The 72,089-nt window shown below is 37.3% G+C and overlaps 3 protein-coding genes and 1 long non-coding RNA gene across 19 annotated transcripts; all 4 read right to left on the reverse strand.

The window, feature by feature from the left end:
• Positions 1-21,068: 21,068 nt before the first annotated feature.
• LOC135073080 (uncharacterized) lies at positions 21,069-22,739 on the reverse strand. Its single transcript, XR_010257578.1, has 3 exons — positions 22,715-22,739; positions 21,614-21,676; positions 21,069-21,263 (listed from the first exon to the last, which is right to left on the reverse strand). It is a non-coding gene; the product is annotated as an uncharacterized LOC135073080 (long non-coding RNA).
• LOC135073473 (skin secretory protein xP2-like) lies at positions 22,740-25,604 on the reverse strand (the record flags this gene model as incomplete). The annotated part of the gene is made up of 4 exons (XM_063967657.1): positions 25,596-25,604; positions 24,004-24,214; positions 23,219-23,293; positions 22,740-22,777 (listed from the first exon to the last, which is right to left on the reverse strand). Coding segments are annotated over exons 1-4 (333 nt in total), but the record flags the coding sequence as incomplete, so codon positions are not given.
• Positions 25,605-26,977: 1,373 nt separating this feature from the next.
• Positions 26,978-40,657, reverse strand: LOC135073078 (troponin I). 16 transcript variants are annotated; one of them, XM_063967094.1, is made up of 10 exons: positions 40,548-40,657; positions 39,213-39,251; positions 37,138-37,155; positions 36,100-36,228; positions 35,651-35,774; positions 34,109-34,209; positions 31,785-31,828; positions 30,165-30,306; positions 28,638-28,655; positions 26,978-27,286 (listed from the first exon to the last, which is right to left on the reverse strand). In XM_063967094.1, the coding sequence occupies exons 2-10, from the start codon at positions 39,225-39,227 to the stop codon at positions 27,218-27,220; spliced, it is 660 nt and encodes a 219-aa protein (XP_063823164.1). In that variant the 5' UTR covers positions 39,228-39,251; positions 40,548-40,657; the 3' UTR covers positions 26,978-27,217. The 16 variants fall into 16 exon arrangements, with proteins under 16 accessions (XP_063823164.1, XP_063823167.1, XP_063823166.1 ...); XM_063967097.1 differs by lacking the exon at positions 34,109-34,209 and adding an exon at positions 34,403-34,503; XM_063967096.1 differs by lacking the exon at positions 34,109-34,209 and adding an exon at positions 34,926-35,026.
• A 12,828-nt stretch (positions 40,658-53,485) lies between these two features.
• LOC135073474 (uncharacterized) lies at positions 53,486-54,313 on the reverse strand. Its single transcript, XM_063967658.1, has one exon. The coding sequence runs from the start codon at positions 54,311-54,313 to the stop codon at positions 53,486-53,488; it is 828 nt and encodes a 275-aa protein (XP_063823728.1).
• Positions 54,314-72,089: the final 17,776 nt, after the last annotated feature.

Consider the following 72,089-nt stretch of genomic DNA (forward strand, 5'->3'; position numbering starts at 1 on the left):
GTTAAAGTAAGATGGGGCAACCCAGCCTTATAGCCTAAACATACTCGTATATTTCATTAACAAGAAATTTTTCTACTTCCATTTGAGCATGTAAAATTTTATTATTTGTTTATTTAGATCACTACCGGTTACATCAACAATACCTCTCTTATCTCGCCCTTTAATTAAAATAATATTAGTCGGTTACATGTTAATTACAATCTTCTTTGACAACTGCAAATTATTAGAATTTAAAATAAAAAAACATGACGTAACAAAAAATAATGAAGTAACTTGGAGGAGCCCTGAATTAATAAATTAAGTAAGTAGCCTAGATTACTTGTTTTCTAAATCATGGAAAATTATAACTTCACAAGCATCGTCGGTCCATTTCATGAAAAATAATTGTTCTAAAACAAAAACAATAATCAAATAAAGTACTTAAGTTTTTTCCTTGTCTCCGGAGGGTGACCCTTTCGCGAAGATACATTAATCAGAAGAACCCTCACAGTCCCTTTTGTATATTTTGTTGAACCCTCTTGACGATTTGTTAATTTCACTAATTACTCGGCCAACGATTTTGGAGTGATGGTATAATTGCATTAATTAATTAGGCTTATGATTAAGGAGGAAAAACTAAAGATGCTTTAAGCTCTAATACGAGTAAGGTTCCTTTGTGAGTGTTATCGTATTTGTGATCACCAGTTGGCGCCACTGGCGAACAAGATTCTATTACTCTGTAATTCGCTGATGGTGATAACAGATAGAATCGCTTGAATCGATAGGGGTTATCGTATTTTTACTTCGTGCGTTTCAGCCGAAAAACGTCCACTGCTGGACAAAGGACTGCCCCAAGGATTTCCACAAAGACCGGTCCTGCGTCGCTCGCATCCAGGCACCTCCCACGACCTTCACCAGATCGTTCACCCTTCATCAGCTCTACAAGCTATGTGCCCCGCCCACTGCCACTTGATTTTAGCGATTTTGTATATATAATATTTTTGCTTAATGGTTGGCATCTTTGGCGAAATGAGCTGTTGACACATGATGCTGCAGCGGCAGCAGCGCCGCCATCATCTCCCTTGTATTTGTTTGGCCACACCCGTGCAGAAACTCGCCCTAATAGGCAGAGCGGCACAGATTTAGTGTGTAAAAGGTCTGAGTGCCTGTCATACGAACTAGAGTACAATTACAATAGCTCTCATCATATCGGATGTCTAAGAAGCTCGCTTCTACCTTCGTGCCTGATCATCACTTTTCATTAGATTAAGACTAAGAGCTTCCACGTTGTGTTAAAAATAACTAAGTAATTGTAACAAATAATTCGTGCTATATTTATTTTATTTATCATACTTAATAATAATGTAGGTACTATTCCCTATAACTCTTTTAGGCTGGGTTGCACCATCTTACTTTAACTTTGACAAACGTCAAAAATCTGTCAAATTCAATACAAAAAGCACCGGTTATCGTCATAGTTGGTTGGTTGGTGGTATGACAGGTGGTGCAACCCACCCCTACTCTTACGAAAGCCGTGATGGCTTTCGTCCACCAGCAAAATCAAAACAAAAGACAACTCGTAAGTCCTTAACACTACATAAAACACTTTCGAGTCAGTTTAACGACATTTTAATGTTGCTAACCTTCTTTTAAAACGGTGCTGCTTCGTATATTGACTTCGCGGTGTTAGGTATTCGTGAGTAAACTTGCTCGGCCCTTAACGACAGTTCAGTCTCCCTTGCGCCATCTCAAAGTGATATCTTGTTTTATGACTTTGACGTTTCTGGTATTTTTTTTTATTTTAGAGTAGCCAGCATAAAGATTAAATAATAACTTTTTACTCATGTGTCTACATTACTTATTTTATTAGACCGAAAAACAATTGAAAAATACCGAGTACTTTTTTTTAACTAAAATCCAGCCAGCTAACCCCAGATAGGTACAAACAGTACGAAAAATGTTTTAAATGCTTAAATTTATTTTATCTAACATCTACGAGTACGTGTCTATCCATGTGCAAGTGGTTTCGTTATGATTTTGTATGTATCTTACTTTAGTTCAAAATTTCTTTCAAATTCGAACAGTCATAAATCGTATTTCAATGCATCGTCACATTTCACACATATGTACTATACTTTTTCCGTATTCTTAATTCTCATATGCTCGAACATATTGTGGTCTTACCTAGCATGTCATTGTCATAGCAAAGCGGTACGTTTGTACATAAAACTATACTAAACATTTTACGGCTTATAAAATGTGAACCTTACGTTCGTTTGTCTTTTTTACGATTCAGAAGAAGTGGTACTAATAAAATATTTTATCACCTCTCCAATCCCTCCAATAGTTCGATCCGCCATACTTGTATGAATATTCTAAGATTTAATATAGTGGGCAGTTAAATATTTAATATTCTGACCCCAGGTGAACAAGAAAGGAAAGAATATTAAAATAGAAAATGTTAGATCTAGGCTAAAAACTTAATTTTAAATAGCAAACTTTTTTAAGAAAAAAAATAATTAAATTATCCCGGGGACGCGCTCGTGTTCATTATTCTAATATTTTGCTCCCAATAGGATTCGAATCTGGAACGGAAGGTATGATAGATACCTAATCTTTTTTCTTGTATGAAAAACCAAACAGTGCCGCTAGTTATAAGGAATACCATTACTAAGTATAGATTACGAAAGTAATTTCATGCATAGAACACCGAGTAGTCCATAACGACAGTTCAAGCGAAAGTAGTTTTCCAAAACTCATAAAACAAAAGAATAACGTCTTACAAAAAAAACTTTGACATTAAACGCCAGTCATTCATAACCGTCATTAGAACAACGGCGGTTCCCATCATTTATTTCCTCATAATTCGCAAAACTGACTATTCCTAACGAACTTAATTCGCTCTTTATCAAGTTTTTCTTTGTAAAAGCAGTCAGACAAAATGAAAATGTAAAAGCATGTTCTCGCCTCACTTTTAGAATGAAATTTCCTTGAAATGCCCCTGTGGGTTGCAAATTAGGTTTATTACAGCTCTTAGTCGAAAGGAAGTATAAAGTTAATAATTTTGCAACTAAATAGATATCCGCCGTGTGAACGGAGACGGTCCCCTAGTAACGTCGTTAAGTCTTTTTTATTATCTGTAAATTGTGTTCAACAGTAGATACCTACCTAAAAGACAATTTAGGTATGCCTTATAATACAAAAGGAAGCAAAAGGCTAGGCAAAAAAGCTCATTACCACCATCCATCGATATCATCACTACTTATTATAAAACTAAGAACGAAAACGAAAAGTCGCTTTCCGCTGTCTGTCCCTATGTATGCTTAGATCTTTAAAACTACGCTGCGGATTTTGATGCGATTTTTTTTAGGTTTTTTTAAATAACTAATACGAGTCATATTTCAAAACTCATCAAACTTTTCTATGGACATGAATAGATAAAATTGGTCATATCTTAAAACTTATGAAACTTTTCTATGGACATATTAAGCTTGTTCGATGCGTCTTAGACTCGGCTACCTCCAGTGTCAGTGTGACGTGCTACTTGACGTGCTAATTTTGGGACACCCTGTATTTTGTGTTAACCAGAGCACTTACTTAACCAGAATATTATCCTACGCGGCGTGTTTAGGCTTCCCGTGGGAACGGTCCAACAAACTTCTACATTTCAATCTATTATTATTATTATTATTATTGGTTTTTGGGCCTTTATTTGCGCCAACTCGACCAGGTTTGATCTATTGTGGCAGCCCTTGTCTTTAAAGTTCACTGCTTAGTCCCGTTGAGTCTATAAATTTCCAGATTCTTTGGAGCGTGATATCTGCTATCTCATCCGGGTGCATGATGTGTCGCCCGAGATGGATACTTCTTTTGCTCATAAGCGGGAAGCATGAGCAAAGAACATGCATGGCCGTTTCTTCTTCTGTATGGCAGAATCTGCACAGAGTTTCCTCGGTCATGTTCATGTTCGATTTATGTTTGTTTAGTTTGCAGTGGCCGGTCAGTATTCTAGTCACTGCACAGGCTTTGTATCTTTTGAACTTTAGCAGTTCTTTAGTTACTTTATTGCTATATCCCTGAATGAGTGCTTTTGAGTGTTTTTGTCCCGATGTAGACTTCCACCACTCAATAGCCTCTTGTTTGCAGAGGGCGGTTAGTAGCGTGGTGGCTCGTTGTTTGGTAATGCCACAGAACGGTTCTACGCCGATTTGAGGGTTATCGGCTCCATCTCTGGCGAGTTCATCTGCTACTTCGTTTCCTTCTATATTCGAATGTCCTGGTACCCATGTAAGCGTTACTTTGTTGGTATTTCCCAGTGCATTCAGTGTCTCGGTGCATGTTTGCACCAATTTTGACGTGTATTCGAAGGATGTTAAGGCCAGCAGTGCTGCTTGGCTGTCTGAGTTGATGTAGATGTGTTGATCCTGGAGCTTCCTTTCCAAGTTTATTTCTGCACATTTGTTTATGGCAAAGACCTCGGCTTGGAAGATTGAGGCTTCAGTCCCCATGTTTAGGCTAACTTTGAGCTTAGGCCTCTCTCCGTAGATCCCGCAACCTACATTATTTTCCTTTTTGGATCCGTCCGTGTACCAGACGTGACTACCTTCCTTAAATGACATTTGGCCTTCTAGCCATTTGTCTCTAGGAGGTATGTTTACGGAATATAGTTTGGTGAAGTTACATTCCGTATGCATGTCGTCACTGGGCATGCACAGAAGTTTGTTTTCAAGTACTGATTCCTTGAGTCTTATCAGATTTTGAGAAGCCCATCTGACTTTCGTGCGGGTGCAGATTCTATATGTGCTCTGCTTGGCTTCTTTTTGCACATGCATATGCAGTGGTATAAGATCAAGCAGAGCATTTAATGCAGCCCCTGGTGTCGTTGATAGTGCTCCGGTTGCTGTGATGCAGGCTAGCCGTTGTAGGCTGCTCAATTTCTGTATTGTTGTCATTTGGTTGACCTTGCTGCACCAGACGGCAGAGGCATAGGTTATTATCGGTCTCACGACCGCTGTGTACAGCCATAGGGCGATTGCGGGTTTTAGTCCCCATCTTGACCCTGCCATTCGACAACAACTCCACAGAGCCATTTTGGCTTTTTGAATGATGTTGTTTAGGTGCGAATTCCAAGTAAGCTATTGGTCAAAAGTTACCCCTAGATACTTGGTTTCGCTTGAGAAAGGAAGAGTTTTTCCGTTTAATTTCAGATTTACCAGTTTTTCCAGTTTTCTCTTCCTCGTGAATGGTATTATCACTGTTTTATCCGCATTAATAGATAATTCGTTTTCTCTACACCACCTACTTATGGTGTTGAGAGCGCCTTGCATTAGACTTGAAATTGTGCTCAGGCAGGGACCTCTGATGATAACCACTAGGTCATCAGCATAGCCTTGAGTATCATAGTCTTTTTCTGCCATCTTAGCAAGAAGTTGATCTACTGCTAGTGTCCATAAAAGTGGGGATAGTACGCCTCCTTGTGGACATCCTCTTGTGGCAAGAAATTCAAGCTTTGCAGCATTGAGGGTTATGTTTACTACTCGGTTGGAGAGCATGTTTTTTACCCATCTGATGGTGCTTATATCAATCCCTTTTGCCTCCATTCCTTTTAGAATGGTTTCTATAGGGGTGTTGTCAAATGCACCTTCAACATCGAGAAAAGCACATAGGGCCGTTTGCTTATCCTCTAGGGATTTTTGCACCTTATCGACCAGATCGAGCAGGGCTGTTTCAGTAGATTTTCCCTTTTGGTATGCATGTTGGTTGATGCTTAGTGGTCTTTTCACTAAGTATTTGGCTCTAATGTGCTGGTCTAATATCCTTTCCATGGCCTTCATCAGGAAGGATGTTAGACTTATGGGTCTGAAGGATTTGGGTTGTGAGTAGTCCCTTTTCCCCGTTTTGGGTATAAAACGAACTTTGACCCAATTCCATGGTTCTGGTATAATACCCCAGGCGTAACTTGCTCTGAATATTTTTACCAGATGCGGGAGAAGTAAGTTATTACCTTTTTGTAGAAGAGCAGGAAAGATGCCATCTTCTCCCGCTGATTTAAATGGTTTAAACTTTTCCAAAGCCCATCTAATCTGGTTAGGCCTAAAGATATTGGAGGCCTTATTCCAGTCTGAGCATTTAGCCCTATGGAGTTCATCATTCCTTTGGGTATTGCTTTGTGTATTGATTTGGTACGAACCCGGAAAGTGTGAAGACCTAAGGAGATCCAGAGTCTCCATCTCGGTGTTCGTAAATGAGTTATCTGGCTTCTTTAGTAGTCCAAGATAGTTGTTTGGGGTCTTAGCGAGGATTTTGTGAATTCTTGCTCCTTTGTTAGTTTGTGCAATTTCTTCACAGAAGCGTCGCCAAGAGGCTCTTTTGGCTTTTCTGATTTGTTTGTTATATTCTGTTAGGGCCTTTCCGTACTTGTCCCAGTCGCACGGTTTGGCACGGTTGAATATACGACGTGTGATGGCTCTGAGCTTTTCTAGCTTCTTGTTCCACCACATTGGTGATTTGTTAGATTTTACTTCTTTTTCGGGGCAGCTTCGTTCGTAGGCATTGATTATGCCATTATTGAGCATTTTGACCGCGGCATTAAGAGAGTCCGGTGTTTTGATAGTTTTGGGTATATCCTTTAGATTCTCACTGAGCAGGGTTATATACATATCCCAGGAGGTGTCTTTTGGATTCCTTACTCTTGGATATTGAGCTTCTACCAGCCCTGAAATATCAAAACGTATATGTCTATGATCAGACATTGAGTTCTCGCTGCTGACGTGCCATTTTGTTATACATTTTGACACATTTTCTGTTGCGAATGTTATATCTATTACTTCCTGTCTGGTTTTTGTTACGAATGTTGGCGTGTGGCCATTGTTCAGCACCTGTAGACAGTTAGATAGAAGAAAATCGGATAGTAACTCACCTCTCATGTTGGTATCCGAGCTTCCCCAGATGGTATGGTGGGCGTTAGCATCGCATCCCACTATCAGTTCCGACTTTTGTCTTCTAGAGTATTCCAGGACGTTAGTCAGTTCTTCAGTGGGATCTTGCTTATCTCCAGGAAGATATGCCGAGCAGAAGAGTACTTTGGACCTGTTCGGCCCTTTGACTTCTACGTACGCGGTGACAGTATCTTCGCTGCAAAGTTCTGGAACAGGTAAGAAGTTAGTATTTTTGTTAAACACGATACAAGCCCTAGGTTTGCGGCCTTTTTCGCATACAAGAATCTCACCAGCGTTGTTCAGACCGGCTACCATAGAGTCGGCGTTTATCCATGGTTCTTGAATGAGGGCGATGTCCAGGCCACCTTCGCTGAAGATCTTTTCTATGACCGCAGAGGCTGCGATAGCGTGGTGTAGGTTGGCCTGTAGTATCGCCATCCCCTTTGGGCGTTGAGGTTGGTGGGGACTATTGTGTTTGGGAGCCGCGGCGCCCTTGTGTGCCCCGCCGCCCTCGGTACGGTCCTCTGTGCTGCCCCCTTCCTCTGGGCGGATGTGCGCCCCTTGTGGTCCCCCTGTTGGGGGGAAACCGCGTTCCCCTTCCCCTGTTTGGGAGTGTGGAAGTGGAGGTTGAGGGGGTGGAAGGAGGGTTGACCCGTTGTGGTCCTGTGCGGACCTGCACGGTACCCTCAGGGGGGGTGGTTAAGGATGCGGGTACGGGGGTAGAGGTGGTGGTGGTTGCGGCGGTGGTCGGGGGTTCAGCGGAGGGTTTGGAGTCCTGTATGGGGCCCTTAATTCTGAACTGGACCTTTTTGAAGCCAATGTTGGCCTTTAGGTCCATCATCTTCAGGGCCTCAAACGAGTGGTCGTCTAGGGATACGGTCAGAGTTAGACCTCCCTTGTCAACCTTCGTATTGAGGACCTTCCAGTGCTCGGTGTTCAGACCCTCATTCTGAGCACCGAAGAATTCTAAGGCCCGCGTTGCGCTGCTGGCTTCAGAGATAGGAATATATACCACCCCCACATTAGGTTTTCGGATTTCAGACTCGCTCAATAGAACGAGGCTTGCTTCCGGCCACGGTTTGAGGGGGGGGACTATATTCTCAAGCCAGGTTTTTGAGCGCTCGTCCTCACACGTGATGAGGAGCCAGCCTGGCTTAAAGGAGCAGCCCACGAATTTAGGCCCTTCGCCCCTTCCGGATTTGGCAATGCTTTGCAGGATGGTATTGCGCAGCGACTCCAGTTGTGTGTTAGTCATCAAGGACTTGGAGTCTTTTATGCCGACCCGGATTGAGCGTACGGCCTCGCTGTAGGCTACGGTGGTTGAGGTGTTTAAGGTCTCACTCACCTTTGGGACTTTGGTAATATGTCCCTTTGGCGATTCCTCCTCCGAGCGAACCCGTTTTACCGGTTTGCGCCCAGATTCAGGTTGCGAGGCCTTAAACTTGTACCCCATCTGCTTCAGCTCAGCGAAGCTCTTGACCGCCAGTGTTGAAGCCATATTCGGCTCCACTCCCAGCTGCCTCAGAGCTCCGAAGCGCTTTTTTGCCGCACTTGACATTTTCCTGCCAGTGGGTTTGGAGGCGGTGTATTCATCAGTCAGCGAGTGTGAGCCGCAAGCAGCCCTTTCTGCCGTGCTGATGGATTCCTCTGTCTCCATACTGAGTTGCTCTGATATTTGGGTCGGTTGTTCTACTCCTTCTATCAGTGGCATAAGTTCCTGGCATAGGTCTTCCAGGTTACCGTTACTTTTTTTGGGAGAGCATTTATTCATGTTGGTCCCACGAGTAGCTAGGGAAAGTAGGTCCACTCCAGCAGAGCCCCGCATGCCGGAGTAAGGCTATATACACCTCGAGGTCGCCTGGTATCGAGGGCCCACCGTTAGCGACTGAGCTCCCCCTCAGCCACGCATCTCTCGGCACGGTACGGATAACACCTTAGATTGGGTATCGAGTCTTCGGCCGCCAGGTACCGCGTCATTGAGATCCCATTATGAGATTTCAATGCAGCACTATCTGACGTTGCCCAGGATGAACCGCAACAGGCGCTACTATATCCCTTCCGACATGTCAGAGTGGATTCAGTAACAACCCAGTTTTACGTGGAGGTAACTCGAACTGACACCCCATTTCAATCTAGGTCCCCGTCCGTAATCCTGCGGGATAACCTAGATTTTTGCCAAGGCTCTTTAGCTTAATTTATTCATTAAAATATTCTACTGTTTCCGACGTAAATGATCATATTTATTAAACGCACAGAATATGGCCTGCAATGAAATTTCCTGATTTCCTGTGATTTTAAAACTTTTGAAAATTCGGTCGTAAAATCTAAAATATCTTTTACTACTTTTTTTTATCTCCGACTGGAATAATTATTTCCTCATATAAATATTACTTAGGTAGGTATTTGTGTTTTACGTTCAGCAAGACAAAGCACGAGGACCAAACATTATTCAAAATTAAAATTGTTCTCATAATATGAGGGCTTTGTAGTAGGTGAAGGTATTTGAACACCGAATAACAGTGTGCTAATTAAAAATTATTAAACACATCATATCAAGCAGACAGTATTAAAATAATAAAATATAGCCACGATAGCCGAACGGTGAAGGGGTCGGAGTGGCCGACTCGAGATCTGAGGAACGCGGGTTCGAATCCCACCGCCGCAATAGTCGAGCCCACTCGTAACACAAGCTTATTTAGTTTAACACGAGGGGCTAATGGGACTATTAGTAATTTGGGCAATACAAATTGCTAATAATCTTTAAAAAAAACACAAACAAACTTGACCAGGGTAACAAACAATAGTGGGTTATTTGACGTTTTCTAAACTTTTATGTGTTTAAACAATATGTAAAATAAATAATTTTAATAATATACTTAGTGGACGTCCTATGGCTGAAATGATAATGATGATGATTTAAATGATTGAAGGGATATAAGCTTAAGTATTTAGTAGTAATGCAAAGAAAAGCTAACTGATTTATTTTTATTTTCATCTAAATACGAATGTTTAAGTATCTTCTTAAAAAGCATTCCTTTTGTCTATCTCATCAAGTCCTGACTGAAGTAAAATCCCAAATAAATCCTAATTTACGACATAAGAAGTGAATTTAATACCCTTTTCTTTGGCAGATTAAAGTTTACATAGTTGAAAAGTTTCTATCTGCCGACTTCAGACACATTTCACGGGTTCCAGACGCCTTAAAGTAATAACTGCCAGACACGAACGAACATTCGAGATATTACCTTCTTCTTTAGACTTCAAGAATTCTTATAACCATGAATAAGTATACAGGGTGTAACGAAAACGCTAGCAAAAAGTTTACCAGTGAATTCAGATCATACTTCCTTCCTCCCGAATTTACGACTTTTCCACACAGTCCAATTTCATTTTCGTAAAGTAGTGATATCCTGTGATTTCTAGATTTTCATTATTTAAGCAAACATATGTTAAAAATTTGAGTTTCACTTAAATGTGGTTTCGTATTAAGGACCCTAAATCAATAATGGAACGTGGAACTGTTTTAAAAATTCCACAAAAAATTACAGCTTTCAGAGCTAATATTTATTAAATGTATTGTCAAAAACAACACAATGATTATATTGTTGTGGCACAAATAAGCAGAATTTTGTTTCTGACATGATTCTTAGTACTTCCCAAACGTCCCCACATTTATCCATTGTTTGGGAGATTGTGCGCTGTCAGTTAGGTATGGAATGTTTTCGTTTCTTTTACTTTTTTGGGTTCCGTAATTCAAAAAGAAAAAACCATTATTACCTACGGTATTCCGACTGTCTGTCAACCTTTACTGGATTACTTTGTTCTGACCTTGTCTAGACCTTTTTCAATTTAAAACAGAAATCAGGCTTCAAAGTCAACGCAAATAAAAAATGAGGCCTCATTTTAATATTTAATCACTCGCCAGTCCAAAACCTATTGGCTACGTAGTCCCTTCATCATGAAATTAGGCACCTGAGTCTTCTTTTTCTCCACAAATGCTGCGATATCTCTGCTGTCTAACTTTGAATACTTCTTATTTAGATTTACCTATAACCTATAACATCATACTAGACTGTTTGAGCAAGATGTATGCTCCGTCCGAGGATCAAACCCGGGACGTCCCGGTTAATCAAGACTCTTATTAGACACCGATGTCTAACGATAACGATTCCGAAATCGTTAGGTTTTTCAGCTGTAAAAATTATCTCTATTTTTCAACAGGAAAATGACAACAATCAGTCTCTACGAAAACCGAATCGCTCTCCCATTGATTTCTACAGGTCGGTGATTAAAAATAAGTAGGCCATACCCACGTCCCTGATTCTTTGACTTCCATTTGAGCATGTAAAATTTTATTATTTGTTTATTTAGATCACTACCGGTTACATCAACAATACCTCTCTTATCTCGCCCTTTAATTAAAATAATATTAGTCGGTTACATGTTAATTACAATCTTCTTTGACAACTGCAAATTATTAGAATTTAAAATAAAAAAACATGACGTAACAAAAAATAATGAAGTAACTTGGAGGAGCCCTGAATTAATAAATTAAGTAAGTAGCCTAGATTACTTGTTTTCTAAATCATGGAAAATTATAACTTCACAAGCATCGTCGGTCCATTTCATGAAAAATAATTGTTCTAAAACAAAAACAATAATCAAATAAAGTACTTAAGTTTTTTCCTTGTCTCCGGAGGGTGACCCTTTCGCGAAGATACATTAATCAGAAGAACCCTCACAGTCCCTTTTGTATATTTTGTTGAACCCTCTTGACGATTTGTTAATTTCACTAATTACTCGGCCAACGATTTTGGAGTGATGGTATAATTGCATTAATTAATTAGGCTTATGATTAAGGAGGAAAAACTAAAGATGCTTTAAGCTCTAATACGAGTAAGGTTCCTTTGTGAGTGTTATCGTATTTGTGATCACCAGTTGGCGCCACTGGCGAACAAGATTCTATTACTCTGTAATTCGCTGATGGTGATAACAGATAGAATCGCTTGAATCGATAGGGGTTATCGTATTTTTACTTCGTGCGTTTCAGCCGAAAAACGTCCACTGCTGGACAAAGGACTGCCCCAAGGATTTCCACAAAGACCGGTCCTGCGTCGCTCGCATCCAGGCACCTCCCACGACCTTCACCAGATCGTTCACCCTTCATCAGCTCTACAAGCTATGTGCCCCGCCCACTGCCACTTGATTTTAGCGATTTTGTATATATAATATTTTTGCTTAATGGTTGGCATCTTTGGCGAAATGAGCTGTTGACACATGATGCTGCAGCGGCAGCAGCGCCGCCATCATCTCCCTTGTATTTGTTTGGCCACACCCGTGCAGAAACTCGCCCTAATAGGCAGAGCGGCACAGATTTAGTGTGTAAAAGGTCTGAGTGCCTGTCATACGAACTAGAGTACAATTACAATAGCTCTCATCATATCGGATGTCTAAGAAGCTCGCTTCTACCTTCGTGCCTGATCATCACTTTTCATTAGATTAAGACTAAGAGCTTCCACGTTGTGTTAAAAATAACTAAGTAATTGTAACAAATAATTCGTGCTATATTTATTTTATTTATCATACTTAATAATAATGTAGGTACTATTCCCTATAACTCTTTTAGGCTGGGTTGCACCATCTTACTTTAACTTTGACAAACGTCAAAAATCTGTCAAATTCAATACAAAAAGCACCGGTTATCGTCATAGTTGGTTGGTTGGTGGTATGACAGGTGGTGCAACCCACCCCTACTCTTACGAAAGCCGTGATGGCTTTCGTCCACCAGCAAAATCAAAACAAAAGACAACTCGTAAGTCCTTAACACTACATAAAACACTTTCGAGTCAGTTTAACGACATTTTAATGTTGCTAACCTTCTTTTAAAACGGTGCTGCTTCGTATATTGACTTCGCGGTGTTAGGTATTCGTGAGTAAACTTGCTCGGCCCTTAACGACAGTTCAGTCTCCCTTGCGCCATCTCAAAGTGATATCTTGTTTTATGACTTTGACGTTTCTGGTATTTTTTTTTATTTTAGAGTAGCCAGCATAAAGATTAAATAATAACTTTTTACTCATGTGTCTACATTACTTATTTTATTAGACCGAAAAACAATTGAAAAATACCGAGTACTTTTTTTTAACTAAAATCCAGCCAGCTAACCCCAGATAGGTACAAACAGTACGAAAAATGTTTTAAATGCTTAAATTTATTTTATCTAACATCTACGAGTACGTGTCTATCCATGTGCAAGTGGTTTCGTTATGATTTTGTATGTATCTTACTTTAGTTCAAAATTTCTTTCAAATTCGAACAGTCATAAATCGTATTTCAATGCATCGTCACATTTCACACATATGTACTATACTTTTTCCGTATTCTTAATTCTCATATGCTCGAACATATTGTGGTCTTACCTAGCATGTCATTGTCATAGCAAAGCGGTACGTTTGTACATAAAACTATACTAAACATTTTACGGCTTATAAAATGTGAACCTTACGTTCGTTTGTCTTTTTTACGATTCAGAAGAAGTGGTACTAATAAAATATTTTATCACCTCTCCAATCCCTCCAATAGTTCGATCCGCCATACTTGTATGAATATTCTAAGATTTAATATAGTGGGCAGTTAAATATTTAATATTCTGACCCCAGGTGAACAAGAAAGGAAAGAATATTAAAATAGAAAATGTTAGATCTAGGCTAAAAACTTAATTTTAAATAGCAAACTTTTTTAAGAAAAAAAATAATTAAATTATCCCGGGGACGCGCTCGTGTTCATTATTCTAATATTTTGCTCCCAATAGGATTCGAATCTGGAACGGAAGGTATGATAGATACCTAATCTTTTTTCTTGTATGAAAAACCAAACAGTGCCGCTAGTTATAAGGAATACCATTACTAAGTATAGATTACGAAAGTAATTTCATGCATAGAACACCGAGTAGTCCATAACGACAGTTCAAGCGAAAGTAGTTTTCCAAAACTCATAAAACAAAAGAATAACGTCTTACAAAAAAAACTTTGACATTAAACGCCAGTCATTCATAACCGTCATTAGAACAACGGCGGTTCCCATCATTTATTTCCTCATAATTCGCAAAACTGACTATTCCTAACGAACTTAATTCGCTCTTTATCAAGTTTTTCTTTGTAAAAGCAGTCAGACAAAATGAAAATGTAAAAGCATGTTCTCGCCTCACTTTTAGAATGAAATTTCCTTGAAATGCCCCTGTGGGTTGCAAATTAGGTTTATTACAGCTCTTAGTCGAAAGGAAGTATAAAGTTAATAATTTTGCAACTAAATAGATATCCGCCGTGTGAACGGAGACGGTCCCCTAGTAACGTCGTTAAGTCTTTTTTATTATCTGTAAATTGTGTTCAACAGTAGATACCTACCTAAAAGACAATTTAGGTATGCCTTATAATACAAAAGGAAGCAAAAGGCTAGGCAAAAAAGCTCATTACCACCATCCATCGATATCATCACTACTTATTATAAAACTAAGAACGAAAACGAAAAGTCGCTTTCCGCTGTCTGTCCCTATGTATGCTTAGATCTTTAAAACTACGCTGCGGATTTTGATGCGATTTTTTTTAGGTTTTTTTAAATAACTAATACGAGTCATATTTCAAAACTCATCAAACTTTTCTATGGACATGAATAGATAAAATTGGTCATATCTTAAAACTTATGAAACTTTTCTATGGACATATTAAGCTTGTTCGATGCGTCTTAGACTCGGCTACCTCCAGTGTCAGTGTGACGTGCTACTTGACGTGCTAATTTTGGGACACCCTGTATTTTGTGTTAACCAGAGCACTTACTTAACCAGAATATTATCCTACGCGGCGTGTTTAGGCTTCCCGTGGGAACGGTCCAACAAACTTCTACATTTCAATCTAGGTCCCCGTCCGTAATCCTGCGGGATAACCTAGATTTTTGCCAAGGCTCTTTAGCTTAATTTATTCATTAAAATATTCTACTGTTTCCGACGTAAATGATCATATTTATTAAACGCACAGAATATGGCCTGCAATGAAATTTCCTGATTTCCTGTGATTTTAAAACTTTTGAAAATTCGGTCGTAAAATCTAAAATATCTTTTACTACTTTTTTTTATCTCCGACTGGAATAATTATTTCCTCATATAAATATTACTTAGGTAGGTATTTGTGTTTTACGTTCAGCAAGACAAAGCACGAGGACCAAACATTATTCAAAATTAAAATTGTTGTCATAATATGAGGGCTTTGTAGTAGGTGAAGGTATTTGAACACCGAATAACAGTGTGCTAATTAAAAATTATTAAACACATCATATCAAGCAGACAGTATTAAAATAATAAAATATAGCCACGATAGCCGAACGGTGAAGGGGTCGGAGTGGCCGACTCGAGATCTGAGGAACGCGGGTTCGAATCCCACCGCCGCAATAGTCGAGCCCACTCGTAACACAAGCTTATTTAGTTTAACACGAGGGGCTAATGGGACTATTAGTAATTTGGGCAATACAAATTGCTAATAATCTTTAAAAAAAACACAAACAAACTTGACCAGGGTAACAAACAATAGTGGGTTATTTGACGTTTTCTAAACTTTTATGTGTTTAAACAATATGTAAAATAAATAATTTTAATAATATACTTAGTGGACGTCCTATGGCTGAAATGATAATGATGATGATTTAAATGATTGAAGGGATATAAGCTTAAGTATTTAGTAGTAATGCAAAGAAAAGCTAACTGATTTATTTTTATTTTCATCTAAATACGAATGTTTAAGTATCTTCTTAAAAAGCATTCCTTTTGTCTATCTCATCAAGTCCTGACTGAAGTAAAATCCCAAATAAATCCTAATTTACGACATAAGAAGTGAATTTAATACCCTTTTCTTTGGCAGATTAAAGTTTACATAGTTGAAAAGTTTCTATCTGCCGACTTCAGACACATTTCACGGGTTCCAGACGCCTTAAAGTAATAACTGCCAGACACGAACGAACATTCGAGATATTACCTTCTTCTTTAGACTTCAAGAATTCTTATAACCATGAATAAGTATACAGGGTGTAACGAAAACGCTAGCAAAAAGTTTACCAGTGAATTCAGATCATACTTCCTTCCTCCCGAATTTACGACTTTTCCACACAGTCCAATTTCATTTTCGTAAAGTAGTGATATCCTGTGATTTCTAGATTTTCATTATTTAAGCAAACATATGTTAAAAATTTGAGTTTCACTTAAATGTGGTTTCGTATTAAGGACCCTAAATCAATAATGGAACGTGGAACTGTTTTAAAAATTCCACAAAAAATTACAGCTTTCAGAGCTAATATTTATTAAATGTATTGTCAAAAACAACACAATGATTATATTGTTGTGGCACAAATAAGCAGAATTTTGTTTCTGACATGATTCTTAGTACTTCCCAAACGTCCCCACATTTATCCATTGTTTGGGAGATTGTGCGCTGTCAGTTAGGTATGGAATGTTTTCGTTTCTTTTACTTTTTTGGGTTCCGTAATTCAAAAAGAAAAAACCATTATTACCTACGGTATTCCGACTGTCTGTCAACCTTTACTGGATTACTTTGTTCTGACCTTGTCTAGACCTTTTTCAATTTAAAACAGAAATCAGGCTTCAAAGTCAACGCAAATAAAAAATGAGGCCTCATTTTAATATTTAATCACTCGCCAGTCCAAAACCTATTGGCTACGTAGTCCCTTCATCATGAAATTAGGCACCTGAGTCTTCTTTTTCTCCACAAATGCTGCGATATCTCTGCTGTCTAACTTTGAATACTTCTTATTTAGATTTACCTATAACCTATAACATCATACTAGACTGTTTGAGCAAGATGTATGCTCCGTCCGAGGATCAAACCCGGGACGTCCCGGTTAATCAAGACTCTTATTAGACACCGATGTCTAACGATAACGATTCCGAAATCGTTAGGTTTTTCAGCTGTAAAAATTATCTCTATTTTTCAACAGGAAAATGACAACAATCAGTCTCTACGAAAACCGAATCGCTCTCCCATTGATTTCTACAGGTCGGTGATTAAAAATAAGTAGGCCATACCCACGTCCCTGATTCTTCGGCTCATGCATTATGCGGTCCCTACCAGACCCTCATTTTCTTGTCAAATTTTATTAAGAATTCGGAATGTCAGTATCCCATTTTTGGCTTTTGCGTGTTTTGCATGACAACCGAGGCACGTAGCTGGCACATTACATGGCTACGATGTTTTTTGCTTATCTTATTAAACTTGTGCTCATATTTATGCATAAGCAATAAAAGATTGAGTAAGAAGATTGTTTTACGGCTTAAATAATGTTGGTACGTTTTAGTGTGATGTTATGGCAGTTTTTATACCTGCAGACGCTATAAATTGTAGCTTTATATGGTTTTTCAAGTGACTACTTAAGAGTAGTCACACCTACTTCTTCTTCTTATCGTGTCGAAACCAAACCTACATAGTGTCAGCCCAAAACTCTGCTACAAGAGTGGCGTTGTCAGCAGCATTCATTAAATCTTCCTGCGTGCAGTTGCTCGGGCCTCAGGGCACGACATCATGTCACGCCTACTATAAAACAAGACCATTTTAAAATTTTGTTCAAAGTAATATTCGAAAAAGGATCTACAAACATAAAAATTGGTTTAGTACCTGCTTTGAAGGGATTTTCTTATAAAGAAACTGGTTTACGTTACGACAAAGTTGCAAAGCAAATGATTGAAAGTAAGTAAATGATGTTTATGTAATACTATCAATTTGGCTGAAAATGCTAAAAAAAGAATTCAGCAAAGCTAAGGAGGTAGAAAATTAGAGATCCGAAGAAAAAGAGCCCAATCTAATTTCGTGTCAGTAATCACAAAAATAAAGCTACCAAAAGCAAGTCGTAACCCAATGAAAAATTTCTTTATTAAACTGATGTTGCTTATTTACTAAAAGGGAAACTTTGTATGTACCTATGTTAATAAGAAATACTGTAGTAGGTAAATTGTCATGGTGGGGTAATGTACATACTATGATTTAGTTTTATGAAATTGATAACTACGACTTTCTTCTTGGGCGCCAAGACTGTATTACAAGATTTACAAGGTATTTATAAAATAAAAGTATTAACTAACATGCATTCACCCTCATTTCGTGTTTTTATGTAAAATTAGTGCTCTACCAATCTTTTTCCTGTTTTTTGATCGTATGTATGAATTAGTAATGTAGATAAAAACATATTTTTGTCATCTCAATATTTTCTTATGTAGCTTGGGTGAAACTATAGAAATTACTCTAATGATAGACGACATCATAAATATCTTAAAACTTTTCCATTTATAAAAATACCGTTCATAGAATGCTTAAAAACGAAATCACTACTGTATCTAAAATAAAAGAATCAACAGAATTATATTCTTACATTAGCCAAATAAAAGTTACTGGACCAAAACCACCCGAAACCGTTCAAACGAAGGAAAAGTAAATAACAGAGGAGCTGTTTTAATTAAACTAAATGTACCCTGTCCTATATCCCTTTAGGGTTAAGATAAAGGGAATAAGGGATGATTATAAGACCATTCCAATCTAGAGCACACTGATGTTTACTCTTAGAGTTTTTAATCTTCTTTACCATTGTAGATTGGGCTTTTATCCTTTTAGTATTGCTTGATTTATTTATTAAAATTTAAATTTTTGTCTCTATTTCATCTAAAAGGTTAGAAATGGCCATAGTCAGTGGTCACTTTAGGAAAAGTATGAAAAAAAAATATTTTGATTGTTTTTTGTGTAAAAACTTCAAGCATTCGTGTTAATAACATAAATATTTGAAAAATTGTTGTCGTGGTAATTTAAAATATCATACAGTTTGTAAATTTTCGAAGAATTTCGTATTTTAGGTGTTGAGTTTAAAAAAAGAAAGATAGGTATATTTTTTTCTTATGTTTCCATGACCATGCTAAGATATAAATTGTAACGGATCCTCATATCAGCAATGTGACGCTACATAAAAAGCACAATATAGAATTCAGGGCACAACAAACTTGTATTGCCCATTTAAGAGGTCCACATAGATTGTCCAAGGCCGTAGGGTGACAATTTACCTCAGAGTTCAGTAGTTAAGGCTAGAGATGTTAGCAACGTTATTTCGGATACAATACAAATCCTAATTTGTAACGGATACGGATATCGTAAAATTTGCTTCTTTTGAAAAAAAATGAGAGTACAAATATTCCGTATTTCGAATTCGAATATTTCCGATGGATATGAGTTCCCAGAAAAGGCCGAAAACCAATTGCTTTTTTTCTAAAAATAGAATTTGGTTATATCCATAGAGCCGCTTTTTCCTGGTATTATTATCATATTCTTTTAATTTTGTACTTTACCAACTTGAAGAATGTTCAACAAAAACAGATTAATAATACGTCAACGTCTTATAGAGAGAAGATATCTAGGTACAGACAGACGAAATCACCTAAACATTACGATATCTTATTTAATTCATTGTAATAGGTTGTATTTTGCAATAAAAAAATACAGTTTGATGTCCTAACGTTCGGACATCGTACATAGTATTTTGGCAAGTACGGATATCATTATACCTAGTTTTCACTACACACGGATACGAATAGCAACCTCTAGTTGGGATCCCAAGTAATAAGGCGAGTATTAGGGTAACTCGAAAGCGCTGGCTCAGCCCAATTTATAAGCAGTTAGACAGGCCTGTTAGCCGGCAGATTTGAATTGTTTTATTATGATTGTTGCTATAGATAAGCTGAAAGATCCGAATTTTCCTCTATCGGTAAGATCTTAGAGGATTAGTTTTTGTATCTAAGCACAATGGTGACGTATCGGGAACCATTATTAATTAATTACTCTGTTTTTGGAATCTAATAAGTTGAAGCTAGTCGCTAGTCAAAGATAAGTTGAAGCTTTGCTTGAAAGTAGAGTCAAAAGTATTTTTGTACTCTTAGGCTGAGTTGCACACCTAACTTTGACCGTAACTTTAACGATAACCGGTGCTTTTTGTATGGAGTTTGACAGATTTTTGACGTTTGTCAAAGTTAAATTAAGATGGTGAAACTCAGCTTTAATCCCTATACTTATCTCTGCTATATTTAGGAAAATTAATATTCTTGATTGTTGATTGATATTATAGCCATATGACTAACCCCAGATAATGACTTTCAAGATAAGATCCAGATTTAGGCCGAGTGTAAGTATAGCCTATTAGGAAAATTACGCCCGTATTCACAAACAATACTATGAGGTCTCATAGTGTGCGTGGACGCACAGGGTGACACACGAACTGTGATTGGTTCGTGTGTCACCCTGTGCGTCAGCTCTATTCGACGCTGTGCGTTCGATTAGTATCATCGTATCAAGCAAGTAGGCGTTGGAGTTTTAATGGTTTGGATTTGAAGACAACAACCCTTTGGCTGAAGCCTGTAATAATTGGTTTTTATATTAATAGTAGATCAGTTACAAACTTATCTACAATCATTTGAGGTTATTACTCAGTCCTTGGTCTCCATTATTAGTTTTCTGACCCACCATTATACTTCGTATTCTGTTGACGAAGCTGTAACATCTTTTCTATTGTTATCACTGCATTCGATGCACTCAGGGTCTTATCCTCTGAGCTGAATACCAATAGACAGATTAAGCTCTACATTAGACCGTCCGATGCTATAAGTGGTCGGGTCGGAATGGGAATGGGTGAGTATGCAATAAGGGTCGGATTAAGCCCGTGGGTCGCTGCTGACTCGGCTTAATTTATAAGCAGTTGCCAAAGATGTGAATCCGTGCGAATAGGTGGCGATTTTGTATCGAATTTTGTGAAAGGGTATATGATAATAACCTATTCTATTTCAATAAGTATTTTTTTATGATAATCAAGAAAATTCTTTACTGTAGGAGCCTTTTTAATTTACTAGAGGCAGATGGAGGATTTGCCAACACTCCCCGCGTTACGAGTTGGCCAGACGGATTGGTGAGGCCTGAAATTCGTTTATTTGTTATCAACTATGCTGTCTTATACTTACATACTCGTATATTAAGAAAGCTTTTATCAGTGAACAATTATTGACACTGATAGCCCATAAAAAACATACTTACGCTGAAGGTTTTATAGAAAACAATGAAAAATAAAGATCGTTTAAACTTAACAATAATTTATTACCTTCATTATACAAAATTTAAAAATGTACTAATGTAAAGTAAAGGTGAAATGGTACAAAAATATCGAAAACGTCCCATGATGGCTTTATGGTTTAACATTGCCGTGAATGTACGAAGATTCCATGTTGTTGCGATGCGAAGCGAACTGCCTTGTGTGTTTTTACGCTGAAGCTGTAAAATGATAAATATTAATTAAATTATTACTTGTAACATAATCATGTCCAGAGAATTAAGATTTTTTTATGCATAACAAGACAGGTATTTGAACACAATCGCACCTGGTGTTAAGTGGGATGCAGTCTAGGATGGTACATATCTGCCCTATGATAGATTCATAGACCTTATAGAAGAACAATTTTAGAGACCTTTGCTGCCTCAAAATTATTTTATGAACTCTATCCCATAATCATTGCCACCACACTTTTAACCTTATTTGCTTATCGATAAGGTCGAAAACGAAAGAAAATTATCAAGTTGTAGTAAGTACCTATAGTTTATCTTCATAGTAAAAGAAAATATACCTTCAACTGGTGGTGGCGCTGCTGGTGCCGCTGGTTCAGGCGCGGGAGCCGGCGCCGGCGCAGCTATGAAAAATAATCAATTTTAAAGCCTTTCAAAGTCAACGTCAAAATTCCTTTATTTACATGGATTAAAAATAGTGCTTACAAATCGTAAAATATCGTATTAAAATAAAAATAATAATAATAGACTACCTAATTAAAAAATACTTTAAAAGTTTTTCTCTTATGGAGCCTTCACATACGGGACTATTCCCACCTCTCTTTCCCACCTCTGCAACTCCTGTATAGCCAGGATTTACAGCTTGACCGCCAATAAAAACCCAACCAGTGAAGGTCAAGTTTGTCCCGGGGGAAAGTTAAACTGTCATGAGCCTTCACATGTCACTGCCAACGCTTCGAGACCAACATTTGGCAAGTGCTGAGAAAAGCTGGTAATTTTGCCTGGTGGTGACAGAATTGATGCCACCATAGTTTGAACTCGCGAAAAGCAAAGCTATTTTCCAAACTCTATGGCCGGGTGGGTATACTGAAGTATCAGTGGGCTGGTCACGTTTAGACAATCTCTGAGGTCGATTGCAGACAGTCGGACGTTGCATACGGACACTGCAGCTAAATTGCAGTTTGAATGTAGTTTTAATGCGGTTAGTTGCATTGGCATAACTACATTGAAACTGCAAGTTTGCAGCTGGCGGGACTTGAATACCATCTGTAGACTTGGTGACGGTTCAAAGTACGATACTGGTAAAATATTAAGAGTGGTTCAGAATCATAGAGAATTTTCATCATCATCATCAATATGATCATCATCATGAGGCAGCAGAAGCATGATCCTCTCTTGATTTGCAAGGATGAAGGATTTGGCCTCCATCCCCCACGCTGACCAGGCTTGTCATGGTGAAGATGAGAAGAACGATACTCATGAAATTGTTAGACCACCGATTTTTAATTGGCCGACAGATGGGTACGATTGTAATTCGTATGAAGAATTGGCTGATACCAAATCGTGCGCACTTTCATATTATGTCCATACTAAAAATCAATGGTCTGCGCCTAGGCTAAGAGTGATCAGTAAAGAGTGGGTATCTAAAAAGTGTCTCCTACCTTCAGCGGGCGGCGCGGGTGCGGGTGCAGCTGGGGCTTCTGCTGGGGGCGCTGCGGGAGCACCTGTGTAAAGATAAAAATTATTATGTTAAACCAACTTTTAATAATACATTAGTTCAGTCTGAGTTACCACGTCTAGTAAAGGCGTCTTTTGATTCTCCTAATAATACCAGGATCGAGTCTAAAGAAAACTGTTCAAATAATAAACCTGTAATATAATGCATTTTTTATTACAATTGACTAAAAATATCTAATTTCTTCGCCAGGGCCGTCTTCAACCTACTAGGGGCCCTGAGCACTAAGGATCAAAGCCCCCCTTGATTCTTTTTCCAGATGATAAGCCCAAAGTATCATCTGGAAAAATGTCTTTTGAGCAGACGGGGGCCACTCGGTCGCGGGGCCCTGGGTACGTGCCTAAAGAGCCCAGTGGAAAAGAGGGGCCTGTTCATCGCATTATGAAGCAAAGCAAAGTGATACTTTGGTTGCTATACTCGTAATTTTTACCTTCAGCAGGGGGCGCCGGCGCCGGTGCCGCTGGGGCGCCTTCCGCAGGCGCAGCGGGAGCGGCCGCAGGCGCGCCTGTTGCAAAGGATCCAGAAGCATTAGCATTAGTTGGGGTTAGTATGATTAACATTGGCAATGCAAAGCAGATAAGGTAAATGCAATATTATTTCAATCCAAAGTAAAAAAGTAGTGTTTAATTATTTAAGAATAATAATTGAAAGCAATTATTTTGCTTCCGTAATTATTTGTTTAGTTCATAGCATTATTGAAAGTAGTAGATAAAAAATGGTTTCGTTGTAAGAAATTGGATAGGAACATTAGAAAAGAGGTGTTTGAGATTTCGATGTTGTTCTCTGAAAGTTTTTAGACTATGGTGGTGGTATGGTATGGTATCAACCAGTATTTTTATTAGTAAGCTTCAAACTTAATAAAATAGAAATAAGGCTGTAAATTAAAGCAGTCATTAAAGCAGAAAGAGAAAACATGTAAACCTTTTGTTGTCATCCGTGGAGACATCTCACACAACTTGAATGGAAACCATTATCAGCCTCCAGACCTTAAGTCTGCGGGCACGAGACTGGCGACGGCCGAGCAATGGCGGGTCAGGCGACGGTGGGGCGGCCCGTTCGTGCCGCAGACTAATGCCCGTTTTCACCATCAATCCCTAATTTTAAGTGACCCCTATGGTACTTTGTATTCATATGGGTCACTTAAAAATTAGGGATTAATGGTGTAAACGGCCATAAGAGCATCATCTAAAATAAACGTCATTTAAAATACAATACCTTCCGCAGGCGCTGCTGGTGGGGCGGCGCCGTCAGCTGGGGCGGGCGCAGGGGCGCCTTCGGCTGGGGCGGGGGCGCCCTCAGCTGGGGCAGGGGCACCTTCTGCTGGCGCGGGGGCCCCTTCAGCCGGCGGGGCGCCCTCAGCCGGTGGGGCACCTTCTGCAGGTGGGGCCCCTTCCGCAGGCGGGGCGCCTTCCCCACCACCTCCTTCCTATAATTTTATAATGCGAATGAAGTGGGGTAATTTTGGGGTATTTATTAGTTCTGTACATAAATAGTGAGAACAATGTGTAAGCAATATACTTGTGAAAAGCTTGTTACGTGATGTTTTAATGATATTAAATTGTAACTAAGCTTATATACATTTTTACATGTTGTTTGTTATACGTCTGCAGTCTGCATTTAAGTATTGTTCGCTTACTGATTTAGGCTGAGTTGCACCACCTAAATTTGACTGTAACTATAACGATAACCGGCGTATTTTGTATGGAGTTTGACAGATTTTTGACGTTTGTTAAAGTCAAAGTAAGATGGTGCAACCCAGCCTTAATGTTATGCACGTTAAATAAAAATACGTAAAACGCTTCTATAAACAATTAGCGTAATAACAATTAATTTACATCTTTATGCGCTTAGTTTATAGGCAGTAAGTAAGTGTCAATATCGATAACAACTATAACAGTTGACAATAAAATTGACAATGGATCATTAAAATGTATTGTTACACAGTTGATTCGGATCAATCGAACGGATTGTCGCAATCAACGTTAATTCATTAATTGAATGGTATCGTATGAACGGCGTGTGATGGTTAATTCGGATTAAATAATAACCTATCTCCGATTGTATTGCGTTATTATTGGGAAAGAATTGTACTGTATCTCATTGATTTAATATCAAATATTTTGTATAGAAATGTTCAGTTGAAATTGTAACAGAAGTGAGATTAACTAATTTAATTATTCAGTGATAATCCAATCGACTGATACAAAGATGTAACTGTAACGCGACGTGATTGGGATGTTACGTTCCATACAACTCCACTTGAAGAAAAGTAAATTTTAATAATCGTATTACAAGGTAGACTATTAGAGCTTAAGTATAAGCACTGGCTTACTAAAATCGGTGTAATTACAAGTCAGAGAGTTAATTTTATTATAATTGCGAAATACAAATCTTTCCCAAACACAAGAGCGATAAGCGCTTATCCTTTGTACATATAAATTAGTCCGTAATAAGTAATAATGAGTTATAAAGCCATAGATTAAGCCTTTAAGCGGGCAAGGCCAAGTTCACGAGATTTCGAACGAAATCAGTTTCGGTAAGCGGGCGGTATGAAAAGCTTAACTTAACACAACTTACCAAAGCTTTGAGAATCGGCTGCCTGGAAAGTCTTTCAATATCTTTTATTATTTATTCAATTTCGTCTTTCAATATAATAAAAGCCTGTGTATTTAGTTGATAGATATTTTACTTTATGTTATAAATAAATCAATTTATTTTCTTAGCTTAACTTTTGATCGAAATTGCTTGGTATCTTTACTGTATTTAAGTAAGTATAGTCCTGTAAATCCACTCATAGGTGGACTTACGTAGATCATCGTGGAGTTTTTCATACTAATTAAAAATGTATGACATAAGTTCAAGTTACTCGCATTATAACTTGACTAGGCGGTTATCCCATTCATTAACTGTCTATTGGAGCAATATGTAATAGTACTTTTAAAGAGTAGACTTTAGACAGCGCTGATAGATTTTACAAGTTTTTGGAAGTGGTTGCCGTCGGAAATTTTCTTCATTCTACCTATCAGTCGACTGGAATTGATTCTAAAATATTTTTTTTTTGGAGGGAACTGTTACATGCATTTCTACTTAGGCATGTTATGTAAGACTTATTTCAAATGGCTACCTGGCACCATTCTCTACCTATAAAACTCTACAGCTCAGACTGCTATTAATTGACTAGACGACAGAGAATCGCTGTTCACTCTACATATTTTATACCTGCTAAACTTACCATCCGTATCATACGCGCTAACAATATTATCCTCTAATTACACCAGCAAGTACCCGTTTATTCTATTTACCTTCTATTTAGGGTTGACGAGTTAGCACTACGTAATGCCATAAGCGTCGCCCCGTCACGCAAAATTAACTGTATTTACTTAGGTCGAACGCAACAATTTGTACAAAATCCCTGCTAATGTGTACATTTACAATAATTGCGTGGGTTTACATTTATTATGAGGCTCTTTATAAAAAGTTCTATAGCAAAAAGAAACCCTGGGTGTACCAAATAATGTATTGAATTAGTCTATGAACTTCATTGGTGGTAATATGTTATATCAGCAGTATATCTACGAAACTGTATGGAAAGATAGTAAACCTATCACTAATTAATTTAATATGATTAAGCAAAATAATTATGCTCTATTTTGACTGAAATATAACTTTTTAATTACCAGTTGTTACGAAGTTAGATAGTTTAGCAATTGAATCGCTCATCAACAGAAGCTAAATTGATTGATAAATTGTGGAACTAATTTAATTTGCCTCTGTAATCCAAATTTCTACGAAACGGTGATTATTTAGTAGAATTCAATTGTTTTGTAATTATTCCCTTGCATTATAATATATTTTATTATCTTAACATGCTGATTCTAATACATTTTGGGAATCGAACCCGTAATGGCGCTCAAGGCAAACAACCGCATCTCTGTGTTATCGAAATCCATTGTATTGTGTGTACAAGTATAACATTATCTTATTATTAAACAGTTCACATGGGGACACACAAAATTGTTATTTACTTTTACAACCGCACATATAAAATATCTAATCTAAAGGATTACAAAGGGACGAATTTCGCCTGCGGGTCACATAATAAGGAGAACAATGCAACGAAATTTTGTTCGTCATTTAAGACATGTAGGTAGGACAAAGGTGAGGGTACAATGACATCACACACATGGCGTAATACAGAAAATTAATTTATTAAACGTATCTTAAAAAAACATTACTTTAATAAATAAATATAAAAGTTGTGTTGTTCGAAAGGCTGGCATTTTCGGACAATACATAATGGAGGAATATGCCAGGCAGATAACTGATAACACATCGGCCTCGTGGTAGGAGGAGTATGGTCATGGAACAGGTGGATCGTTCTGGCTGGAGACACTGGTCTTAGGATACAATTAAGTTATTAAGTAGAACTTCATGCCTCAACTTCTTCCTCTTTTACCTTCTGATCTCCTGGCTTGCCCTTGGACCAGTCTGGCTTTTTCTGGAAAACACAAGAGGTGGTGTTAGCTAGTTGATGAATCAGTTTGGTTTTAGAAGAGTTCTACGTTGCCATTGTATGTTCATTGCAACTAATAAAGCTTATGAGAAACGTAATATTAATAAATAAACGATGCTCAATATTAGTCCTTACTTGATCGAAATTGAGATTTAAGTGCATTTTTGTCGAAGTCAAAAAAAACTTGAAAACTTCAACAACTTGAAACAATAAAATTATGCTTTTATCTTGCATAGCGCTTAATTTACGTTGAATATAATAAAAATATCTAAGAAAATTAAATGAAAAAGTATGCATACGAGAACCTCAGTCGCTATTAGCTTGATGTACTCGTACTGTAAGCGATATCCTTAATGAACGATGAGCCTTTTAAGTGCAGTTCTAATAAAACTACGCTGTCTAACGTAATTTTACACTAGACAGCAGCATTAAGCTTACTCGCCTTTCAGTGAGCTTTTCATACGAGTACAATGGCGCAGTGTCACTCTTGTTTACATAAATTATAGCAGATACCGCTTAGGAACGAGAGGGTATTATGCCTGCTATGTTCCAAGGTATGTATAGGCATTTACGAACTTTATACTATTATTATACTATTGCTGTGAAGTTATAAAAACATTGGAAAACTAAAAGACGTAAAAGTCCACCAAAAAGTTGGAAAAGTTCATAAATGCTTATTGCAAAAAGAAGCTTAATTCTATGATTTCTATTATTTACCATAGTATTTCTATTTACAAAATACAACTACTGAAATAATATACAAAATTCATCAGCTGAAAACTGTAGTCTGTTCCTCTTTTCAGGGAAAATAATTTTCTTATTAAAGGATTGAAAAAAAAAGGAATTTAATAAAGACAAATGAAGAGCTACAGAAAATTAGTGTCCCTGATATTCATCCTGAACAATACATGAAATATCCCAGACTACGTCACTTGTAGCTGAGACGATGAAGCGAAATTTTCGAACACCAATAAAACCAGTAGGTAACTGGCGACGATAGTACGGATGGTCAAACTTCGCCAAATCGCCTAAAGCACCACACTTCGAAGCGCTGACAATCTAAAAACCTCAATATCCTACAGAAGCGTATTGTATAGCCACCTACAGTGTATTTACAGTCGTAGAGAACACTCGAAGCGGTCGTGTTCACACAAAGCTGCGGTAATCCTAAAGTCGTGAAAATAATTGCAAATCCAGTGCCAATACAATAATGTGTCTCAAACAAGTTGGCAGTCTAGACAGCTATACGACTCGAAGCTGTGCTAAAAATACACATGCCGTGTGTTCTAATCGACTAGAAGAATCACTATCGAAAGTCGACTAGGTGTCTATTTACCTTTCCTCCAGCACCGCCCTGTGAAACATCGCATTATAATATGTAAAATGCTATAGCTGACGGCATAATTACTTAATCAAAACAATTTCGGTTCAACAAAGTCTAAGTCAACGAACACAAATACGAGAGTATCCATGTTACGCAACTTTATACATTGCTTAGGAACTAACTTTGAACAAATAAAAACGAAACAAAGTTCGGAAATGGAATATGAAATGGAAATTCATGATGAGTGGATTTGTTGTTGAGTTCTTTTGGAAAGTGTATAAATATGAATTATATCATCTTTCTATTTATAGCCACAAAATACTATGTAAAATTATGAAAATCCGCCTAAACTGCCTTGTTCATTACTTGTATTGATTCGCATTTTCACGTACGGATGTTAGTCACGGGCATTATCTAATAAATAGAGATTAGCACTGACGAGAACATGAATCTATATTTATACGGACTGGCAAAGCTTGGCAAGGGAAGGCCTGTATTTAAAAACGGATACGCTTTTAAATAATTTGCAGGCGTAAGCTTTTCAGCGGGGTACCTCCAGGGACTTTCAATGTTCTAAAAACTATATATTTCAAGCTTTGAGCTTTGCGTCAAACATTTCTCACCTCAATATCGAATCGGGATATTTATGAATAGACAATAAGAATTTGTTACATAAAAAATATTGTTTATTTATAAAATTAATTAAATTATTCAAATTAAAGTTAGGTCGTCATGACGTTTCGGTGATGGAAAGTAGTTAAGTGTAAGTATGGTATTGTCTACTTTTTCCCGATAGCCCAGTCAGCTTTCTCCGCTTTCTTAGCCTGTAGGAATTTAAAGAATGATTGTTCACTTCTTATGAAAACAAATGATTAATTCTAAACACCCACAACCCTTATGATTCGAACTAAAATTTAAGTATTTTATGCCCCAGATTTTAAACCAATCTTCACCGTCTCTAATCAGTCGAGACACCAGACCATAAGTTTTCTTTGGCTGGGAATTGAACCCAGAACTGTTCGTTCCAAGATTGACCCATCATGCTGATATACGTATTAGTGAATATCTGAAAAGTTTCAGCTCATGTTCATGAAAATTCATTAACGTATTTAGCACTGTGAAATTTTGACAGATAAAACGAAAACTTTGTGCGGTATCCTAAAGTTGGCCAAATTGAAACGACGTGGAATTTGTAGATCCATTTTGATCCAATCCTTTTAGTTTAGCGGCCCGTGATCCTTTTGCTTGAACTTTAGGATTCAATAAATCTAGATCTGTTCCACAAATCCATTTGTTCGCAGGTCACACTAACCTTTATGCACGAGTTTTAGGCTAGATTAGACTCTTCCTAGGATTTGCAAGAAATTCTAAAAAAAAATTCATTGGTTTTGACAAATGTTATCTGTATAGAAAACTTTGCTGTTTTCAAATCGTTTGTCTGGGTGTTGGTGTTCCAGTGAAACTGTTCCAATGGTGAAATGGAGAAGATAGTTTTGAAATAGAATTGATGATAGACATGGTAGAAGGGATGATATTTACCTCTTTGTCTTCCTCTTCAAGGGTGAACTCCTTCTTTTTGACGACCTTGAGTTGGTTACGGAAGTTGAACTCGGCGGCCTTCTTCTGGAGCTTGGCGAATTTGTTCTCGTATTTGGACACCTTCTTTAGCGTAGGTTTGACGCTGTGAACAAATAAATTGTAATTTAGAATCATCATCATCATCATCATCGGCAAGTCATTAGTCTCCACGAGAAGAGCACGATCAAATCATCTCCAATTTATCGGAGGTAAATGAAGGATTTCGCCCACACCATGCCAGCTACAAGTAGATGGGTTTGAGGTTAATACTCATTTGTTTTCAATTGGCTAATAAAAAATAAGTACCTAAAATGCGATAATAATTTTCGATATCTGCGCGATATTAATATAGGAATGAATAGACAAACACTTTTGCAATATACGAGTAATACAACTTCCTTTTATTCGTATTATATTCGATTCGCAAAATTGAAACCAAACAATGTCAGAACGGGATGTTTTATCAATGATGTTTGATTTAGCTTATTACAGAGTTGTATATCAAGAGTACACATACGAGTGTTTGTAATGACTGCATTTACTTTTAATGCACACAATCTTTTTAAGAAAACGGTTATGAAACGACTTTGAAACCTCTCTAACAGGTGCTAAAGTCAACTTTGCATTTCAAAAATTGCGAATTTGCGAATCGCAGAATACCAGAAAATTTTTCACAGAACATTTGAAACCGAATAATAACCATTCTTGAGAGTATAATATTTTTGTGAGAATCTTACTTGTCGTTTCATGCATGCATCCCTTTAAATTGCAAAAGGCGTACATATTTAATAGACTAAGACGATACAATTGATGCAACTTCTCACATACTTTTATTTGTCTGCCTAGAAAGTAAAAGGTCTAGAACTGGATGGGCCATTTGTTTTTGTTAGCTTGCTACAAGTTGTTTATAAATTCCATTACAAGTGATTCTCTGGAGACTTGAACTTTATTACTTGGTTCATTTATTTGGGCAGTGCAATCCATCAATTTGTCTCAAAGTTCTACAAATACACAGGCAAATATTAGTTATAGTAGGTATGTATAGTGTAATAACCATAAATATTACATATTTTTTTATAATGTTGAAATTATAAATTCCCACTTCTTCTTGAATTTAGCCAGTATAAGGGACTCTGTAGACTATTATATTCACTCTAGTTGCACATGGCCGACCAAAAACGACTATTGTTACAGTCTGCTAACTTTAGAATTCTGAATTACATTTCTACGCGTTGCCTAGTCCGCGACAATGAACTGAAGGGTGCCTAACTTGGTCCACTTCGGAGTAATAAATTGTATTCCTAAGCAGAACTTGTCCATGTCCATTTCCACATACTTTTTGGCGATGCAGGTAATTTGATTGTTAAAACACGCCATTGGCACAGGAATCAAATAATAACATTGATCAAAAGTAATAGAGTCAGGTTTGCTTTGATAATCATGCTTCGAACGGAAGTTATTCGATCTCAATTTTTGTTTTGAGACTGATTGATACCAATATTTTGCTAAAGTATATTCAACGTAATTGCCCTTCGAAAACGATTGTATTTATAGAAAGAAAATAAAAGAAATGGTACTCACAATTTGCCTCTAAGGTCGTTGACTTGAGAGTTCAGGTCGGAGATCTGGCGAAACATAACAATTATTATACGATGTGTACAATGATTATACATATATGTATTTGAAAAATGGTTTTAGGTAGTTAAGATAAAGGAAAATGAAAATAGAAACAAGACAAATTAATGAGAGAAAAATACTACACAAAAATATTATGTTACAAGAAAACTTAATAAAAGGAGTTTATCTTGATTTTATTGTTTATGAAATGAACATGTATTTATTACATATACGTTCAAAGTACAATGGATCTTGAAGCTAATTACACAAAAATGTGAAATAGTATATTATAATATGTATGTATAAAGCAAAAGTATGTACAATGTAAAACCCATTCCACAAGTTGGTCTTAGTCATTAAAACATGGTTAACAATAAACAAAATAAAGTACAAATAAATTAAATTACAATTAAAATAAAATAAATTACAAATAAACTGATTGTGTACACTTTACAAAATTTCTTACGAAATTAATTAACAAACTTGTGAATTGTTTCCACAAAAGATAAAAACTTCATGCAATGCACGAAAGTAGTAAGAAAACAAAAAAGCTCAACACACAAGATCTCGAGAAAAGCAAATTGACAAAGGCGTCTTTACTTAATGTTGAGAATAGTGATTAATACGAGAAAAGCACAGAAAAGATATAGAGCTGAGCGAAGATTAGGCGTTGTTATTTGCGAGCGAAACAGTTGAAATCTGTTCTTTGTAAGTATCAAGAATCCGCAAAGGTCAGTCCCGTATCCTAATACTACGGCCTATATATCTTTAGCCTGTGCTCTTTACCTACATATACACATCTTCAATATACTATGTCTCACATACTATTCGTGCACAAATCTACCTATCGTGCCTCGACTGGTAGCTGGTCGCCTGCAGCTCCTGTGTCTTCAACAATCAATACATAAGTGCAATATATTTTACAAGTGCAACAAAAAGGCAGCGCCAACAATATTATTCCTCGACCTTGTATGTATTCAAGTGTAAATGTTCTCAAGTTGCTATTCGAAGTTGTAATATGTTGAGCGCTGTATCCATGTGCATTCTGATTCCAATGTACTAGTACGTCTCTACGTCGGTACGGCAAACAATGTTTGAGTTCGGACATAGCAAAGTGTGTAATGGAGTGACGGTGCAAAATCGATCCAGACTTGCAGATGTGGTTCGGTGGGTTTACTGTAATGTAGTGTATCTGGACGCGCAAATGATAGTATACACCACTCCGTGTCCCGAGTAATGCAAACGCCGGCGGCCGAGGACGCCTCTCGGCCGCCGGGAGGGGGGCACTCGACCAGAGCATGGCACTTTCAATTTAAAACACTCAGAGTCCAAAAAGTAACATACGGGTACAAAAGGTTTATGGGGCTCTCAGCAACCGAACACGCAAACATTTCGCGCGGATAACGGCACATACATGAAAAGTTGGAGATTTGGAACAAGAAGTTTCACTTACACTATGCACTTGCGTGTGCCAATAAAGGAACCAGTCCAGCGGTCCACTGACACTTCAACGGCAACTAGTTGTTATCATAAAAAGAGAAAATTCAGTAAGGCCATTAAGCTCGCCACCACACATGAAGCGTCACACTGGCGGATGCAGCGACGGTACGCGAGTATTATTGCGATAAACACACTTTTTCAGTATATTATTAAAGTGCCATACTATTTTAAGGATATTGATATTAATCGGGACTCGGAAGCATCGTACATTACATATTACATGCAACAATCAAAAAGCTTTAGCAGATAAGCCAATGGAGAAGACAGTGTGAGTTTACTAAGATGATGATGATCTCGATCACGGAGCAGAGCTCGCGATGACAGAGCAAGACAAGACGTGGATGATGAGTGAGATGTTGAAGAGTGAACACAAAGACGACACAGATGAGAATTACGCGATCATGCAATGGACGGGGCGGGGGCGCCCGCGCCAGTGAGTGCAGTGTGGTTACTGTTACGCCCGTGGTTACTGTAGTTAGTGTAGTTAATGGTGTAAGCTCCATGTCGGATGACGCGCCGCCGGCGCCGGCGGAGATCGATTTTGCACCGCTCGCCTCTGAGGCCGGGGGCGCCGCGCACCGCCCCCGCCTGTCTACGACACGCACACACCCGCTCTACAACAACTCTACCGACCCGGCCCTTCGGCTCCGCCGTTATTTACAATTCAACAACAAACAACCGAAAACTTACAAAGCGTTATCAATGTATAAACACGAATTGTCACACGCGCACGTTTGTTACATCGATGATTGTGATATTCACAATGGTTATAAAGTATTGGTCAATACCTCATAATCTCTTTTCCTGACTTCATGTTCCAAATCCCACTTCTGGCCCTCACACACATACATGCGGTCATAATACTCCTGTATTATTCTCTTGAGCATTGCTATAGAAAAAGGAAAGACAGATTATTGAGCCAGCAGAATGAGCATGGGCATTTGTGTGAGTGACCTGCGTCTGTCGACGGGAGCGACGTGTGCATGTGTGCGGTGAGCCGAACAACTATCATGTCATGTTGTAACAACTAAATCAGTATCAACTCATATCATATGCATTCCCAATCCTAATATATTGTTTACCTCCATTTTCCTAATTTGAATCGCTCGTTCTAGTTCATATTTATCCCCCTCAAGGTTGTATATTCTGTGCCAGTACATTTGACAAATCGTCTGCAGTTCCGCTAAAGAAAAACATAATCACATTTAGGGCATGTATCACATCGGCGCAGGACGCCTTCGGCTCGTCGACTCGTGTCTGGGTTCTCGGACTGGGACCACTTTACTGGAGGAGCAAGCGTAAGCGAAGCTACATGATCGTATTTAGGTGGGTGGACTATTACTGCAATTTAAACTATGTTGTTATTGACTTAAAACTCGATGAGAGTATCTACACCAACTCGCAGTTTCGGAGTTGCTACAACGGGTCGTTGTTATTTAGCCTTATATACTTGTTATCCACACGGTTAAGGTAAATTCGGTTCAGCTCCGCGATTGATAATTGTGAATCGGCTGCGAAAACAATAAAAGATTCTAGTCACATTATCGGCATATACTACTTAGAATGTAGAGCGTATGAGTTGTGTAGCGCCCAAACCAGTCAGACCTCGAGCTGTTTGCGGGCCACTTCCATCTCGTGATCGTACTTCTCCTCCTCGAGCTTGGTGATACGTTGGTGGTAACCGGTAATGATGCTCGTGAGAGCCGCTACAAAACCAACAACATTACTCGCGCGCAATATTCTCGCACTCCTAGCCTCGACCGGCGGCTTACGGACCGTAGACCAGAAAGTTAATTGTGAGTCTCAGAAAGAATTGGAAACATAGAAGGTAGTAAGTATTCGCAGACAAGATGACAACTTCACATGGAGCTTAGAGGAAGTAGATAGACGAGTTAGATAGACAAAGGCCTAAACTGGGCCCGACACACTTGAGTTCTGTTATTTAACAGACGTAGAAACACGGCAGTTTGACACAAAGTAAGTCATGAAGGCGAAAAAAGTTTGTAAGTTCGTCAGATAGCTGTTTGAGATCAGCTCGGCTCACTACCTCCATATCTTTCCTCTTAACGATGTATTCAAAATCGAACTTTTCATCTTCGAGTTGGGCGATGCGCTCGTGGTACTCTTTGCAAACCCTCGCAAGAGCATCTATAATGCGACACAATACATGTATAAGGATATCTGAAGGTTTATTCACATTGATAGGGACGCATTCGTTCCGTGGTGTGATGTGTGGGGATAATTTAAATGTATGTCTTACACCTGTCTATTGGAGAATAAGATTATAAGATATTATAGGTTGTGTGAAAGGCACATGGACAGACGTTTACCTTCGTTGGCATCTTCGATGTTCTTGGGTTTACCGCACCTCTCCTCGATGATGCGCCTCCTCTCGGCGGCTTTGCGTTCCTGTTCCTTCTTCAGCTCCTCAGCGGCTTTCTTACGCAGCAGCAACTGTTATTTAGACTTGTCGTGAGCAATGTGAAGCTAATGATGGAGAACATAAACGCAATGATATGAACTCGGTTTTTTTTCGATTTAAGGTTTGGTTTTATCTTTTTGTTGATTATGGCTTCGTGTGGTTTGCACATTTACGAGTAGCCATTGTCAAGTAAAATTATATTTCAAGTAGAAAACATTTAAATAATAATTTAATGAATGGTTAAGTTTCAAAGTTATGTAGTGGTACTAACTTTGCATTTGGAAATTGAATTTAATCATGGGTAAAAAATGAAAATGTTGACTTAGAGGTGTTAGTTAAACCAAATGAATGACTAACCCTGAGCTTCTTCTTCCTCTCCGGTGTCATGAAACCCTTCTTCGCCTTCTTGGCCTTGGAGGCCTCCTCCATGCGCTTGCGCACCTCAGCGCGCTTGCGGTCGATCTCGGCCTGTTTGGCCTTCTTCGCCTGGAGACAGTCAACGGCATAGTAATCGTCTACCTAGTGCTTTAGTTTCTAAGTGTTTTGTGTCAGATATAAGATGTTTAAAATATTCCTTTTGCTAAGGTCCTAAGTGTAGATTTTTATATCTACACTCGCGAGCAAAAATATGGAATCACCCTATTCGTTTTAAGCGATCACAAAAACTAAATGACTAATAGAAGACAAATAAAAATGGTACCATTTTAAAGGTTATATTATAAACTTCAAAATGATACCACATATACATACATAGTCATTCAGTTCTTAAGATCGCTCAGAACAAAACACAAGGTGGTGATTCCATACTTTTGCTCGTAAGTATAGATTCTAAAGTTGTGTAATTGTGTACCTATGTGTTGTAGAGTTCATAAGTGTGTGTTACCTAATGTTGCTGTGTGTTGTACTTATGTGTCTGAATAGGTATGTTGTGATTATGCTACGTATGTTGTATTTAATTTCGTATTTTGAAATATACCTATATTACGAGTATTGTATACTTGTGTGTATGTCTAGCATAAGCGTGAAGATTAAAGTTAAAACAATATGACAATTTATACTTGTGTTTGGTGTAACTAATGTACCTATTCCTAAACTTTTCTGCACTAATTATAAGTACTTATACAAAACAACATGTGAAATGTAAGGTTTCGTCTAATTGATCAAATATATAATAATTTGAATTGTTATTATGACCTGTTACTCTTGTATCTAAATAAGAAAATAATGTATTTTAATATCACTGAAGGCAAAGAGTTCCTCTTTATGAGTGAAAATTAATATTTTCAGAAAATACGAGCTCATTAAATGGAAAACATGTATTATGTTTCTCATAACATGTTTTCAAGATAATTTATATGATTAGGTGTAATTTGTCTGTCTTCGATGTTACTTTACCTCCTCGAGACGCTTTTTCTGTAAAAGAAAAGACAAAATAATTAGTTTTCAGTTTGGAAATAAGTATTGTATCAGCTATCATTAATTCAGAACATTTTATTGCGCGATAGGTAACACAAAAAAGTTGTATCTAGCAGTAACAAATTTTTATTTCGCGTTCTATTTTAAATAGTTCAAAAATTATTTTGAGTTCTAAAACTACAATAAATAATGAATTATTGATAGCTGAATCAAGATTAACAATGCTTATTACATCACCTTTATCAAATAATATTCTTGAACTCTACATTTGTTAAAAATAATATTTACTGCTGAAATCTGGCGGTAACTAAACTTAAATGACTTTCAGTTTTGTTGGAGCTCATAATTTGATCTCGTTATTGGATTTTGCGCTTCCATTGAAAGGTGGTGTAAAAAGCGTTAAACTACATCGTTATTCTGTGCAAATTACAACGCGCTGTGAGTTTGTGAATTGTGCATTTTACGGCAGTTTTGTGTGGACTCAAACATAATGTCATTATTGAATATATATTCAGTTTTATTCGTGTTGTTTGATCTTGACAGTTTAATTTTATGAGTAGGTACATTGAAAGTTTTATCGTACACGGTTATTGACTGGCGTAGAGAGAAAAGCATAGTTAATTTGCTGTTATTGACAATTTGACGAAAAAGCTCATCACATATAAAGGTACAAAACCCTAAATATTTACCAAAATAACTGTAAAATAATGTATATCTAAATACACGTAATCGCAAATGACATTATGTTTCTTACATTCATATTATTGTCGTTTGTGCTACATATAAAAAATTGTGCATGTTGATGTTAGTGACACTTATGTGTTATGTGCTGTGCATATTTTGCTTTATTTATGTATATTCTGTGCTTTTATTTATATCGTGTGTATTAGTGTTCACAGTGTTTAGCAGTTTACACCTAGCAACATTAATTTTTTTCACTTACTATATTTTAAACATTATTATCTAAAATAATGCTGTAACAGAAATTATGTTGAATGTTGAAGTCAGGAGGAAAAAATAACAGTAACTTTTGTATTCGACGGAAAAAAAGTTGATTTCATTCTAGAATCATAACGAAATCTTCAAGTAAAGTCAAAAAATGATAAGTGATAATGAATGTCTTCAAGTATCATTGAAAAAATATATATAATTTATTCAGTTTGTGTGTATATTGTGTTGCGTGTGAGTTGTTAGAAGCCAAAAATATTTACCTAGGTCTCGAGGATACATGGTATCCGATACTGTAGTATGTGGATCGCAGAACGTCGAGTTGTGTTGATAGAGATGCGCCGGAGTCGATGAAAGTGGAGATGGAACAGAAAAAAGAACAAAAAATGTGTTAACACCAAATTTTAATTGATTTTTGAAACAAGATTTAAGTAGGGGTTGAAGTAAAATTAATAGAGTTTACAGTACATGGAAGTTACGACAACAGCGGAAGAATATGAAAATATAGTTTCTAATTCAATTAATAAATAAATAACAAGTAGGATACATCTATTTTCTCAAAATACTTTTTAGAAGAAAACATTTTAACTGTACCTGTTACTCGTACAACTAATTTAGAATTAGGTCTAAAACCAATCTTACCTTACTGCATATCAAAGCTTTACAAATGAAAAATAAGAATCCAAGATCATTTGCAAGTCTATGCATCTCGGAATGCATAGAACTTCAACAATAGCATGCATATTTAATGTTCGGGGTACACAGGCACATTTGAGAAGTTGGACCAAGACTTCCCAGTGCAAGCTGCATCTAAACTAGCCACATAATGCTAAGCAGAAATACGATGCTCTATGGAGAGTTGTTGGGTAGAATACAGATCACTGGAATATACTACAGGTACTAAATTATGATGGTTAACCGAGGAATGAGGTTTATCGACGTCTTATGATTACAATACATTTCTATCTAAATCAGAGAAGGCGTTTTTTCTTCGAAAATATTAAATAATAGAGAAAAAGCTTTCTTATTGTGTGGTCCTTGACCCAGGTTATCCCTATTTAAAGACCAAGGTTGTATAATATTGATGACTTTTTATCTTACCTTACTTCATCATCCGCCATTGTGATTGTGTTTGTTCTGGTGTCCTGAAATAAGAAAAAACTTTGAATTTTCTTCTTCGTGTGAGAACTGTCAAAATTACGTGGTTCTTTCAACGCGAATCTTCACAAACTGGATACAATTACACGAGTGTATTCTAATTTATATGTTTTTCTCCTGGCTACATAAATACTTAATTAATTTTAAAACAAGTCGCTGCAACTAACGCTTATCGATATATTAATAGCAGCTGCAACAAACAAGTTACTAAAATATCGACATTCTGCCAAAGACCTATTTTCCGATGTCGCTTAAACGCGTATTTGGCGAACATCATTAGAAACAACGTTGTTATTCGAAACTTTGGATAAACGCCAATAAACTAGGTGAGAACAGCTGTCATTTGATACTTTAAAAGCATTATTTTCACCTCGGTTCCGCCATTATCTGCTAAAATACAGCTGTACGGGACTAGAATTCCCTAATGAGTGTTAAATGCTGCTTCATTTGGAATGAATTGGCCTAAAATATTGCATAGTTAAACGCTGGGACATTGCACTCTTGACCTAAATCGGTAACGGTTGGTCCCATTACATGCACGGTGTAAGAATTATTTTCTGTGCAATAAAAAGTTCGGTGGTGTGATGAAAATTCCGCATTTAGTTTCGGGCGCGCTCGGCAAAGCTCGGCTTCGGTCGGGTTGCGCGCGCGCTACGGAAATAGGTCGGCTCCCACACCCGCGCATCCTAATTTGGTGGCGCGCCCCGAGTCCGGTTACTCGGATTTCGGATGCGACGCGGTACGGACCGGTCGGAAAATGTAACCGGATATCCATGTTTAATCGTGTCCCGTTACGTTTCTACTTTGATTTAATTTAATAATGTTTGTTTAGTAAAGTTAAGTTTCATTTAATTGTAGATGTGTCATACGATGTCTGTCTAAATATCTGAGAACTATTAAGATTTTTTTAACACTTTAGAAGACGTGTGCCCTATGCAGTAAAAGCCCATTGATTTTTTAAAGTGGCCTTGTCTGTGGGCTTGCAGTAAGTTGTTAAGTGATGAGATTTTGTATGAACTGACATATCATAAGTATCCGATCCCGACGATCATATTCAATGTCTATATGTCTGTCATCCGATATGTACCCATGACGTCACAAAATATCCTTATCAATGACATCACAGCGTACATGTCCACATATCCGCATATACCACTAGTCCCGGAAACTGTCGTACACTCGTTTAACGCAATTTTATCACAGCAGCATCGTTCACGGTAACACTAGACGGTGGATCACTTCACTGCACTTTTAAACTTTTTTTTCGTTAGTATGGGACTCACCTAAGGCAAGAGAAAAGAGGATGGCCCTATCTGATGGTTCAGCCAACACGAGCCACAGCTGCTGACTGGCGCGTCGCGGGCGGCAAGGTGCGGCGGGCAGTGCGTGGGCGCCGCGCCCGCCCCCGCTCCCCGCCCGCCCTAGCGGGATCGCCACAACATAAACAGATACAGAAGGCCCGGCCGTTCCCGTAGTCGGGAAACCAATATCTGTGTGTATTTAAAAGGTGTACTGAAAAAAATTTTTGGTTACAGCTTACACAAAAAAGTGACTGGCGATCTAAGTGTTTAACTATAACCAAACCAAGTCTAGCTCACTACAGAATTATTTGTTTGATTTACACAAGCAGTAACCAAACATTTTTTCAGTGTGAAGAGATTAATTAGGTTGCACAATACATAGATGGCGCGTGACTCTACCAGATAAAGACACTCGCTAAAAGCTCGCATGTCAGCCACTGCAAACAAGTTGCAAAGTATTACTTATAGCTTTCTGGTGACTAAGCAGGACAACATGTAGAGTTTGCACGAATGATTGAGAGCCGTCTTCTGCCTGGAACACGACATTATCCAATTTATCAAAGGTAAATTAAGAATTTGGCATGTACTCCTCCTGGCTACACTGGCTGCCTTCTCCAATTAAACAAGCTTAATTATTAGTTTATTTAATTGTATTGATTCATAAACGTGGTTCAGCAAGCGTAGAGTAAAATATTTTCCGGCATAGAGAAAAATCGCTGGCAGTATCTGGACGGACAAGCCGAAGACAGGGTAAAATAAAGCCTATTAAGGGAGGCCCATGTCCACCAGTGGAATGCAATAGGCTGCTGAAGTGTGACGTGAAACAAAATGATCCTTCTGCCCCTCTATATTTGTGGTCATGCAAAATCTTCCCCCCACGCCCCAGCCCCTTTCTCAGACATTTTTAGAGCAGTGTCGTTTTGACACCGAGACCGAAATAATATTAGAGCTCCAGTTCGGATCTCGCATGCCTCGTGAATTTCTGACCGAGTCGCCATGTGCGCTGGTTAATTGTATAAACAATTATTCATATTTCAAGACATTATTCGCATTATATACTTACTGTGATCGCGTTGAAACTTTCAAGCTGAACGCCTTGATAAGCAGGAAAACTAAGCAGTTTTCCTGTCATTTAGAAGCTTTAAAAGTTCTTTCAAATGTCACTCTGTTGATTTTTCTAAAAGTTACCTTTAAATAACATTAGAAGTAATCATGATTGACTTAAATACTATCACTGTAATTGTAAATACGAACCATTATTTGAATTTCTGATAGTATCTGCTTAAATGCTCATGATATACCTACTTTAGGGTCCGAATAAAAAAACAATTGATATTGCCTACATCCTCTGAATACTCGTATTATCTCTCTGTTTATCAATATTCAATGAGTTTACACTTAAAATCTTTGTAAAACGTGTAATTTACTTTTAGATTACAATAATTTTGGATCTGCTGCAACAAATAAACAAACAAATACCAAAAAAAGTGCTATGAGGTTTTATTACATCCGCAGGTATTTCGCTTTACAGTTCATTAGATAAACTGAACTCATCCATTAGTAATTATTTCCTCTAACCGGTGGTGAGCTAAATATTACAGTAACTAGTATCATGTTTAATCTGGTTTACAATCCGTAATGAGAGGGCTTAGTTGGAATTAATTATAATTAAATTTTCAGGAATATTATTATTTTATTTTGTAGCTATGCCATAATGCTATATACGAGTATAGTAATGTCAGGACAAGGTTTTTATCAAATAAAGAATTGTATTTGTAGAAGTTTTTAGGAAAGTCATCATGTTTGGACTAAAATAAAGAGATTTTTTCTATTTGCAAGATCGCTAGCTTTTGAAAATCATTATCAACGTCATTTAATATTTCCATTGCAGGTGGACGACCCTCCCTAATTCACCAAAGGGGATTTGGCCTCCACTTCCCACCCTGGTCATATGGGTTGGGACTTGGGAAGACCTGATGTTCATCTCATCCACAGGAAAAGTGGGAGTGGACCTAGTGTAACTCCGCTGGAACCACAGTACTTGAAAATATTAAAAGTTATATTTGTTACTAGCTTTCCGCCCGCGGCTTCGCCCGCGTGGAATTTTGCCTGTCACAGAAAAACTTTATCGCGCGCGTCCCTGTTTCAAAATCCGGGATAAAACTATCCTATGTCTTTTCCCGGGACTCAATCTATCTCTGTGATTTTCATCAAAATCGGTTCAGTGGTTTAGGCGTGAAAGCAAGACAGACAGACAGAGTTACTTTCGAATTTATAATATTAGTATAGATAGTATAGAATTGTAGGTTCCATTTGTTTTTTTTTCAGAGCTCTTTATTTCCTTTTACGTAGAAAGAAGCCTATTAAACTCTTTTGTAATCTGAACACATCTTCATCCTAATTCATATGAAAATTGTAATAAAATCTACAAGTTTTGGCAGGGCTTCCAAAACTTTTTTGGCCGATATCGAATGAAAATGAGATTTATAACAAAGCGTCGTAAGGCTTTGTAAAAAATGCGATCGAGTTTTGGTTCAAGTCATCGGTTTGAGGTATAGTCAGAGTCAAATAGTTCGTGCCAAAGAGTTCCCAACATCTCTTTGTTGCCAATTCAATGTCATTGCTTATTAACTTTTTGGCCACTTTGAGTGTCATGAACTATTGGACGCTGACTCTACCGACACGATAAGAATGACAGCACATCAAGGTACATACATACCGTGGCTTTTTATTAGGAGCGATATTACAGTCCTTAGCAAGAAGAAAGAACATATTTAACACATTTTTTTTTTTTTTTTGTCTTCGGCACTTTTTCGATTTTGGTTAAAGTACCTAAAAGCTCGCAGATTTTTACTGGCCACGGTTTTCACAAATCCTACCTACACCGCTTCAAGATCATAGACAACCCCTACTGCCCCTGCGATGACTCCAGCTTACAGGATATTGACCATCTCATGCGAGACTGCCCAATATTTAGCAGACTCCGGCATGAGCACGAGATGACATGCAACAATTTACGGATTGACCCCTATAAACCACAACAAATCATAACAAAATCCCAAACAATCGTCACGTTCATAGCCCTCATTAACTCAATAGTCCATCAACTCAAGGGGATCAACAAAACATAGCTTGTAAGCTACGTATTGTTGGATCTCTCTCTCTTTTCACGTTTGGTAGCAGACTGTATCCATTAGCAGACTGCAACTAAACGCCCTTGGAGCTCAGAACTTTCGAAGTTCAATAAAAACTGTGAGCACATATTTAACACATTTTGTGATTAAAATCGATAGTCGATATACATATTTAACAGTGAATAATTAATTTACAATCAAAACTCATACCTAATCATGCTGTCAAAATCTTGATGCCCTTGGTCAATATCACTTTTGACTGATTTTTCCAGTCAAAAGTGGTTTTGGAGTGCAAAAAATCAGTCATTTGTGGTTTCGCCTGATTTAAAACGCGCTTGGTCAAAACCACTTTTGACTGATTATGAGTTTTGACTGTAACATAAAATATACAATGTACAGTCACGGAATGAAAAGGTTCGTCAGTTTTCAAATTGATTCCTTCAACGAATCGCGAGCACATATTACCTTTTGAAACTATGTTACAGAATAATCTCGAGTTAGAGAAAATAATCTTTAACTGTTCGCCAGTAAAGTTCAAAATTATTCAGATCAAAGTTGTTTGACGATTTAACTTGTCAAGAAGATTATTATGATTGATAAACTAAAACCTTCTTGTTGGCTCAACCTGCCATTATCTATTAATTTAAAAAAAACTACATTTTGTAACATTGCACTGATGGGATAGAAAAATAAACAAGCAAAACCTTATTCGTTAGCAAACGTCATATTTATTTAAATGTTAGCAGCAATGTTTCTTGCACGGTTATGTTGGCAGGTTTGACTCTCACAGTGCAAGCGAAAACCGACACTAAGGTGACGAACCTTTTCATTCCGCGACTGTACATTGTACATGTAAGTCGAAATCGAAGCTATATTATCCCACCTTGAATTACACAAACTATCGCGAAAAAGCAATAAAATTGTCGGAACAACCGATTGGAGGGATTAATGAAAAATCGAGTCACGCAGCCGGGATCGTGGCGAGTGCCGGGTTTGATTACCGGTTTAATTAAAGCTGGAGTGGACGTAAGCTATTACGGCTGGAGCTGTAATTACTGGTACGTTTTCTGGCTTGAAACACGACTCATGTGTGGGGTTAATTATGATTCGAGACATGTGTAAATAATTTCTGAAATATTGACATCGGGTATTTAATTTATTAAGGTTGTAGGTGAGAATTACATTTCAGCCACAGGACGTTCACTACTGAATACAGGCCTCCGCTAATTAAAATTTACTTTAATTTTAGTCAAGATCTTCCGAAATCATTTTCCTGCCTAAGTAGGTACATTACCTACTTATCACATAACATTACTTAACTACCATTTTTCTTTTAATTGTACGATTGCGGTCAAATACCTGCCTTGTCTAGCATAAAAAAACGTTCATCTTTGTATTTATTTTCTGATATTTTGAATTCCCTCATAACGATCTTGCTATGTGCATTTTGCCTGCGCGCGAGTCTAATTACTAATTTTAAACCTAAACTTCAGAATGAAACGGCCATAGATTTAAAACCCTCCTACAACCATCAGTATCTTCCAGATGTCAGACATCGTGACGTCAGCAGTAACTGATAGTTTACGCGTCATTAACAATAGTTTCCTTCGAACGGCTCCAGTTGGAACAATGTCAATAGTTTGGAATGCAGATAACGTAACACATTTCTTTTAGATTTAGCGAGAGAGATACTTTGAGTGTAGGATATCAAGATTAACGGTTTCGCAACGGTTCTTTATTAGGTACATTGGTAAGATAATGATCAGTATGAGCGATATTTAGTCACTAATCCATGCACATACACATGTATAGTTTGATAGCCGGGCTAGTTTGAAGAACGACTAAGAAACTCTTCTCAGAAACAGTTGCGTTATAAGTTGAGGTATTCGGCTTCCAAGGCACCTTTCCGTAAAATCTTCATCATCAGTTTACTTTGTCTTCACTGTGAGAATATGAACAAGGCTTAAGTTGCCTACCTAATACATCTACGGGAAGAATGGAGGTGGTCTTAGTCCACTGCCAGAATCAGCAAGACTAAACTCTGCTAAACATACACACATCTGTTACACATTTATTGCTGTAGCTAAACACTATGGTATAACTCCTAAAGCTGAGTAAGCGTTCGCACAGCCATCCATTTCTAAATCTAAAACACTTATCACCCCAAAACATCGCCATTAAAGCAATACAGCAGCCATTTCCCCGCTGCATCCGCTAATTAGTTTTCGCTCTCGGCTGCTGCAACACATTGCTTGCAAACTGCAACTGCATTCACTTTAGCACTGCAAGCTTGTTTGCAGCAACTTTTCGAATCAGGAACAGATTAATAAATTGTTTTGCAAACTCTTTCATTTAGGGCTCTTTCTCAAGGAAACATCCCGTTTTTTTGCAGGAACTGTTATTTGCAGGATACTGTGTAGTAGTCGTACCTATTATGTGTTTTAATATTTCACATGAACATCCCGCTTACAAAAAACTGATCCGTTCGATTTTGCAAATCTCAAACACAATAGGTAATATGTCTGTTCACACGACAGTCCAGTTTTGCTGGGTCTCAGTAATGCAGGATCCCCGTTTCAAAATTACCATGGGAAAGTATCCTAAGTTGGACACCAGAGTTGGGTTCTTAGATCATGGAGAAGTAGTAAATAAAAAGTTATTATTCTTACTCTTAAATAAATACAGTGACAAGGTATAATTACTTCTCTTGTAGGTACACATTAGATTCGGGTACAATAGATCCTACCGCAGAATCGAATGGTGCAATATCTGTCAGGCAGGATTAATGGACAGATAAATAAATGAAGATCAATAGTAATTACTTTACTTAATAGGAACCTTATAACTCATTCTATGTTCTTCTGATTAATTTCGTTGCGGGTCCAATGACAGTTAACTTACTCCCGGGACAAACTTGGCCTTCACTGGTTGGATTTTTATTGGCGGTCCAACTGTAGATCCTGGCTACACAGGAGCGTATTAATTACGCTAATTTAGCGATAAATCATTTCAATATTACCATACATTGCTCTTAAATAAATTAACCGTTCCTGTATGAACTTTTCAGAATCAGTAACAAGATATTGAGTGGAATTAAATGAGCCAGCAAAAGCAAATAAAGGACTTAACAACTTCAAAATAAATGTAAAACACTCTTTGAGCTGGAACGGTTTTAAAAAATTGCATTATTTCCTTATTAAAGGTAGAAGTAGGTTGTTTCCCTATTGTTAATAAGGTTTGCTTAAAGTGAACCTTAGACGCCGATATGGATCTATTCATGTTCTTTATTGCTTCATGTTAGTATAAAAGTACTTACATAATAAACGTAGACCCGGAAAACAAACAATTTTCTTCTTCATTTTTCGTACGTCCTATGCCTCAGTCACTTTAACTTGAATGTACTTACTTTCTACTTGGAAGAAAACAAAAAGTCATCAGGTGTCTTGATTGAGAATTGATAACATTCGTTTAGAATTTCATTACTTTACAATGTTTTGACTTGTAGACCCGTAACTCTACTTTTAAACAGCTAAAATAAAATCGTGTAGCTCTTAAAGTGTTTTCCCATTATAATACAGGTAAGTAATATTAATATTATACTGGAAATTGAAGTTTAAAGACAATTTTTAAAACCTCCTTTAATTTTGAAGCGGTTTGCCAAATTAATTTATGAAGTCTAGCCGCGCCGGTATTGATTGATGATCTGTCAAAGACGAGATTCGTTAAATACATTAATAATCGTCAAGAACCCTATCAAATTGCGTCAACTCTAACTTTGTTCCTAAATTGCCATCAGGGAGGAGTCGTTTGGAGTCTTTACTGCGCCGTGCCCGACGCGATAGAATAATGACTTTATCGAAATGTCCGTAGTAAAGACGACTTTGTAGCGTTCTCCTTTTTTAAGTCCCATAAATTCGGTCATAAGCACAGAGCAATTAGTGGAATACACGCCACAGTGCATGGCATAATGATGATATTGCTTAATTGCTAAATAAGCACACGGGAATAAGGGACAGCTAAAGCTAAGCAAAGCGTTTTTAAACGAGTTCAGTCCAGTTTCGTTATTTTAGCCGATTTTCTGTTCAAAAGTTTACGATATTTCCATATTTTATATTTTTGGGTAGTCTATTTATTGTTCCTAGTTGTTAGAATAGAACTAGGAACAGTAAACTACACCACGGAAAAATATTTAAGGAGGAATCGTGAATTTTCTTAGTAAAATAGGTTTTCAACCCAGAGGCATTGTTTTTAGTCTAATCAAAAGTCTAAAATTTGTACTAGCTATATTTTCTAGTACAGATTTCGAGCTTACGCAGAGTTCTTGTTTAAAGCAGATCTAACCGAATACTAAGTTGTCTGTGATGGTAATAAATTGAGCAAAAAGTAGGAGCATCAACTTTTTCCGTCTTCCAAAACGCTTGTAAATCGCAAGAAGGGCCAGACAAAATTATCATGAGATTTTGAATGAAGTAACATTTAATTAAGACATTGTCTACGATTAGTAACGAATAAACAAGTGAACAAAATGATAATAAACGTGTTAACCTTTACCTTCTCAAGTACACAACGGTGTAATGACCTTTTGACAACACAAGTATCTACTATCTACTCTGTGTTTATAAAGTTTGGAATGTAATTAACTACATATTCAAATATTATATTAAGAGCCAGTATTCCAGTTTACCGAATTTTACCAAGAAATCATAAAGGTTCCTTGGAAAACACATTAATTGCTAAATTATGCGAGTACCTTACATTAATTACACAAACGCTCAGCCAGCGTAAGCGATTATTATTTTCATAAGATATTAATACTTTGGGTTTTGGCTTGATTGCGATTATTCGTTTTCATAATTGATTGTTTATTTCAGATCTATTACATTTGATTCCTTGCTCTACCTACGATTTAGATACGTTGTTTAATTTAGAGCGTGCGTTTTGCTTTTAAATACGACAAGACAGCAATAATTTACTAATGTTTTGATTATTAGTTAAATTTTGCTTAAATTGATTTTAAATGTAGGTAGGTAGTGTGATTGATTCCATTTGTTGTTGGTACATCAACTCATCATCATCATCGTCATCATTTCAGCAACATGACGTCTACTGCTGAACATATTCCTCTCCAATTATTTCCACAGCTTATTGGTGATTATTCATTTATGAAATGTTGAATTTAAATAATGTAATTATTTTAAAAGATATTATAGTGTTAACGAATTTCAGTGTATTTTAATATTTATAAGCTTTAGCATTATAAAGCAGCGCGAGATAAACCGCAAGTTGAGCTCACGCAGCTTAACTAAGCTCACTTAGCAACGAGGTCTTATAGAGCCTTCATTTTCACAAAGTGGCAAAGGTTTTTCAGTTTAGTCTGATTAAAAAATCTACACAGTTTTACAGAAAATTTTGTTGCATAAATATTTTATTAAATTAACTCCAAGGACTACTTACATAGTTAAAAAAAGATTTACTTCTTAATCATCAATTATAATACCATCATTTAATAGGACGTCCACTGCTGAACATAGGCCTCCCCCAATAATTTCCATAATAATATTATTATGGCCAGTTGGTAATAAGTTTAACGTAATAATTTATCTGAAAGTTATAGTTGAAGAGTCTATAACGAATAGCTGTTTGCATACCTATCACGAATATACATTACATATTTTATTATATTTTATAAAGACTGCGTAAACATTTACACTACACCATACATTCTCGTCTCTTTATTATTTTGCACTACTACTGGGAATCGAATCCGCAAAACTATGTAACAACAAACCACGAAGCCAGCAAACTATATAGTTGCAACGTTCCACAAATTCGCAACTAAAAGTGTTTATTGACACTTACCTACTCCAAACTAATTGCTTCCCCGTTCCAATCAACATTGTTTAGTTTCCGACATTGTTTAACTCAATTTGTTTGCCGCGCCCGGGAGCCCCGGAATCAGTAACGATGCACTTTAGTGTATAGGCTGCGTTTCCACCAAAAGCTCTCAACTCATCTAGCCGTGTAGCGTGTCATGTATCAGATACTGTATCAAGTGAGTACATAGGCACGAGCCCGCTGCGAGCATCTCGCGCGTGGTTCGCAGGGAGATCGCAGCGACCCGCCGACTAGGCTGGCGGTATCACTGTGAGCAAAAGGCGGCTCGCAGTAGGATTCAGGAGCTCGCAGCCAGATACGCGATGACCGTGGACGAGCCGTACTCACTTGAAGGTTGGTTACGTTACATGCTACGTTACGTGCTACATGACAGGTGAGTACCCTGCCAAAGATGTGCGAGGATGCGTAGCGAGGGATGTGTTTGTAAAGAACCAATAGAATCGCTTCATTTATTTCACTTCATTTCAAACGCAGCTAAAGGGTACGTGGCTTATGGAAACTCACGTAGTCACTTTTGAATAAAATATAATATATTGTAAAATCTCCTATTTTACTACCTGACGTTCTCCTGACATCAACAACCCGGTTACCATCGCAACCGCCGTAGCCTATACCCGGCGCAAAGAGTTTTGCTTACCGCTACACTACCCCCCCACGAAGAAAGATAGCCCATGGCAAAAAAAACTAACTAAAAAAAACTTGGATCCACCATAAGAAAGAAAAAGAAAAAAAAAACTTATGAAACTGCGGGGACTTTAAACCTCACCATACGGCCTGACCGAGTGGTATAAGCCTTCGTGATTGGTAGAGGAGGCACAATTGCGGCGGGTTGTGATGAATAAGGCGATGACGGTGGTGACGAAGATGGAGATGCTACAGACACCCGCGTGGATGATGCAATCGCAGATGGATCGACATCAATGAAAGCGGGCTTAACCCTATCCAAGCTTACAGAAACATTCCTCGTGCCGACATCAAGACTTATCGTTTTATCACCCCTTTTAAGTACCTTATGCGGACCAGAATATGGGCATTTCAAAGCAGGTCTGTTTGGAATATCATCCCTAAGGAACACATGGCTAGTCGTTGCCAGATCTTGTGATACAAATGTCTTCGGTTGACCGTGACGTACAGGTGAGCAAGGTTTCAAATCAGCCACATATTTCCGCAATTGTGCGACATAAGATTTAATATCTTCAACACGATCAGTCTTGGCATGCGAAACAAACTCCCCTGGTAAACGCAGTGGTTCCCCATACACCAATTCTGCCGCAGAAGTCTGTAAATCCTCTTTCAACGCAGAACGCATACCTAATAAAACAACTGGAAGGCTATTGCACCAGGAATCGCCGTGACACATGAGAGCTGACTTTAGCTGTCGATGCATTCTCTCAACTAAGCCGTTAGCACAGGGGTGGTAACTAGTAGTGCGTATTCGATCTGCTGAGCAAAACCGCATCAAATCTTGGAAGAGAGCAGACTCAAACTGCCTCCCCTGGTCAGTTGTTACGACAGACGGAACACCGAAACGAGCAATCCACTCCCTAGTAAGAGTTTCAGCAACTACCTCGGCCGTTATGTTACTGATGGGCCAGGCCTCCGGCCAGCGCGTAAATCGATCAACAGCAGTAAGGCAGTACTGGAACCCTTTGCTAGGTGGAAGTGGGCCAATAATGTCAACGTGGATATGCTTGAACCGGCCGGAAGGAAGATCAAAGTCGCCAACAGGTGTTCGGGTATGTCTGCTAATCTTGCTACGTTGACACTTGATGCAGGAACGAGCCCAATTCCGACAGTCCTTCTTCATACCAGGCCACACGTAACGTTCAGCCATCAGACGTGTAGATGCCCTTACGCCAGGATGACTTAAACCATGAAGCATCAAAAAACGCGCCTTACGAAAGTCAGGTGGCAAATAAGGCCTAGGCTTCCCAATTGAAGTATCGCATATAATCGGAACATCAGCGCCAGGAATATTCACTTTTTCAAGCTTCAGCGAAGAATTCGCTTCAAGTTCCGGAAGCTCTTCGTCAACAGATTGAGCCTTGGCTAATGCCACGTAATCACTTTCCAAATTAACGGCATCTACACGCGACAAAGCATCAGCCACTACGTTCTCCTCCCCTTTCACATGCACAACATCAGTTGTGAACTGTGAAATGAAGGACAGTTGGTTTAATTGCACAGGGGGTAACTTTTCACGCCGCTGTGCAAATGCGTAGATGAGTGGCTTATGGTCTGTGTAAATTGTTACGTGTTGCGTCTCTAACACGTGTCGAAAGTGTTGAACCGCTTCATAAACAGCTAGCAATTCTCTATAATAGGCCGGCCACTCACTTTGTCGGGCAGTGAGCTTTTTGCTAAAGAAAGCTAAAGGCTGCCACGTACCGTGAACCTGCTGTTGGAGACAAGCTCCCACCTGTACAGATGACGCATCAGTAAACAGGGCTAAACGAGCATTGCAAACCGGATACACAAGCAATGTTGCGTTCTGCAGATGTTCTTTGCATTTCTCAAAGGCTAGTTTGAGTTCCAGTGTCCAAGGAACGGGGTTAGCGCCCTTAAGTTTGGTATTAGCTAGAACATTAATCAGAGGAGCTTGAAATGCAGCAGCTTGTGGAATGAAACGGCGGTAAAAATTTATCATGCCCAAGAAACGACGAAGACCTTGTACCGTCAATGGCAAAGGATAATCTCTTAAGGCCTCAATACGTTTTAATGGAGGGCGAATACCTTCTTTGGACACCTGATAACCTAGAAAGGTTACCTCAGGCGCACCAAACACACATTTAGACGTGTTGATAACCACACCATAATCAACATGACGACGAAACAGGGTACGAAGATACTGCGCATGCTGGACTGCATCCTTGGAGTACACAAGGATGTCATCAACATAAGGGAAGCAAAAATCGAGTCCTTTCACGACCTCGTCAATAAAACGCTGAAATGTTTGTCCAGCATTACGCAAACCAAAGGTCATGAAAGGAAACTCGAATAACCCAAAAGGAGTGGTTATGGCCGTCTTGCAAATATCTGCCTCGTTCACTGGAATTTGCTGGTACGCTTTCACCAGGTCTATAGTTGAAAATATAGTAGATCCTGATAGCGTGTTAGCAAAATCAGCAATGTGCCTCACAGGATATCGATCAGGCACCGTCCTGGCATTTAAAGCGCGAAAATCCCCACAAGGACGCCAACCATTTTCTCCTTTGCGCGCCATATGAAGAGGAGAAGACCACGGACTGCTTGAAGGACGCGCTGTCCCGCAGGCAACCATGTCATCAAACTCTCTTTTTGCCTCTAACAGCTTCTCCGGAGCTAGACGGCGTGGGCGACTCGAAACCGGAGGGCCTTCAGTTGTGATAATGTGGTGAACTGTAGAGTGTTTGACAACTCGCGGTAAGCCAGGTGGCTTAGTCAGATCTGGAAACTCGAGCAAAATCTCGGAAAATGGTGACTGATTAATGGACACCGCTCTAATACTGGCCTGTGAAGTCTTATCCACTGAAACAGCAGTCGAGCAATTAGTAGTTCCGTCTATTAGTCGTTTATTACGAAGGTCTGGTAATAGACTGTAATGCGCCAAGAAATCAGATCCAATTATTGGTATGCTGACATCGGCAATTACAAAGTTCCAATGAAAGACCCGGCGTAACCCTAGATTAAGGCGTAGAGTCACTGTGCCATAGGTCCTGATTGAGCTCCCATTAGCTGCACCTAACACAATATAATCTGAAGAGGAATGAGTTCCTCTTAGAAGACGACGCGGAAAGCAGCAGAGGTCAGAACCAGTATCGATCAAAAAACGACGCTTAGATGACACATCAGTAACAAATAACCGGCGGCCGGGCTCTAGACAGTCAGATGCCGCCATCAATGACTGCCTATCTAGTTTTTTGCTTTATTGACATTTTCCTCCCAAGAACATGGAGAAATGCACCTGTGAGCCTTTTCACCGAAACGCTTATGAAATCTGCAAAGCCGCTTGTTAACACGCTCTGGAGACATAGACGAAGATTGACCTCGCTGAATACTAGAGTTGCTAGAGCGTAGAGCCTCTACTTTTTCAGCCAACGCATCAATTCGCTGTACTAAACTTGTCAAAGTCGGCGTATTCGCTTCAACGGCATCCACGACAGATCCCATAATAGGTGGAGCTACCTCCATAACTTTATCAGCAATTTCAGCCACTTTACTGAGAGGTAAGTCGACCTGCGCTGTCAAAATTACCTGGACGCTTTGTGGAAGGCGTCTTAACCACAACTCCCGCAAGAAATCATCATTAGGCAGAACGTCGCCCGCTAGCGAGCGAAGGTGCCGCAGGAATTGTGATGGCTTTCTATCTCCCAGTTGCTCCTCGTCCAAAAGCTGACGAATCCGCTGCTCCCTCGAAGTCGATAACCGCTTCGTAAGCTCAGCCTTGAGACACTCGTACTTGTTTTCCTTTGGTGGGCTCGCAATTATATCTTCGATTTCATCAGCCACCCGGGTGTCTAACATGGAAATGACATGACTGTATTTGGTGATGTCCTGAGTAATACCAGCTATGTGAAATTGTGCCTCAACTAAACCGAACCACGTAGTAGGCTTGTCGGCCCAAAAGGGTGGCAATTTAACCGACACGGCAGATACATGTGAAGCTTGTGATGGGCACTGTAAGGAATCAAGCTTGGTTTTTAATTCAGAAATCTGACGTTCCAAATCCTGTGTCGACATGTTAATGCACTATTATGAAAAAAGAAACCTCAAGACGAACACAAATTATAAAAAAAAACGGTGAAGGGGTAGCGGTGCTAAAACAACATTCGCAAAGCCAATAAAAAACAAAATGCACCCTGTATAGCTACGGCTCACAATATTCCAACTAGACCTGAATTTTAAAGATAACCACCCTATATAAACAACTGTACACAATTACACAAAAGTATTTACATTAATATAGTTAATTAAATATTGTAATATAAATTTAAAAAAAAAACACTCAAAAACTTGCAATCTGTCGCGTTGTCCAGCAAACAGGTAGGTGCTCAGCATTCACAAGGCAGGTGAACGCCTCTTCCCTCTGTGGTGAACGCGGCGTGGTGTGTCAACCCGGAACACGGAGCACGGAGCAAGCAACACGGAACAAATTGTGTGTCAACTTCTAGGTGTGAGCTCGGGCACGGGGTGATGCGGTTCCAAAATGAAGTTGGAACTCGTTACTCGACCCTTGGTCGGGAGTTCAGGTCTGAGGTGTAAAAGTAGTCCTTGTCCGTTGCAGCAATTAAGCAGTACAGTTGTAGACAAATTGGACGAAAATCGGGGTCACCAATAAAGGGTACGTGGCTTATGGAAACTCACGTAGTCACTTTTGAATAAAATATAATAATTATACAGTGTGAGTCACGTTAAAGTGTACATATGAAAATAGATGAAACTAGACCTATTTTTATCGACAAAAAAGAGGTCAAAAATTTTTTGAGATTTTTTTTTAATTTTTTATAGAATTTTTTTTCTTCCAATTACTTATTGTAAAGAAAACGTAATAGCTTTTAAACTAAGCGGTATATCCTGATAAAATAAAAACAGTAATAATGCTAAATAACAGGCAATACTAAAAAAATACATAAAATACACAAAAAAGGCCAACAAATAATAAAAAATGATACTTTTTGAAAAAAATCTGCTTAAAAATTCGTATTTTTTTGGTTATTTGATAAATTTCCCCAAAAAATGCCCCAATAACAGATGGTTTTTATTACTTTTTATTATTCTCTATCGTATTACTTTTGTAAAACCAAAAATCGCATGTCTCTATCCCTATCACAACATTTGCTATGATCGTTTGAACAAAGGCCTGCCACCACATTTTTCTCCGCTACAGATAGAGACAATTTTAATTTTAACTAAAATGCTTATTTTACTTTGAAATCTTTTGTTTTTATTTGAAATCTAACTTGTCTTTATCAAAATTACAAATCTAGAGTCACTTTCAGTTTCGTTGTTAACGAAGCGTTGAATGGCGCGCCTAGAGAGGCTTAGTTCAAACGATCATTGCAAACGTTGTGATAGGGATAGAGACATGCGATTTTTGGTTTTACAAAAGTAATACGATAGAGAATAATAAAAAGTAATAAAAACCACCTGTTATAGAGGCATTTTTTGGAGAAATTTATCAAATAACCAAAAAAATACGAATTTTTAAGCAGATTTTTTTCAAAAAGTATCATTTTTTATTATTTGTTGGCATTTTTTGTGTATTTTATGTATTTTATTAGTATTGCCTGTTATTTAGCATTATTGCTGTTTTTATTTTATCAGGATATACCGCTAAGTTTAAAAGCTATTACGTTTTCTTTACAATAAGTAATTGGAAGAAAAAAAATTCTATAAAAAATTAAAAAAAAATCAAAAAATTTTTGACCTCTTTTTTGTCGATAAAAATAGGTCTAGTTTCATCTATTTTCACATGTACACTTTAACGTGACTCACACTGTATTGTAAAATCTCCTATTTTACTACCTGACGTTCTCCTGACATCAACAACCCGGTTACCATCGCAACCGCCGTAGCCTATACCCGGCGCAAAGAGTTTTGCTTACCGCTACAGCAGCCTTAGTCCCGGTTTCCACCAAAGCGTAGATGTGCGGCGAAGCTGGCAGGTTATTTCTACCAAAGCGGAGCGGAGGCGGAAAGAAGAGGTTAGAGGAGAGAAGATTATATTATTGTTAATTCTACAAACATGTTTAATGCTTGCCCGCTACGATGTAGGATGGAGTGAGCAAGATTACTATTATTAAAATCTGTTTAAGTTATTACCGCCCACACGGCAGTAGGAGATTAATGTAACACAGTTTTACGATGTAAACATACCTAATTATCAATTTTGTATAGATACACATATTCGTAGAGAGCATCAATAGTAGAGTCCAGCGGGGTGAAATTTTTGACAATAAATATGTGGATAATAACTAGTGGATGACAATGTAAAGCCCTTTCATCATCATCATCATCTTTTTCATTTCAGCCACAGGCGCTGGATGCAGGCCGCTACAAACCTGTCATTAAAGAAATCATTGGGGGAGGCCTATGTTCAGCAATACAACTCTCTAAAGGGCATAAATTTAAATACATTCTTTTCAGCCTTACGATGAGTGAATTATTAGCAGTGTAGTTAATACAGGCCTACAAAGGCAAAATTTAGTTCATAATATGTAGATAGTGTTCAGGTATTCATGAAAAATTACTAAATACCTTATAAAAGTAAGTACTACCTGTTGACTACATTTATTAACAAATATTTCACTCTAAAACACAAACTAAACTCACTCCAACATAGATCAATATCTTAGTTTTCCAATTTAAAATTTTCGCAAACACTGTAACGTAGGTCGAGTTTTGTCGTGAACTTCGATTGTACTGGAACTTTGCAACTTCTGTATTTATTTTGTACTAGCGGCCGCCCGCGACTTCGTACGCGTGGATCTCGTTTTACCCCCCCTTCATCTATCTTACGCGGTTCAGATTTTTTCATGCAATTTTTTTCCCGCTAACTCCCGTTCCCGTGGGAATTTTGCAATATCCTGTTGAAACTAAGCTTTAAGTTTACTAAGGTACCTGCATGCCAAATTTCAAGCGTCTATCTTACGCGGTTAAGATTTTTTCATACAAATGTTTTTTCCCGCTAACTCCCGTTCCCGTGGGAATTTTGCAATATCCTATTGTAACTAAGCTTTAAGTTTACTAAGGTACCTTCATGTCAAATTTCAAGAGTCTATCTTACGCAGTTTAGATTTTTTCATACAAATGTTTTTTCCCGCTAACTCCCGTTCTCGTGGGAATTTTGCAATATCCTGTTGTAACTAAGCTTTAAAATAACTAAGGTACCTTCATGCCAAATTTCAAGGGTCTATCTTACGCGGTTTAGATTTTTTCATACAAATGTTTTTTCCCACTAACTCCCGTTCCCGTGGGAATTTTGCAATATCCTGTTGTAACTAAGCTTTAAGTTTAATAAGGTACCTGCATGCCAAATTTCAAGCGTCTAACTTAAGCGGTTTAGATTTTTCATACAAATGTTATTTCCCGCTAACTCCCGTTCCCGTGGGAATTTTGCAATATCCTGTTGCAACTAAGCTTTAAGTTTACTAAGGTATCTGCATGCCAAATTTCAAGCGTCTAACTTAAGCGGTTTAGATTTTTCATACAAAAGGAATTTCCCGCTAATTCCCGTTCCCGTGGGAATTCCTAAGTATCCTATAACCTGCCCAGGAGTATGAAGAATAATTGTACTAAGTTTCGTTAAAATCCGTTGAGTAGTTTTTGTTTCTATAAGGAACATACAGACAGACAGACAGACAGACAGACAGACAGACAGACAGACAGACAGACAAAAATTTTACTGATTGCATTTTTGGCATCAGTATCGATCACTAATCACCCCCTGATAGTTATTTTGAAAATATATTTCATGTACAGAATTGACCTCTCTACAGATTTATTATAAGTATAGATATTAATGTTTGTTCAATGTTGATCTCTCACATTATTAATATCGTTCAAATGAACATCAAAGATTAAACTTTATTGCGGACGTCTCAATGTTTACTAAATACTCTGTCTTCGTAATTAATATTATATTTTGGGATGTCTTTGTCTACTTTTCAATGTAACTAACATGTTTGGATGAATAATTAATTTACTTGATTTACCGGACTTTAAGAAATAATCTTTATTTTTAAACTTTATCTCTGTTAATCGTCTACTGATCTATTTCCAACATGACGAATGTTTGTCCCGCTAGACATAATAACGTTTATTAATGTAGTTGATCCAAAATTAGAATAATAAAGTGAAGAATCATAGAAATTAAATCAGAAACGTATCGCATTGATCAGAAAAGAAATGTTGCCACTTTAGCTTTGTAGCCGTTTTATTAATTTTCTTTACAAGTGAAAAAGTAGTCCAAAAATAAAGTTCTAAAGATAACTAGTCTAGTCAGCTCTTATTTATACTCTTTACGTAATGTAACCTTGATTTTATATCCATAGACCTGTTTATTATCAGCCATAAATCCAAATACGAGCTAAACTGACCAAAAACAAAAAGCAATCTGAAAAAATCAGAGCTAATGATCCGTATTATTATAGAGATAGAGTTCATAATGGACTGGTAGGAGCTTAGTCTTGGCTGCACGGATTACGGTAACCCCCAGAGGCGCGCGCTATTTTCGGTGGTGTACAGTCAGCCTAACAAAAATGATCTGTTTAGCTTTTAGAGACATTGAACTTTATTTACAAGCGAATAAAGTTTAACTTAATCCACGCTGTTAGACACTGCCAGTTGTAGCTTACTTAAAAAAATACATAAATTGAATTGACATAAAACTGTATTAACTGTACCTGTACCGACTCAATAGCTAAGAAAAATGAGCTCACTGATTGTTGTTCTTTATAAAAGTGGATCATAACCATTCAACAAGGATTAAAGAGATTTAGACCAAATAAAAAGGCATTTTCCTAGTAGTTTTCATTGTAGCGATTAAATATTACTTACATTGATCACAGGTTTTTTTTAATTTAGCTCTTATAACATATTTAAACTAAGCACATAGTGCTAAGTATTAAAAAAATATCAGTAGGTATACCATAATATCAATTCTATAAAATCTGAATCAATTTATAAACTCTTTAAAAAATTATATGAACTTCATAAAAACCGACCTCATATTATGAAGTCAGTTCCAACTTAAACCGAAATAAAACTAGCATTACTTATTCCGTGCGAATAAAACCGATCGGACGGGGACTTCGAGAAATTCTAAAGAAATCCTTATAGTTTAGCTTTCAAATCTTTTAAGAACCTGGGCCATTTTCACAATCCATTTATATCTTTCAATGCATTTCGTTTCACGTAGACACTGGGTCTCTTTGGTGAATGGAAAGGCTTACTTTCTTATACTTTCTATTTTGAATGATTTTTATTCAACGGGTACTCGTAGCGAATACCTATTTAAAGTGACATCCCCTTTATTCAGTCTCAAAAATAGTCATGACTAGCCAACTAATATAGAATAACTAGGTATACTAAATTCCTTTGGAAATAAGAACCGCTTTTCGCTGAATGCAGCGACCACACATTCCACACCGCACACTTAAAACGCTAAACACGGCGATTGAGTCGCTTTTAGGCTTGACAGCAGTCGCTAAAGTGCATGAAATCGCGAAGCTGCATCGATAGAGTCGCTAAAACGCGCGATTCCGATACCGCATCCGAACGCATGAAGTCGCGAAATCGATTCAGTTGCAAAATCGCCGATCGCTAAAGCTAAAAGTAGCATGTCTGCTATGTCCCTAAATTCACGTCTCAACATAGAATATTTTAAAAGCAACATGTTTAATAATAAGAAATACAAATATTTGCTCTTCCTAATTACAGAACAACTATGATCTTGAATAAACTGAAGCTTTTCAATAAAAACGAGGCGATCGAGGTATTATTTGAAGTCAATAAGGTAGGTACCGGTGAAAGTAATATTGTAGCTATATTTCCCCAGGGCGAGCAAGGTATTGATGCTAGCGACCCGCAATCCGCAGGTTATGACTGAAAATATAAAACAAAAATCAGGTAGGATTCTACTAAGGGAAATCGAAATCAGAATCAGAAAGTTACGATAAAATACTTTGTAACAAACCAAAATACATCCGAGCAAAACCGCAGGCAGAAGCTACTGATGCATTAAATAGTAAACTTCTTCACCTGTGCTATGACCTGAAGAATAAAACTCAAATTACAACCTTACCCCCTGTACAAATCATTATTCTCACTTTAATGTATCGCGCATCTCATGAATCTACGTCCTACTGGAAACGAAAACACCCTTCAAGAGTGTAACAAATGAGAAGATTCTACAAAACCTACTCCGTTTCTCTTATAAAATTAAGTTAAATGAAAATACGCTGTCTTACTAAACAACAACGGATAGGTACGCAATTTGGTTGAATCTGTTGCACCATCTTAATTTAACTTTGAAAAACGTCATAAATCTTTCAAACTTCATACAAAGAGCACCGGTTATTGTTGTTGTTACATTTAAAATAAGATAGAGCAATAACTCTGGCTAGATTTTAGATATTCTGCAAGTAAAAATTTATCGCCAGATATCTGTCGATAAACTTTTACCTTTCCAAAAATAACAATAAAAGAATATGCGAGTTAGAGTCACTAACATAGACTGCTCTACTTCTTTATCGGAAAAAATACTTGTTCACCGCCTTCTAAGTGGCTACAGCGCCATCTTTCGATTATTTTAGGTACTTAATTTCATGTGGAAAAGTGTTCTGCTTTTATTTGTGATACTCTACAATGATTGTGTTAATGTATACGTGATTTAATATGTATTAAAAAAATTCTTATTGAACTAAATAGTCTATTTTTTAAGACAGAATGATTTTTATCAGCTTTGGATTCCCCGACGTAGAGCGGGCAAACGCTATGTGATACTTTAAGATAAAGAGAGACAAGATTTTACTGCTATGAATTACTTTGTAAATACCATTACATAACGACAAATGACTAAAAATAAAAATAGACTTTATCTTTTAAATAAGCGTATAATTTACGCCATGAATTCAACAGTTGACACACTATTGTAATAAACTTAGGAATTAGGGAGTTTATGATTAATTTTTGACTTACAAAATGCTTGAAGGCGTTCGTAAATTAAATTTATTTATGTACAGGAGCTGTGCTTACAAAATAAGTAAGCTATTTACCTTCATCAACTCAGTTTATGGAGCTTTTAAGGGTCGTGTAATGTTGTCTACTGAAACGCCATTCGAATAATAATATTATGGATCGTAAATACGGCCATGAAGGTAAGTTTGGGAAGATAACGTTAAACACCTTGTGATAAAAAGTCACATTAAAATAACATTACTCAGATGAAAAAAATGGGAATAAAATGGTTTCGTTATTCCATAAAGTCCCAATTAAAAATCTTTTTATAGGCAATTTTCATATGATATAGAAACACAAAGCCGCTACAACAAAAGCCAGATTTCTCAGACAGATTGATGGATCCACTAGAATTGCGACCAACAGAGAACTAAAGAAGACTGGCTTTATTCAGACATACATTGTTAATTGTTATGTATGTATATCACAGAATATTGGTTAAACTGGATTAATGTATACTCTACTACACCACAAGGCAACCTCAATATATTTAGCTCAAACATATTATGTAACTAGCTTTTGCCCGCGGCTTTACCCGCGTTAAATTTCGTTTGTCACAAATCGTCTTAAATTATAATATGTTATTTTGGGTTATAAACAATAATACTGTAAAGTTTCATCAAAATCCGTTCAGTAGTTTTTGAGTGAAAGAGTAACAAACATCCAGACGTCCAAACTTTCGCATTTAAATATTAGTAGGATAAGTCTTTACTAAAATTTAAAGTATCAGAACATTTATTTTACATTTTTGAGCGTTTTTGAAGAATCAAAATCCTAGCACACACACGCACAGTAGGTACAAACTATACGCGGAAAATTCAGTGACTTCACAGTAGCTTCATTCCAATTTGCATCGTCCTTTGACACCATTAGCTAATTAGATACTGTTGCTTCTTACACAACTAGCCATTGCATTTTCTGCTTTTAATTACAGAGAGGGGTTATCCGGTAGAGTTTCAAATCATTAGCTTAGTTTACCGAACTAAGGGATAGCAGCCTCTGTGCAACGAAACGTTAGTTAAAGCTACCTGTTTCAAATATAGGCATCTGTGGTGAAAACCTCGTGAAAAAATACTTTTGTAGTCATTTAAATGATTTGATTTGAAATAAAGGGAAGTTGACACTATACACGAAAGTCTTCCTTGATACCTACTACTCAACCTTGGCCGATTAACAACTTGACCTAATGAACGAACAAACCAACCAAGTGTCAATAATTGAACAAATCACAGAACGTAAAGAATTCATTTTTCATGAAAAATACTAGCCACGTAGAATTTATTTTATAAGGGCGAAAAATAAAATGTTTGCACATCTTTGAGCCATGAATCAAATGAATTGTAAAAGGCAAAAGGCATCGGAAAATAAACGCAAGACAAAGATGATTTATGAAGCCCACATTGACGTTTTAATCCGAACAATACGAGTTATCTCCAATTTTATAAATCCCTCTGTAGGAATATTATCTGCGATCCTTTATTCTATTATTAGAATAACCTCATGACTTACGTATAATGAGACGAAGCTCAAGAGGATCATGAAAAAGTTATATAAAAACAGATCCCTTCACGAAAATCCAGTTATAAAATGTCACTACAATCGACGTAACTTGACTTCTCAATAAAAACTAGGTAGAACCAGAAAACCATTTTGGGTTTCATGATGAGAAACGCCTAACGCCATCCGGTGGAGCTTTCCCGAAACATATGTAAGTACTTCCCGAACTGATAGTGCTGCCATCTACGCAGAGTGACGCAAACGTTATTGTGAGTCAGAGTAGACTGTTGTGGTTTATATGGACGACAAAGTCTAAAATTGTGCGTCTTACAAAAAAATCTAGATGGCATTGATATACCTAAAATTAACCTTTATTTCACTCTCCTCATCTCAAGTTGATTTTAATTTTATTTTTTCTTAATTCCAGGGTTAAATAAGTTTATATGACATCCATGATTCATTCATGGATTTTATTAATCCGTTTCAATTAATAGTACTATCCAAGAAAAGCTTCATTCAATCGAAGTTAAAATAAATATTTCTGATTTCACAACATCAGTAAAATATAGAATTAGTAAACAAAACATCAACTAAACGCGAATCGAGTGATATAATAATAAGATTCGGATTCGTAAGCTCGACTATGTTTAGAACTACGAGCATGGCCGTTCGTAGCAGTTCTCGTAGCAGCCTACTACGATTATTGTTGTTGTTACATTTAAAATAAGATAGAGCAATAACTCTGGCTAGATTTTAGATATTCTGCAAGTAAAAATTTATCGCCAGATATCTGTCGATAAACTTTTACCTTTCCAAAAATAACAATAAAAGAATATGCGAGTTAGAGTCACTAACATAGACTGCTCTACTTCTTTATCGGAAAAAATACTTGTTCACCGCCTTCTAAGTGGCTACAGCGCCATCTTTCGATTATTTTATGTACTTAATTTCATGTGGAAAAGTGTTCTGCTTTTATTTGTGATACTCTCTACAATGATTGTGTTAATGTATACGTGATTTATTATGTATTAAAAATTTTCTTATTGGACTAAATAGTCTATTTTTTAAGACAGAATGATTTTTATCAGCTTTGGATTCCCCGACGTAGAGCGGGCAAACGCTATGTGATACTTTAAGATAAAGAGAGACAAAATGAAAGCCTAGTTACTATTCACTATTTTACTGCTATGAATTATTTTGTAAATACCATTTCATAACGACAAATGACTAAAAATAAAAATAGACTTCATCTTTTAAATAAGCGTAGAATTTACGCCATGAATTCAACAGTTGACACACTATTATAATAAACTTAGGAATTAGGGAGTTTATGATTAATTTTTGACTTACAAAATGCTTGAAGGCGTTCGTAAATTAAATGTATTTATGTACAGGAGCTGTGCTTACAAAATAAGTAAGCTATTTAACTTCATCAACTCAGTTTATGGAGCTTTTAAGGGTCGTGTAATGTTGTCTACTGAAACGCCATTCGAATATTATGGATCGTAAATACGGCCATGAAGGTAAGTTTGGGAAGATAACGTTAAACACCTTGTGATAAAAAGTCACATTAAAATCATATTACTCAGAAGAAAAAATGGGAATAAAATGGTTTCGTTATTCCATAAAGAGCCAATTAAAAATCTTTTTATAGGCAATTTTCATATGTGAAGTTAAGCATGTTGCATTTACTGTATTATATTGAGTTGAAAAATCAAAATCCTAGCACTCTACACACACGCACAGTACAGACTATGTATACGCGGAAAATTCAGTGACTTCACAGTAGCTTCATTCCAATTTGCATCGTCCTTTGACACCATTAGCTAATTATAAACTGTTGCTTCTTACAATTAGCCATTGCATTTTCTACTTTTAATTACAGAAGGAGCGTTATCCGGTCGAGTTGGAAATAGCTACAAGTTTTCGTGTTGTGAATAAAAATCTTTGGACAATTTCACACAGCGCCAGCTAGCACCAAAGTAAGCAACTTAATGCTTGTGTTATGGGTGCTAGCTTAACGGATATTTAAATATTTATTTTAAGTTTAAATATATACAGTATACTTTTTGAAGAATTGAATGATATTTTTATCTTTGTTTTGGTGTTTATTTTCATTTCATTCAAACTGGTTCAAGCTCTGAGATCTCTGGAGTCTGTTGCAATTGTCTCTTTTAGTTCATCAGTAAATAGACGAAATAGTCGTCACACGCACTCGGTCTCTAATAAAAAGGCCGATGGGTTTGGCCGTTCCTTTGATACAGGCAGATAGGAAACCTAGGCTACTGTGCAGTAAGGGATGTTATGGATATGTAGTTTCGGTTATGGATACGGTTACGGATATTTTTTTATTTCGAATACTTATCCGAAAGTTTCGGTTACGGTTACGGATATCTGTGCTTTAAAATGCAATTTGCAATAGTTGTCCAACATGGTTCATTCATGGCCGCACACTTTAGATCGAATAAAAAGTAATAAAAAAATAAATATTGATACTAGATGGCATTATAAAAGTAAATCAGACTGTTATGCCTTTGCATATAATGCTATACAAAAAACAATTTCAACTGCCTACATCCGAAACTATCCGATACTTTTGAATCGGTTACGGTTACGGTTTCAGATATTTTTTATTTCGGATATCCGAAAGTTTCGGTTACGGTTACGGATATCTATAACATCTCTGCCGTGCAGGTGCATTTTACCGAAATAAGAGATAGACTGCAGCCTCTGTGCAACGAAACGTTAGTTAAAGCTACCAGTTTCAAATATAGGCATCTGTGGTGAAAACCTCGTGAAAAAGTACTTTTGTAAGTAATTTAAATGATTTGATTTGAAATAAAGGGAAGTTGACACTATACACGAAAGTCTCCCTTGATACCTACTTCTCAACCTTGGCCGATTAACAACTTGACCTAATAAACGAACAAACCAACCAAGTGACAATAATTGAACAAATCACAGAACGTAAAGAACCCAATCCTTTATCATGAAAAATACTAGCCACGTAAAATATCTTTTATAACGGCGAAAAATAAAATGTTTGCACATCTTTGAGCCATGAATCAAATGAATTGTAAAAGGCAAAAGGCATCGAAAAATAAACGCAAGACAAAGATGATTTATGAAGCCCACATTGACGTTTTAATCCGAACAATACGAGTTATCTCTAATTTTATAAATCCCTCTGTAGGAATATTATCTGCGTTCCTTTATTCTATTATTAGAATAACCTCATGATCTACGTATAATGAGATACGAAGCTTAGGAGGATCATGAAAAAGTTATGTAAAAGTAGATCCCTTCATAAAAATCCTGTAATAAAATATCACTACAATCGACGTAACTTGACTACTCTAGAACCAGAAAACCATATTGGGTTTCATGATAAGAAACGCCTAACGCCATCTGGTGGAGCTTTCCCGAAACATATGTAAGTACTTCCCGAACTGATAGTGCTGCCATCTACGCAGAGTGACGAAAACGTTATTGTGAGGCAGAGTAGACTGTTGTGGTTTCGATGGACGACAAAGTCTAAAATTGTGCGTCTTAATCTAGATGGAAATCTAGATGGCATTGATGTACCTAAAATTGGCCTTTATTTCAGACTCCTTACCTCAAGATGGTTTTAATTTTATTTTTTCTTAATTCCAGGGTTAAATAAGTTTTTATGACATCCATGATTCATTCATGAATTTTATTCATCCGTTTTAATTAATAGTAAAACCAAAGCAAAAGCTTCTTTCAATCGAAGTTAAAATAAATATTTTCAATTTCACAATATCAGTAAAATATAGAATTAGTAAACAAAACATCAACTAAACGCGAATCGAGTGAGATAATAATAAGATTCGGATTCGTAAGCTCGACTATGTTTAGAACTACGAGAATGGTCGCTCGTAGCAGTTCTCGTAGCAGCCTGCTACGAAATCTCAATAGACACGTTTTGCTTGTAATTAATTAATCTTAAGCAGTTGAAAGTTTCTCAAAATGGCTTTAAAAGTAGGAGACAAGACAAGTTGCCGAACCTGTCGATATAACAACAAAAATTGTTAAAATTAACTTTCCTAAAGTACGCAGCTAAATGCCATTTCATTCATAAAGGATCTCTGTGACAATATGACAGATTGCCCTAATAAATCACATAATATAAGTACAGCTTCAAATAACGAATTTGTCGATATTCCTGTACCAAAGGGCATGCGGGATCGGTGCACGCGGAGGGTGTGCCGACTCGTGACGTCACGGCCCTAGTCTACGTGCACAGCTATCCGGGTCACCTATTTTGGGATGATGCACTCTGAATCAAATAGGATGGTTTGACGAAGCCTAACTCGGTTATTTAAAAGGATTTGGTTGGAGATTGCGTGATGATGTTTTGATGGATGTAGAGGAAATAGGTTTCTCTTAAGGCATATGCTTTCAAGAATATCAGCTAATGGCCTGAACTTTTGATAACAAGAGTGAATTAATATAACAAAAGAAAGTTCTAAGAAATTTGGAATTCTGTAAGAGTATATTTTGGAAAGAGTATAAGTATAGTGATTTAAATAGCTGGTGGTTGAGTTTGAAAAGTATGATTCGGTAAATTAAATATTATTGCAGGACTACATCGCCATTTACCACCATGTAGAACCAGGCCTGTTCATCTCCCCGAGTTTGCATCGAAAACAAAACACGCGCGACTACCCCTCCTGAGATACCTAATCGACAGGACAATCACGAGCGAGTATTGACGCACGCACATATTCTTCACCCATTTGCATTGTAAAGACAATAAACAATTTGTAAAAACGATGGTGTAATTAATACTCTGCAGTATTTTTAACTGCCTGAATAATATTAGAAACACAAAATATAATTCATGCTTATTCATGTATTTCCTCCGCCATTTTCCGCAGTTTGGCACCTCATGTCATACATCATTTTACCGAAGTCAGCCCTATGTCTTCGGCGCAGTACCGGTCACTGACGTTTGTCAACAAAATGGTGCTCGACTCTTGAGACAAGCTAAATTACACCATATTGTTAACGACATTGAGCATATTTTTTTTTAAATACCTTCGCGAAGAAAATCTTCTGTACGAAGTACTTATTATTATTCTGTGGTAGAACTAACTAAATAACTTAGTAGTATGATATACAAAATAATAACTAACAGCTATAAACGATAGGTACCTACCCACTTCGAACAAAGAGCTTACTTATAACTAGGTACCTAATTATTTGTGAAATAACAACCAAGTCTGAAATAACTAAAGAAAATATTTAGAAAGGGTTTGCTCACCCATCATGCAAATCGCTACGGATATTAACTTAACTTAAAACTTATTCACCTTTGCTACTCTACGAATCAATATGATTCTGGTAGTTTTGACTAATAATTATAAATGTGTAGGTCAGAATTGTGTTTTCAAACAATTCTCGCATGCAGCTTCCCTTCTCATGTAAAACCCCTGTCAATAAGTTGGACCTAACTAACAAGCAACCTTAGAGCATCCTTGAAAGCTGAAAATTGACTCCTGATGTCTATTAGTCCTTCGTCTAGGAAGCCTTGAGCCCCATCCACAGGCACCAACCATGGTGGACACCATAATTAGTCGCTAAATTCGCGATCGAGCGGCCTCACCCCCGCGCCCCTCTCCCAACCTGTTTCAGAATGAAACTGACCTAATTCCTTGTTGCAATCCCCCTCCGCACCGAATGACGTCATAGCACGCCTTCAGCGAAACCAGTGCATATCCCAATTTGACCTGATGACCCAATTCAGCCCAGAATGCGTGAGCTATAGAAGCGGTATTGGTTTGAACGGTTGTGTCGGTTATGTTGTTCTGTCATTTTGACATGAGTCAAAAACTGGGTCATCCCGGGGTGCAAGTATTCATGAATCGGAGCACGCAGGGTGACGCACGGCCGTTCATTCTTGCCTCTCTGGGTAATCGAACGCCCCACCTGGTTGGCGCATGAATCGCGGATATGGCTCGCTTCTAGTTCGCTACGTATGTCACTTTGTATGATACAATTAATAAAATTCCGAATTAGAGCTTTTTTCATCATGCAATTTAATTTTTTCATACATTCTTCAATAGAAATCCATCAAAATACTAGGTCATACAAATATAGGTCTGTAGTCTGGCCTTTCCTATAAGTTGCTGAAGTAAATATGATTAATTTTCATAGATTGAAAGCTTTTAACAGAATATACATACGAGAGCTATTTTTATACTCAATTGAATTCAGCACAGTATATTGAGTAAGTGGGAGCTTAACAACGTTACTGTGCTAAGTGAAGCTCGTTTAGTACATTTAGTTGTGCAGATCCGATACATTGTTTACTAAACTTTGACCTTTGCAGCTCTAGAGCTATCCTGGGCAATCAATAACTCTATGCTATATTTCATGACGAACAGTATATTTTATTGAGTAATAACCAGGTGAATAATAATAAGAATCATACTCTTGAACTCTCGTGTGTGACTTAAAAATCAATAAAACGTTAGAGGTTTTTAACGGATTGTGAGGTATACTCTTTCTAAAAATGTATCCCCCCTTTTTCTATATGTATTAAAAATATTTGATAGTTAGTTTAGCTTATTTTCTTAACCAGTTAAGGAAAAGTGAATAAAAATTGTTCTTTCATAGCAGGTTAAGAAAAATAGTTAAGGACTTGAACCAAAGAGCTTTGTGTCCGTTGGTTTGTTTCGTTGTTAGACTACTCACTCATTCTAGTGTCACAGGTTGATCCCCGTCGTCAGCTGGACTATACATGTTACGGTCAAAGTGATAAATGTGAAAATTATGAATAATCGCCGGTTATTATGAATAATTACCGCATGATTTGGTAAATGTGATTAATATGAGGTCATTTATGTGTGTATAAAACTAAATAGGCGGCTTAGGGGTGGCCCAAGGGCCACCCCCGCCGCACCTTAACCTATTTTTCACTTTAAATCAAAACATTATGTTATAGGCATCATGGAAAAGTAATATTATGCAAGAAACATTCCAAACTCATTATGCCAAATTATATTAATATATGATATCAAAACGTTCAAAAGTTTGGCTGTACACGAACACGTACACAAGATGTTGTTCTCTTTTATGAAATTTGTTAGTACTAAGGTTGAATTATTAAATAATCACTGTTAAATGTGATTAATTTATCACTTTCACCGTGACTGTCGGGAATTATTCATAATAACCGGTTATTATTAATAATTTTCAATTTATCACATTAACCGTAACATACATATAACACAAGCATACATAAAATTCAACATAAATGAACCAACTAAAATATTATTATGCACTTTACCCACATTTCTCATTGAAAATACAGTACTACTACAGTCAGTTTAAGACGTTAAAGACTAAGAGAAAATAAATTGAAATCAAATAATGCTTTCATAATTCCTTTGCAATACAAGGTCCATTCATAATCAAACACGTGTCATCCTAGGCCCTGAAATTACATTAGATCTCCAGGGTTATACCCTATTTTTAAACAGCCTTCAGTTCCAATGTGAACAAACAAAGAGTGTGTCTACCGCGGCCTTCATTAGTGATATCCATTCACGGCTATTGTGGACAGTGTGAAAAATACCTGCCCAAAATAGGAATACAGGTTGTCCAAATAGCGCAGTAGACGCGTCCTTGTTTGGTGACGCACGCGGGCGCCTTGAGCGTGAATGAGCTATCGTGGACCAGGCCAACACTGGATGAGAAATGAAAAAATTTAGGGTTGGAATTTCTTTTAAAAAAACACTAAAGTGGTGGTATACCCAGCGAAACAAAAAGACCAGCATTAAAATTTTGTTTTAATTAAAAACACTTCTTCTTTTCGTGTCGACAACAAACCTAAACAATGTCAGCCCAAAACTCCGCCACAAGAGTGGCGTTGTCAGCAGCACTCATCAAATCCTCCTGAGTGCAGTTGCTTGGGCACATATTAAAAACATAAGATGGGGTACACTGCGTTGTGGCCAGTTATATTCATTTTTTAAAAGGAAAATGCATTTCCACCAGTCGTTGTGGCCACGTACCAAACTCTTGATGTAATAGAGACGCTAGAAAATGAGTTAAAATAATCGAATACATATCTATGAATTTTTGAAGTGATACTTTACCAAACAATACCAACTTACCTATTCTAAAATTATTCACATCCGAAAACAACAATTTTCTTGTTGTTTTCAGATGTGAATAATTGCAAACGTTGTGATAGGGATAGAGACATGAGATTTTTGGTTTTACAAAGATAATACAATAGAAAATAACAAAAAGTAATAAAAACCACCTGTTATAGGGGCAATAACCAAAAAAACATGAATTTAAATACAGATTATTTTTAAAGTAACATTTTTTATCATTTGTTGGCAGAAAATGGATATTTTAAATGTATTATTTAGTATCGCCTATTATTCGAATTATTACTGTTTTTATTTTATACAACGTGTCCCAAAATTCAAGGATAAGCCGGCGCTGCAGGATGGACATAGTCATGACTACTTCAGGAAAAATAAGAAAAAAAATCTATCTCAATTATTTTTTAAGTTACACAATAAATTATGAAATTCGTCGAAAATTGACACCCCTTATGATATTTTACATTACAACGACTACAATTTTTCAAATACTTCTGTTTTTTTGTTTGTATTGGCAACTTAAGTAGTGCTGCTGTCCACTCCAATTCTTAAAACCCCCAGAATCCTTGCAGTTTTTACACAAAAGTTAATCAAAATATGATATTTTCTTAAAATTTTAAACGATTTTTACTTTCACTCCACTTTGACTCGTCGTTTTGTAAAAAAACAGTATGAACACTACTGCGGCAAGTTTATTATAAAGTTGACGCAACTATCCAAGATTCCAAAATGGTATAATACTCTAAGAAAACTAGTCGCAAAAAAGATATGCGTAACATTTTTACAAGCACTTCGCTTGTTAGTAGTATGGGATAAATCTTGCAACTAAATTTAAAACCAGTTCTCCTCAACCAATTGAGCTGAAATTTGGTATACTTATGTAAGTACGATGACAATGCAATATTATGGTATCATTGAGCTGGATGGAGTCTGGAGGTGGCCATAGGAACTTCTAAATGAAACGGCGGAATTGCATCTAGTTTAGGTTCGTTAGATTTGTCTTTTCAAGCACTTTGGTGCTAGATGATGTCCAGGATCCTGGTGATGAAGTCAAGAGGTGGCCAGGAGCTGGCCATAGGAACTCCTAAACGAAATAGTGGAAGCTTATCGAGTTTGGGTTCGTTGGGTTTGTCTTC

This window comes from Ostrinia nubilalis, chromosome 7, assembly GCF_963855985.1.
Source record: "Ostrinia nubilalis chromosome 7, ilOstNubi1.1, whole genome shotgun sequence".
In the NCBI taxonomy this organism is placed as follows: domain Eukaryota; kingdom Metazoa; phylum Arthropoda; class Insecta; order Lepidoptera; family Crambidae; genus Ostrinia; species Ostrinia nubilalis.

Bases quoted from the DNA above. Each gene is read 5' to 3' on its own strand.
- LOC135073078 (XM_063967094.1), bottom strand. The intron at 34,210-35,650 runs GTAAACGTCTGT...CTTTTTCTATAG, and splicing joins CATCGAAGATGCCAACGAAG to CAATGCTCAAGAGAATAATA. The intron at 31,829-34,108 runs GTATTGACCAAT...ATGTTTCGCCAG, and splicing joins TCAGGAAAAGAGATTATGAG to ATCTCCGACCTGAACTCTCA.
- LOC135073474 (XM_063967658.1), bottom strand. From the start codon at position 54,313: ATGTCGACACAGGATTTGGAACGTCAGATTTCTGAATTAAAAACCAAG.